General features: G+C 36.5%; 9 protein-coding genes across 12 annotated transcripts; 7 read left to right on the top strand and 2 right to left on the bottom strand.

The window, feature by feature from the left end:
* The first annotated feature begins 16,574 nt into the window (after nt 1-16,574).
* Nucleotides 16,575-19,318, top strand: LOC110820751 (GDP-L-galactose phosphorylase 1). Its single transcript, XM_088218637.1, has 7 exons — nt 16,575-16,923; nt 17,052-17,173; nt 17,274-17,333; nt 17,481-17,723; nt 17,818-18,003; nt 18,125-18,373; nt 18,673-19,318. Exons 1-7 carry the CDS (start codon nt 16,803-16,805, stop codon nt 19,030-19,032), a joined length of 1,341 nt encoding a protein of 446 aa, XP_088074763.1. The 5' UTR covers nt 16,575-16,802; the 3' UTR covers nt 19,033-19,318.
* Nucleotides 19,319-19,932: 614 nt separating this feature from the next.
* LOC110820594 (Ribosomal protein L31) lies at nt 19,933-23,653 on the top strand. Its single transcript, XM_022050103.2, has 2 exons — nt 19,933-20,150; nt 23,205-23,653. Exon 2 carries the CDS (start codon nt 23,216-23,218, stop codon nt 23,423-23,425), a length of 210 nt encoding a protein of 69 aa, XP_021905795.1. The 5' UTR covers nt 19,933-20,150; nt 23,205-23,215; the 3' UTR covers nt 23,426-23,653.
* Nucleotides 23,654-26,259: 2,606 nt separating this feature from the next.
* Nucleotides 26,260-29,611, top strand: PYRB (PYRIMIDINE B). 2 transcript variants are annotated; one of them, XM_022050443.2, is made up of 6 exons: nt 26,260-26,453; nt 27,035-27,648; nt 27,739-27,878; nt 28,540-28,713; nt 28,884-29,120; nt 29,221-29,611. In XM_022050443.2, exons 2-6 carry the CDS (start codon nt 27,096-27,098, stop codon nt 29,326-29,328), a joined length of 1,212 nt encoding a protein of 403 aa, XP_021906135.1. In that variant the 5' UTR covers nt 26,260-26,453; nt 27,035-27,095; the 3' UTR covers nt 29,329-29,611. The 2 variants fall into 2 exon arrangements, with proteins under 2 accessions (XP_021906135.1, XP_088074764.1); XM_088218638.1 differs by lacking the exon at nt 26,260-26,453 and adding an exon at nt 26,463-26,588.
* Nucleotides 29,612-31,989: 2,378 nt separating this feature from the next.
* CNX5 (co-factor for nitrate, reductase and xanthine dehydrogenase 5) lies at nt 31,990-38,591 on the bottom strand. The gene is made up of 11 exons (XM_088218639.1): nt 38,224-38,591; nt 37,872-37,964; nt 37,656-37,711; nt 37,073-37,137; nt 36,834-36,908; nt 34,131-34,209; nt 33,976-34,014; nt 33,740-33,848; nt 33,430-33,548; nt 33,214-33,330; nt 31,990-32,582 (listed from the first exon to the last, which is right to left on the bottom strand). Exons 1-11 carry the CDS (start codon nt 38,486-38,488, stop codon nt 32,190-32,192), a joined length of 1,410 nt encoding a protein of 469 aa, XP_088074765.1. The 5' UTR covers nt 38,489-38,591; the 3' UTR covers nt 31,990-32,189.
* A 125-nt stretch (nt 38,592-38,716) lies between these two features.
* LOC110820617 (ribosomal protein L30 family protein) lies at nt 38,717-40,354 on the top strand. Its single transcript, XM_022050142.2, has 3 exons — nt 38,717-38,872; nt 39,651-39,867; nt 39,946-40,354. The coding sequence occupies exons 2-3, from the start codon at nt 39,676-39,678 to the stop codon at nt 40,084-40,086; spliced, it is 333 nt and encodes a 110-aa protein (XP_021905834.1). The 5' UTR covers nt 38,717-38,872; nt 39,651-39,675; the 3' UTR covers nt 40,087-40,354.
* A 463-nt stretch (nt 40,355-40,817) lies between these two features.
* On the bottom strand, nt 40,818-44,349 carry LOC110820616 (endoglucanase 11-like). The gene is made up of 5 exons (XM_022050141.2): nt 43,920-44,349; nt 43,216-43,428; nt 42,385-42,585; nt 41,876-42,130; nt 40,818-41,634 (listed from the first exon to the last, which is right to left on the bottom strand). The coding sequence occupies exons 1-5, from the start codon at nt 44,283-44,285 to the stop codon at nt 40,969-40,971; spliced, it is 1,701 nt and encodes a 566-aa protein (XP_021905833.2). The 5' UTR covers nt 44,286-44,349; the 3' UTR covers nt 40,818-40,968.
* A 7,022-nt stretch (nt 44,350-51,371) lies between these two features.
* On the top strand, nt 51,372-54,291 carry LOC110824778 (37S ribosomal protein S27). 3 transcript variants are annotated; one of them, XM_088218641.1, is made up of 4 exons: nt 51,372-51,548; nt 53,100-53,226; nt 53,471-53,689; nt 54,040-54,291. In XM_088218641.1, the coding sequence occupies exons 3-4, from the start codon at nt 53,472-53,474 to the stop codon at nt 54,128-54,130; spliced, it is 309 nt and encodes a 102-aa protein (XP_088074767.1). In that variant the 5' UTR covers nt 51,372-51,548; nt 53,100-53,226; nt 53,471; the 3' UTR covers nt 54,131-54,291. The 3 variants fall into 3 exon arrangements, with proteins under 3 accessions (XP_088074767.1, XP_088074768.1, XP_088074766.1); XM_088218642.1 differs by having other exon boundaries at nt 53,169-53,226; XM_088218640.1 differs by lacking the exon at nt 53,100-53,226 and having other exon boundaries at nt 51,374-51,548.
* A 320-nt stretch (nt 54,292-54,611) lies between these two features.
* Nucleotides 54,612-56,087, top strand: LOC110824701 (putative F-box protein At5g55150). The gene has a single exon (XM_022055226.2). The coding sequence runs from the start codon at nt 54,921-54,923 to the stop codon at nt 56,085-56,087; it is 1,167 nt and encodes a 388-aa protein (XP_021910918.1). The 5' UTR covers nt 54,612-54,920.
* Nucleotides 56,088-58,547: 2,460 nt separating this feature from the next.
* LOC148266515 (putative F-box protein At5g55150) lies at nt 58,548-59,830 on the top strand. The gene has a single exon (XM_088219142.1). It carries the CDS (start codon nt 58,654-58,656, stop codon nt 59,815-59,817), a length of 1,164 nt encoding a protein of 387 aa, XP_088075268.1. The 5' UTR covers nt 58,548-58,653; the 3' UTR covers nt 59,818-59,830.
* The last annotated feature ends 1,118 nt before the right edge of the window (nt 59,831-60,948 follow it).

The following is a 60,948-nucleotide window of genomic DNA, read 5'->3' on the forward strand; positions in this document are numbered from 1 at the left end:
TATCTTTATGGATCTCCAAATGTTCTAGTAAACAGGTAAAAAAGAAAGTTGTTGTTATTGCCTACTTGTAAATGAAATCATAATGTTATATGAGTTATTGTCTTCATAGGTTGATTTTGAAAAACTCGTAACAATAAACGGTTTGATGTTAAATTAATTTACTTAAATTAATAGTTTTATTAGTTGTTTTATGATTTTTATCAATCTTTAGTTTCCGTATCAGTGATTAATGTGATATTCTTACTGAGTTAGAGTAGCTCACATTCCTATTAACCATTTCAGATCAAGAAAACTAATATTTAGATCCTGATCAGCAAAAGGGTTGTGAGTAGGTTTTCTTACAGACTTCATCGAATGCTAGTGGAGGTTAACCTCCTATGGCATTTATTTACTATTTTTAGTTATTTGTTTCATTTTTTTTTTTACAAACCTCTGTAAAATGAATATTCCCGTCTCCAAAATTTATTAATGGTCTTTGGGCTTTATTTTCTCAATATTAATATTTTTGTAACTTGTATACAATAAGAACTATAAATTATTATTTTATAGAAAACATTGCGGTCAAAATTTATAAATTAATTAACAGATTTTGATTTCAACGATTTTTTAATTTTAATTTAAAATAAAAAATTTAAATTTTAACTTGTATTAAAATATAATTAATATATATTATATTATGCTTTAAGAACTTATAAACTGTCAATTTTACTTACGAATCTGACGGGGGATCTCAACCTGACGTTTGGTAGAATATCATTTAGTTTTCATAAAAGCAAGTGTAACACATGGACCATGGAATCTTCCCTCGCCAAGATTCCGAATCTTCTCACTCTTTTTCTTTCCATAAATTTTCAAAATGCCCTATTAGTGCAATATTATCCACCCAAATATATACATATATATATATTATACAAACCCCTATCACAGTCATATTTCTTTTGTGCCAAAATTGGGTTTTTTTTTTTTTACTATTTCAATTAGTATTATGAATTATAAAAATTAAAATATAATAATAAAAATAATTATCAACACATTCAATTATTATGAATGCGCTTTGATTTATTATTTCATTTATAAAATGAGTACAAAATCTTCGAATAAAATTCTAAAATACTTATGTATAATAATTAAATAGATAAAATAAATGAATCAGAAAATTAAAAATTTTATCAAAGAATATATTAATTATATCGTATTTGAATAATATATAACTATTAATTTTTTTATTATTTTTATTTTTAAGATATTTTGAATTTAATAAAAATAAATTTCGTTAAATTTTTTTTTAAAACAAATTGTAAAATACTATTAAAATATTTTACTTTTTCATTTTAAAATAATATATAAATGTTTAGTTGATAGAAAATGTTAAAGTCATTATTTATTTAATTAAAAAATTGGGATTTAATTCGTTGTTTGAATTTCAATCAAACAACTATTGCACTTTTTGTCGCTATTTAATTTTTTAGAAGAATTCGTCACGTGTATTTAACTTTTAACCAATTTTCTCCCATGTTCTATAAATTAAAATTATGATAACCAAAAGCAGCGGGTGCCAAACCAATTACAAAATTTAAAGAGTAAATTAAAGGAAAGTGCGTCATGGGAATGGGCACCAAGCATGGGGCTATCGCTTTCGAAGATATTTCCTCCGTCTGTCACTCTGTCTTCCGAGATGGGTCCCACTCTGTCCCCTGCCCAATTTTGGTTCCCCACATGAAAGAGATAATTTAAATAATTTTTTAATTTTATTTATTTATTTATTTATCATCCTCATCGTTACAAACAATTTTGTTTTTGTTTTTTTATATTTTATAAAAAAGATTGTTGTGCAGTTTATGTATATAAAGTTAAAAATTCTACAAATTGTTTATTTAACATCCCGATTTTAAAATTTATTTATATATATTTTTTAAAAAATAAAAAATGTTAATTTTAATTATTTTTAAAATATTTAAATTTTAAATGCATTTAAAAATAATGGGTTAAACTGAAAATAAAAAATGACCCATTTAAAATGAAATTCAGAAATGAGGAGTCAAACCATTAAAAAAAAGACAGAGAGAAATGGGCCACGTAGACGCCCAATCAGCAACACGACGAGTCACCGCATGCCGCATGACAAACACGTCGACATGGACTCCATGGGGGAAGCTACGTTGACGATCGAACTGCTCACGTGTATCCAATCGAACGGTTCAGATTAGTTCATCAAATAAACACGATCGGACGATTATTGTCGCGCCACATGGACCCGCACGATTAGACGATTATCGTCATGCTATATGGACGCGCACAAATGACCCAGATTTAAAGATGAGAGGTATTTAAACCTCCTTTCGACTAGTCTCCATACCATAGCCGTTAGGTCGATCGAAGAAGAAGACAAGCAGGGAGCGCCAAAGGGAGCTCAAATGCCAGAGAGAGATGGCGTCGTTGTGCCGGAAGTCGAATTAACGTTGGTAAACACAATTTTCTTCTTTTTCTTCTTTTTCGATTCTTTTATTTATATAATCTCACTGTAGATCTACCCGAGAGCACTGTAAGTTAAGGAGAAGAGACGCATGCCGCGACCGGAAGCTAAACCCGATTTCGGTAAGTCGTCCGCCTTCCCTTGCTATTTTTCCCTTCTGTAGGCACTAATAACATGTTGTTTCGTTGTTTCACAAAGAAATGGGAGAAAAGGAGAGGAGATTGATGAAAGCCGCGGGCGGGGATCGCCACAACTGGTGGTTTTGAGGAGTCGCGCTGCCGTTAACCAATTTGGGGTAAGGATGTCGGAACTCTTCCCTCTTCAATGATTGACCGAAGGTCAACAAGCAAAAAAATAATAATAACAAAATAAATAAATAAAAAAAATTAAAAATAAATAAATAATAAACATATATATATATGTATAAATAGAATGGAAATAACAATTATGGCATTGAGTGATATGCATGTAAATGGATATGAGTATAAAAACACCGGTTGGGTCAAAAATCAAACCGTGTCATTAACTCTAATCTATAAAATTGTCGATAGAGCTAACAAAGTTATGGTTGTTATCCTGATTTATCCTGTTATTTTCTTAATTTAATTTACATGTATTTTTATGCATACATTTGCCTTATTTTTATCTGTTTGTTTGTTTGTTTCACATAATATTATTTTATTCTACATATTGTATTTCGTCCGAATCAACCTCACTTTATTTCATTCCACCTTACCTTGCCTTACTTGAATCTAAGTTAATTTACTTTATCTCGTTGTGTTGTATTTTAAGATATTTTATTTTACAGACTACGTATTCTAGCACTAATATTCGTGTTCATGCATGTGTTGCAATCAAAAGAGGTTTGAGCTTATCTTGGGAATATGTAAACTGCGGGATAAGTTTGTAGATAGGAATAAAATTTTCCAATGAGGTAAATAAAATTTATCACCGGATATCAGAAGAGATAGTATATAGAGTGATCCCTTTTGTGGTTACAATCGTCAGTCGTACAAAGCTGAAAAATCTCATACCGGACTGGGTTTAGAAGATTGTGAATAGTGTCCATACTGGACGTAGTATGGGGACGGTCGATACAAGCAGCACTCATATCGAACAGGATATGGAGTGACCGACTCTGGTAGCATCAATTACCAGACGGAGTGTGAGGACGATTGATGGTTGGAAAATGAATATAAGTAGGCACGAATAGGAGGAACCCTATGGGGCCTATAGATACCGGTGGATGAAAATAATACTAGAGAATGAGTAAGAGAATGATTAATAAATTAATGGCATTTCATCATACTTTGAATATTTCTAAATATTGTGCATAGAAATTGTCTAACAAAAAAGTATGTGATAAATTATTTTTCATAAAAGAAAAAGGTGTGATCGCACCAGTATGGTTTTCAATACAAAGTAAGTGATCCATCGACCATTTTATATTTTCTACAACCATTTGGTTACTGTTTCGACGATAAGGTTTTTACTATTCTTATTAAGTTGGTGTTGTTCACCTCTTTCTTATTAACATTTCATATCAGAACGACTAAAATTCATATCCTGAACAGTAAGAAACTAGTTAAGAGATTATCTATTTCGTTTCATCAGTTTCGAGTAGAGGTTATCATATTTGTTTTCTTTTATACTTCTCCATTTAAGTTTTCAAGCGCATTCTCGTAATTCAATTAGACATTTTAAGTAAACTGTGTAAGGAATGTAAACGTAAACTGTAATTATTTCTGCTAAATTACAAATTTCAGTATTGTTCATTTCACTATATATGAGTTATATTCTCAGAATCTCAAGTAGAGGTTTTAGCTTTTATAGTTTATGTATAAAGAGTCTACATAAGATATTATTTTATTAGAATTTTGTATTATAAATCAGTATTATTTAAAATAGTATTATATTTTATATAATAATATTTTACTAATTTTAACCAATACGATATAGATAATACTTTGAACACAAATATAATTTATTAGATAAGATAATTTATTCGCATATATAGATCTATATTATGGATATATGACATCATCATCAATTATTAGTTTCCATATAAAAATTCCAATAACATAATATAATTTTACTGCAAAAATTACATATTATTCTCTCGAGTTTCCATCAATACAAACATTTTATTTGTTGCAATAGAAAAACAGAGGTGTAGTAAAAAATGGAGAAATATAATATTGAAGATGTAGCAAATATCTAATTTGGTCCTCAAAGTATAGATAGTGTTCTATTTTAATTTTAAATATATTTTTTTGTCGCTATTTAGTTCATACATTTTTGTTTTATTTCAATAGATTAATACTGATAAACTTTTTGCATGAAAAAATTTCAACTTACTTGGCATATTCATCTTTATCATTATTCTTATTATTCTATGCAAGACCAATAACACCGCAGTTACCACTATTATCGCTAATGCTAACTTATTTTATTATCTGTTTATACTTTCGATCTTCCTCTTTTTTTTTTTTTTCCTCATTATTCCTTATTCACACTTAAAATCAACAATAAAATCAACCATTCAAGCTCATGTTTTCTTATAATATTTTTCATCAAATCCCAAAATTGAAACTCTAACTTTTCTTTTTACCCTTGTTTCCCTTATAAAGAAATCCTTGAGTATGAAACCTTAAAACAAAAGATTTTAAAAATGAATACCATAAAAAGAGATAAAAAAGAAAAAAAAAAGATATTATTTCGAGTACCAAGATAAGACTTCCAATGAGTTGAACATGACCCCTCAAAGTGATGATTTAGTCACAGTAATGAACAAGTAGACATGTAACTCATTCAACAACTCAATGTCTCGTATGTTTTCTTATCAAAATCGATAAAAATGTACAAATTAGATTTATGAGCTTTTATGTCTTTTTATTTGTCTCCCATAATTGGTAGCCGATGTGCCATATGCGATAAAAATGCTTTAGTTACGATTATTATATTTTGTCTTTTCATTTATTTTTGTTATTCATATATATATATATATATTTTTTTCGTACAATCTATAAATATGTTTTTTTTGGCCAAGCATGAAGTAAGAAAATTATTATTTTTTACTACTTCGTTAAAAATACTAGCTGTTTGAAATAAAACTAAAAAATTATGATAAATTTATAAAAAAAAATATTTGACTAAAGTGTAACATTTACTATATTTTGAAAACCTACTAAAGTGTAACATTTATTATATTTTGTGAATCAAATTAAATATTTGTTATTGAAAATAAGACAAAAGAGTATTATGCAATATAAGGGAAAAGTTTAAACACTATTCATGCAATGAACCATACAATTGATAATTATTCTTATTAGCTATTATTATCTCAAATTATTTTTAATTTAAAGCGATTATGTTTAGTTTTTTATGAATCAATATTACTTTTAGGAGAATGGAGATATATTAAATGAAGATCGTCACAATAAAGTGCGAGAAAAACAAAGATGTTGTGAACAAATAGAGAAATATAATGTTAAAAAATATAACGGAAGAGAAAAAAAAAAGTTAAAAGACACTATTAGTTCAATCAAACAAAACAAATATAAAAATTTACCGACTAAATTAAGTATTTATAATTGAAGATAAGATAGTATCGTGTAAAATAAGAAAAAAATTTAAAGATCATTAACTGTTATTATCTTAATATATTTTTATATAAAATGATTACTTATAGTTTTTATAAGTTAATATTACCTTTACAATAATGAAGATGTATAAATGAAAATTATTGCAACCAGCAACATAGCGATCTGATCGCGAAAACCTTTATATGTATTTTGACGATGAGGAATTCCAATTTATTAAATAAATAGAGTTTGTTATTTTGCAAACGTTGTAACAGCCCCGGTAATTCAACATGGAAATTATATTATAAATATTAAATGCGGAAGCGAGATCAAAATTTCGGTTAACATCCCTTAGACAGAAACCCAAAAACGTACTTAAAATATAAAAGATTAAACTAACTAAGAGAGAAACTCGAAAATAAAACTATGAGTGTGACTACAGAGTCTCTAGGCATCCCCTTCGTCGTCCTCCTGCGGAACGGGCTCGGGAACCATGTCTTCCTGATCTGAAATGGTTAAATAAGGAGTGAGCTACACTAGCCCAGTAAGAACATCACGATATCTCACCGTCACGGAGGTAAAGGTGGGTAGAAAAACACAAAAGACCAATGGAGCATGATTTGCAACAAATCCTTTTATTTATGATAAAACCTTTACCATCCACTTACCTCGGTGGAATTCATGAAACAATATAAGAAATCAATAACATTATCACAATCATGGAATAATATAAGCTGTAAAACATAGCACTTATCACGCCTTTTGTAATTCAATCATTATACAACATATCCTTTTCTCATTTACCAGCCTACTAGTATCCATGGGGGTCCCTAGGGGTCCCGCTACCCGTTAACCTTTAACATTCATAATCAGTTTCCAGGGCCGTCCCCATACCCCGTCCGGTATGGGCGCCAAAACCATAAACCTCAATACCCCGTCCGGTATGAGGGTGAAACGGGCCGTCCCCATACCCCGTCCGGTATGGGCGCCAAAACCATAAGATCTCCATACCCCGTCCGGCATGTGAGACCACAATCCTGGTAGGGTTCCCTACGGACCCGGTCCGTCCACCATCTCCCAGAATATCTAGTCAGGCTGACCCCATCATACAATTATCAGTCTACACAATGTTTCATTTTCCTTTTCCTCAATAAGCATCATCAATTCACATTTAAACAAGCAAATCGTAATTCATGCCGAACAGACAACATACAGTATCAGTTCTTCAGTCATTCAACCCATAATTAATAAAACAGTAATATATGCACTCGAAACTATAAAATGAACACATCAAACCCCATAATGCATTTAAAGCTGTAAAACAGGCCAAATAACAGTAAATCATCAATCACACTAGACTCGGGCTCCATTAGCAACCTTAAGCAATTTCACACATGCGTTAATTCAAGAAATACCGTTTTATCATTTTGAACTTTAATACCGTGATAGGAAATAGGGTGAGGGGTCCTTACTCGTTTTCGGAGTCCGAACACGGCTTTGCAGTGCGCTTGCAGGCTATCCCTAATTTTCCCCTGAATTTTCCTCGGGGAATTGAAACGCACTACTGGTACCTGCACGTGTTCCAAAAAAAATCCCAAATTAGGCCCAGGGCCCCTTTCGGCCCAAATCGCAACTCCGGCACGGCGGCTCCGCCGTGCTCCGGCGACGGCGAGTCGCCTCGGGTTGGCTGTTTTCGGCCATTTTCGGCTGAATTCGGCCACACTCGCATCGGTCCCTGTGAGAAAACAACCCTAGGGCCCTCGAGGGGCCAAAAAATCACAGAAAAACGGAGCTTACCGGCGGCGGCGCTCTCGGGTGCGACGGCTCTCCGGCGAGGTTCGTGTTTTGGTGATTCGGATCTGGTCAACATGTAGAGAAAAGAATGGTGATCACGGTGATATAAAAATTGCATCAAACGGAGGCCGGGAAGGGCCTCGTCGGAGGCAAAAACTGAGAGGGGGCGCGGCGGCGCCGCTGGTCTTCGGCCGCGTATTCCGGCCGTTTGGCCAGGATTTTGGCTTCGATTTGGCCATAGGAGGAATCAGCATGGAAAAACGAGTCGGGGGTATGAAATTTGCCTTGATCGGCGGTCGGAAATTTCCCCGGTGCGGCGGCGGGTGGCGGCGGTCGGCCTCTGGTTCGTCTTCTCCGGCGAGCGGCAGGCGGCTAGGGTTTGTGGTCTGGTGTGGGGGTTCTATTTATAACCCCTTGCCCTTTGATCTCAGCCGTTCTTTTTGTTTTAATCTGAGCCGTCTGTTTTTGATTAAATCTGGGCCGTCCGTGCGATTGTATCTGGGCCGTCCGATCGCACGATTGATCTGGGCCGTCCGATCGCGCCCACGCGGATCGCCAACGTGGCCCGTTCAGGAGCGACGTGGTCTTGCCACGTGGCAGGCCCCGGTTGGTCGGGACTGCTGACCGGGCCTGCTGACGTGGCTGCCGATGTGGCTTTTTTTTTTTTCCCTCGGTCCGGGCGCTACAACTCTCCCCCCCATAAAGAAATTTGGTCCCCAAATTTGCCTCATTACTCTTGATCAAACAGATGGGGATATTGGGCCCTAAATTCTGATTCTAGTTCCCAAGTCGCCTCCCTAGGCGTGTGGTTCTGCCACATGACTTTCACAAATGATATTTCCCGGTTGCGGAGTATTCTGTTTTCTCGGTCCGTGATACTGACCGGTACTTCTTCATAAGACAAGTCCTCTCGGAGTGGAAGCGGTTCGTGAGCCAAGACATGAGAAGGGTCCGGATTGTATTTACGTAGCATAGATACATGAAACACATTATGAACCCGGGAGAGCTCAGGAGGCAGTGCAAGTCTGTAGGCAGTGGTACCAATCTTGTCTAAGATTTCAAAGGGTCCAATATATCTGGGGTTTAATTTTCCCCTCCTGCCGAGCCTGCTAATTCCCTTGAAGGTGGTGACTTTAAGGAACACCCGGTCGCCTTTCTCAAAGGCCAGGTCCCTTCTCCGGGTATCGGCATAACTCTTCTGCCTACTCTGAGCTGTCTGGATGTTCTTCTTAATCTTAACTATCTTGGACGTGGTTTCTTCTACCAAATCCGGGCCAAACAATCTTCTATCGCCCACTTCCTCCCAACAGATCGGCGACCTGCACGGACGCCCGTATAGCGCCTCGTATGGGGCCATGCCGATGCTTGCTTGGTAGCTGTTGTTGTAAGCAAACTCTATCAGGGGTAGGTGGTCGTCCCAATGGCCCCCGGAGTCAAGGACACAGGCTCGGAGCATATCCTCCAGCGTACGAATTGTCCTCTCTGATTGTCCATCGGTTTGGGGGTGGAAGGCAGTACTAAGAGACAGCTTTGTTCCCATAGCTTGCTGGAAACTATTCCAAAACCGAGAAGTGAATCTGGGATCCCTGTCGGATACCACTGTTACTGGAACTCCATGTAGTCTGACTACCTCCCGGATGTACATCCTTGCCAACTTGTCCAAGGGATCAGTCATTTTGATGGCTAGGAAGTGGGAAGACTTAGTGAGTCGGTCAACAATTACCCATATAGCATCATGTCCCGATCGTGCCTTGGGTAGTCCCGATACGAAGTCCATGGTGATATGTTCCCACTTCCACTCCGGAATCGGTAAAGGCTGAAGTAACCCGCCCGGGCGTTGATGTTCTGCTTTGACCTGCTGACATACCAAACATTTAGATACAAAGTCGGCTATATCTCTCTTCATCCCATTCCACCAGAACCGAGGTCGCATAGTTTGGTACATTTTCGTACTTCCTGGATGCATGGCGAACCTTGAACTATGGGATTCTGTCATGATGTCTCTTCTTAACTCACTATCGTCTGGGACACACACTCTGTCCCTGAAACGAATCAATCCGTCGGCAGAGATCTGAAATTCTGAGTTCACTCCCTGTTCTGCATCCTTCTTGCGGGTTACTAGGGCGGGGTCGATTAACTGGGCTCCCTTTATTCTTTGGATTAACTCGGGTTGGACTGCTAGATGGCTCAAACATGTGGCCCTCTTCAGATCTCGCAGTCGAACCTGCTGCGTGGCCCCAATGGACCTGCATTCTGAAACCATCAGATGAGCCAGGGTGCCTGCACTTTTCCTGCTGAGGGCATCGGCTACTACGTTGCCCTTACCTGGATGGTATAGGATGTCACAATCATAGTCATTGAGGAGTTCCATCCACCTTCTCTGACGCATGTTGAGATCCTTCTGAGTGAAGATGTGCTTCAAACTCTTATGATCGGTGTAGATCTGAAAGGTCTCTCCATACAAATAATGGCGCCAGATTTTCAGGGCGTGTATGATTGCGGCAAGCTCCAAGTCATGGGTAGGATAGTTCTTCTCATGATTCTTTAGCTGTCTAGACCCATATGCTATAACCTTTCCATGCTGCATCAGGACACAACCCAGACCCAGATAGGAGGCATCGCTATAAACTGTATACCCTCCTGATCCACTTGGTAGAGCCAGCACGGGTGTAGTAGTCAGTCGCTTCTTCAATTCTGAAAAACTCCTCTCGCAGTTCTCATTCCATTCAAACCTTGCATTCTTCTTTGTGAGTCGGGTTAGAGGAGCTGCTAGACTAGAGAACCCTTCAACAAATCGGCGGTAATAACCTGCCATCCCTAGGAAACTGCGAATTTCCTTAACTGTTGTCAGCCTTTCCCAACCAAGTACCGCTTCAACCTTTTCGGGGTTCACCGATACCCCTTCCTTCGATATAACATGTCCTAGGAAGGCGGTTTGCTCGAGCCAAAATCCACACTTGCTCAACTTTGCATACAACTTCTTTTCCCTGAGTACCTGTAGGACTTGGGCAAGATGACGAGCATGTTTTTCTCTACTTTTTGAGTAGACTAAGATATCATCGATGAACACGATGACAAATTGATCCAAGAACTCTCTGAAGATTCTGTTCATTAGATCCATAAAGATGGCCGGGGCGTTGGTTAGCCCAAACGGCATAACCAGGAACTCGTAGTGTCCGTACCTGGTTCGGAATGCCATCTTGGGGATATCCTCCGCTCTTACCTTTACCTGATGGTAACCTGATCGTAGATCTATTTTAGAAAAGATCTGTGCACCCTGCAACTGATCGAAAAGGTCATCAATCCGAGGAAGAGGATATTTGTTCTTGATTGTTACCTTGTTTATCCTTCTGTAATCAATGCACAGTCTCAACGTTCCATCTCCCTTCCTTGCAAAAGTAACCCCGGCACCCCATGGGGAAACACTGTGCCTAATGAAGCCACTGTCTTGTAGCTCAGTGATCTGTTTCCTTAGTTCTTCCATCTCGATGCGACTCATTCGGTAAGGAGCTACTGAGATGGGCTGGGTACCTGGCTGTAAGTCTATGGTGAACTCGACCTCCCTGTCCCTTGGTAGACCGGGCAGTTCATCCGAAAATACGTCTGGAAAGTCTCGGACTACTGTAATCTCTTGGATACAAACTTCTTTCTTGGGTTTACCATGTACCATGTCCGGGTCTGCATCGGCATCCTTCTGGGTAAGATTGTAAAATCTGCCCTAGATTGGAGGCCTCCCTTGATTCTGGTTTCTAGGGCACTCCCTCGCATAGTGCTGGGCACTGCCGCATATGCGACAGGTGTTGTTGAGGCGGTAACAGGGTCGGTCCCCATGATCCCTGCCGCAGTACTGGCAGATCTTCCCACGTGCTGCCCCCATAGCCTGAGGAGGGGCCTGAACGGCAGGCCTGGGCCTCTTACTGGGTTGGACAGGCATGGTAGGCGCTGGCCTGCGGAGCGGGGTTGAGGGTCGGGAACTTCCCGCTAACTGAGGGTGGGTGTCGAAGCTCCTTTCTATGATCTGCGCCTTTGCCAGGACTGCCGAATATGTCTCGAGCTCCATCACCAATAAGTGCTGTCTGATCGCCGGGCGGAGGCCACACTGGAATTTCCTGGCCTTTCGGCCCTCATCCAACAATGTCTCCGGGGCATGTCGGCCCAGCTCCAGGAACTTGTGGGCATACTCCGACACTGTCATATTACCCTGGACCAATTGAGCAAATTCCAATTCCTTTAAATGTTGGATGTGTTTAGGGAGATACTCCACATGAAAGGCCGCTAGGAACTGCTCCCAAGTAACTGGTACAGGCAGGGTGGCCCGCTTGAGCTCCCACCAGCGTACCGCTTCCCCTACCAGCATGTAGGAGGCAATGACAGTCCTCTGCTCAGGAATTACTCCCAAGGTCTCGAAAGCTCTCTCAGTCTCTGCCAGCCAGTATTGGGCTTCTTCGAACGAGGATCCCCCTGAGAAGGTAGAAGGGTTCAGTCTCCTGTACCTCTCTATGAAGCCGGGGTCGATCAAGGAAGGAGCAGGGTCCCGGGGCAGAGGGACTGGGACGGGCTGAGGGTGAACTGGGGGACCCTGTGGTGGAACCTGCTGATGTGGTGGGGGCACTGGAAAGCGCTGTGGCGGCGCCTGCTGGTACTGTGGCTGTGGTACCGGGTCGTACCGCGGCTGTGGTGCCGGTTGGTACTGTGGAGGAACAGGCTCCTGCCGGGGTGGTACGGGATCAGCCTGCTGTGGCGGGGGCTCAACCTGCGCTAGCGGAGGAGGTCCCGGTAACTCCCTTCTCTCCTCTTGCCTTCGCTGGGCAGCTACGAGAGCCTCCACCATCTCATACAGTCTGTCAAGATCCTCCCGAAGCGAATTATCCTAAGCCGCTCGGTTTAGTGGGGGCCTTCCTCTCCTCATTCCCGTGTACCTGCATTCACAAGGAAAGATTGAGTAACGATATATCGGTGAGTATTTATCTAAGGCACTATCGTGTAAGGGATGGGTCCGAGGAAATGCGGCTCTGATACCAACTGTAACAGCCACGGTAATTCAACATGAAAATTATATTATAAATATTAAATGCGGAAGCGAGATCAAAATTTCGGTTAACATCCCTTAGACAGAAACCCAAAAACGTACTTAAAATATAAAAGATTAAACTAACTAAGAGAGAAACTCGAAAATAAAACTATGAGTGTGACTACAGAGTCTCTAGGCATCCCCTTCGTCGTCCTCCTGCGGAACGGGCTCGGGAACCATGTCTTCCTGATCTGAAATGGTTAAATAAGGAGTGAGCTACACTAGCCCAGTAAGAACATCACGATATCTCACCGTCACGGAGGTAAAGGTGGGTAGAAAAACACAAAAGACCAATGGAGCATGATTTGCAACAAATCCTTTTATTTATGATAAAACCTTTACCATCCACTTACCTCGGTGGAATTCATGAAACAATATAAGAAATCAATAACATTATCACAATCATGGAATAATATAAGCTGTAAAACATAGCACTTATCACGCCTTTTGTAATTCAATCATTATACAACATATCATTTTCTCATTTACCAGCCTACTAGTATCCATGGGGGTCCCTAGGGGTCCCGCTACCCGTTAACCTTTAACATTCATAATCAGTTTCCAGGACCGTCCCCATACCCCGTCCGGTATGGGCGCCAAAACCATAAACCTCAATACCCCGTCCGGTATGAGGGTGAAACGGGCCGTCCCCATACCCCGTCCGGTATGGGCGCCAAAACCATAAGATCTCCATACCCCGTCCAGCATGTGATACCACAATCCCGGTAGGGTTCCCTACGGACCCGGTCCGTCCACCATCTCCCAGGATATCTAGTCAGGCTGACCCCATCATACAATTATCAGTCTACACAATGTTTCATTTTCCTTTTCCTCAATAAGCATCATCAATTCACATTTAAACAAGCAAATCGTAATTCATGCCGAACAGACAACATACAGTATCAGTTCTTCAGTCATTCAACCCATAATTAATAAAACAGTAATATATGCACTCGAAACTATAAAATGAACACATCAAACCCCATAATGCATTTAAAGCTGTAAAACAGGCCAAATAACAGTAAATCATCAATCACACTAGACTCGGGCTCCATTAGGAACCTTAAGCAATTTCACACATGCGTTAATTCAAGAAATACCGTTTTATCATTTTGAACTTTAATACCGTGATAGGAAATAGGGTGAGGGGTCCTTACTCGTTTTCGGGGTCCGAACACGGCTTTGCAGTGCGCTTGCAGGCTATCCCTAATTTTCCCCTGAATTTTCCTCGGGGAACTGAAACGCACTACTGGTACCTGCACGTGTTCCAAAAAAATCCCAAATTAGGCCCAGGGCCCCTTTCGGCCCAAATCGCAACTCCGGCACGGCGGCTTCGCCGTGCTCCGGCGACGGCGCCGCCGCCAGGCCTCGGGTTGGCTGTTTTCGGCCGTTTTTGGCCGAATTCGGCCACACTCGCATCGGTCCCTGTGAGAAAACAACCCTAGGGCCCTCGGGGGGCCAAAAAATCAAAGAAAAACGGAGCTTACCGGCGGCGGCGCTCTCGGGTGCGACGGCTCTCCGGCGAGGTTCGTGTTTTGGTGATTCGGATCCGGTCAACCTGTAGAGAAAAGAATGGTGATCACGGTGATATAAAAATTGCATCAAACGGAGGCCGGGAAGGGCCTCGTCGGAGGCAAAAACCGAGAGGGGGCGCGGCGGCGCCGCTGGTCTTCGGCCGCGTATTCCGGCCGTTTGGCCAGGATTTTGGCTTCGATTTGGCCATAGGAGGAATCAGCGTGGAAAACGAGTCGGGGGTATGAAATTTACCTCGATCGGCGGTCGGAAATTTCCCCGGTGCGGCGGCGGGTGGCGGCGGTCGGCCTCTGGTTCGTCTTCTCCGACGAGCGGCAGGCGGCTAGGGTTTGTGGTCTGGTGTGGGGGTTCTATTTATAACCCCTTGCCCTTTGATCTCAGCCGTCCATTTTGTTTTAATCTGGGCCGTCCGTTTTTGATTAAATCTGGGCCGTCTGTGCGATTGTATCTGGGCCGTCCGATCGCACGATTGATCTGGACCGTCCGATCGCGCCCACGCGGATCGCCAACGTGGCCCGTTCAGGAGCGACGTGGTCTTGCCACGTGGCAGGCCCCGGTTGGCCGGGACTGCTGACCGGGCCTGCTGACGTGGCTGCCGACGTAGTTTTTTTTTTCTTCTTTTTTTTTTCCCTCGGTCCGGGCGCTACAAACGTGCTACGGGTTGGTGGCGGTGGTTAGAGTATAATAGTTCATTTAATAAAATCAATTATTTAATTTATTAATAAGTTAGAAGGTATGTTATAACCAAATTAAGTAAAGTTAGACATAACTTTTTGGTATCAAAAATAAAAATAAAAATAATTACAATAACGTGCATTAGTGGAATTATAATAACTTAATTAAGCTAAAGATTAATTATACCTAATATTTTTCTCATAAAACAAAAGAAGAACATTATAATAGATTAGGATAAAAATAAAGTCGCTATGAAAATAAGGCAAAGAGAGTATTGTGCAAGACACTATTAATTCAATTAAGCGAAATGGTTGGTAATTATTCCCATTAATTATTATTAACGTAATTAATTTTTTATAAAGTAGAGATTATAATTTGTTTTTACAATATAATATATATTATATGCAATTTGCATAGAAATAATAGTTGACACCGATTATCTAGCATGGATAAAAGCAGAGATGAAATTCTGAAAGCAGGTTTTTTGATTATATATCATGACAAATAATTTTCCTTTGGGGGCAAGTTATCACTTAAATTATTTTCTTATAATTTAATTAATTATTCAACATACAAAGTTACTTCATAAATAAAACATTGATATTGTACTTTGTGTACTACTTTATTTACATAAAAACTTATTTTAAAAAAATGTTATTTTTATCTAAAATTAAGAATTTAAAAATATTAAAAAAATAATTATTTTAGATTCAATATATTTTTTTATACTTATAATTATATGTATTTATTAAACAAGATAAATTAATCGTTCTATTAAATTTATTAAAATTAATTTTTGAATTTTATTAAAATAAAATATGATATTTTTTATTAAAAGTTTTAAAATACTGAGATATTTTTATAATATTTTAAAAAATTAAACAACTAAACTATAACGGTAATTAAATTTAACAGCTTATCAGTAATAAAGAGAGTTAAGCCAAATATAGGAGGAAAAAGGCAGGCCTTGTGGTCCATCAACGAGAAGCAGATGATCCAGACATGTCCTCTCATCAACAACGCCCACACAAGTAGCGCAGGGCTACAGCCAACCACTTGCCCATTACTCTACCTCCCACGGGCAAAACCACAGCCACGACAACGTGAAACTCCACACCACACACCCACCTTTCATTCTCTCATCATCTATTTAAACCTTCAAACCCCCACGTCTCCTCACCATCGCCAAATTTCCATCTCCTCCTCTTTTTCCTCAATCTCTAACCGGAGCCATCTCGTCAGACCAAAAAGGGGGAATCTTTCAGAGATTCTGGATCGGATTTTCTTTTTCTGGGTTGTCGCTCTTTTCTGGGTTACTCTTTTTTATTCAGGGGAAGACGAGTTGTAGACATCACGGCTATACACGGAGTAACTCGGTATATTATTCATGTCCGCGCTGTACGACGTAAGGGTTGTGTGATAGAAACCATCCCTTCGCCGCACGGCGGGCGTGGCGCTTTGCCTTCTGAAGGCGGTAGTCCTTCCGATCTCCTTTTCCTTGCTGGCGGTGGTCAAGCTTCTCTCTGCTTTTCTCCTGTATATTAGTCTTAGTTTTAGGGCGTATATATATTTTTGTCTTTTACTCAAGGCCTTTGTTGTTTCCTATTAAGCACCCAGAAGACTCGTTTTTCTTTTGTGGGGTTGTTTGTAAAATCGAGAGACAGACAGCAAGATGTTGAGCATCAAGAGGGTTCCCACCGTCGTATCAAATTATCAGAAGGATGAGACGGAAGAATGCTCTCGCCGTGTCGGCGGTTGTGGTCGGAATTGCCTTAATAAGTGTTGCATACAAGGTATTTGTTAAAATGCCTAACTGAGTTTTTGAATCTATATGATTTATTTGTTTTCCTTTAATTCTTCAGATTTTTGTCTTTTTTGTTTTTCTTTCCTGTTTTAATTTCATCTTGGTGGGTTTGAATAGGGGCAAAACTTCCGTTATATGCTTACAAGAAGCTGGACAAGACTGATAGCCGCAACGCCGTGCATGGGCATGAGATTAGGGAGTGTCCTGTTGCTTTCCTTGATTCCCTTCTTCTTGGGGAGGTAAGAAAAATCTATATTAATCTAATTTTGTGATTATTTCTAGTTGTTAGCAAGTTTAGCTGTAATGAAAAGCTGAAATGTTTTACCGTCTTATGATTAGTGGGAGGATCGTTCGCAGAGGGGACTCTTTCGATACGACGTTACTGCCTGTGAAACCAAGGTTGCTTTTAGTTTCTTATCTGTCTTTTTCTTGGAATATTTGTATTTAAGTTCTAACTTGTGAACACCATAGAGTTTGATCAATTGGGAATTTTGGATATTGGATTATTGGTGCCAGCTTTAATTTCTTGTGGTAATATTGATTTAGGTGATCCCGGGTGAATATGGCTTCATTGCTCAGCTCAACGAGGGCCGCCATCTCAAGAAGAGGCCTACTGAATTCCGTGTTGATAAGGTGCTTCAGCCTTTTGATGGGAATAAATTCAACTTCACCAAAGTGGGACAAGAAGAGGTGCTCTTTCAGTTTGAAGCCAGTGAAGATGGTGAAACTCAGTTCTTTCCCAGTGCACCAATTGATGTTGAGAATTCACCTAGTGTTGTTGCCATCAACGTAGGTCCCTTGAGTTTCAGGGTTATTTTTTAGCGAGAGTGCTAGTCGAGCCATAATATAGCAAAAATAAATGCTTTGCATGTCAAATTTGCAGGTCAGTCCAATTGAGTATGGACATGTTTTGTTGATTCCCCGGGTTCTTGAGTGCTTGCCACAGAGGATTGACCGGGAGAGCTTCTTGCTTGCACTTCACATGGCAGCTGAGGCAGGGAATCCATACTTCCGTTTGGGTTACAATAGTTTGGGTGCATTTGCTACTATCAACCATCTTCACTTCCAGGTTTCTGTTTGTCTAAAATCTAATTATGTGAATGTAAATTTGTCCTGACATATCCTTTTAATTATATGTCATTTCATTAGTTTGTGATAATAATACACTCTGTTAATATTCGTGGAAACAGGCTTACTACTTGGCTGTGCCATTTCCAATTGAGAAAGCTCCCACCAAGAACATAACCACCACGGATGGTGGCGTGGATATTTCTGAGCTTCTGAATTATCCAGTTAGAAGTCTTGTCTTTGAGGGCGGTGACACTGTCAAAGATTTATCAAACACCGTGTCAGATGCCTGCATTTGCCTCCAAGACAACAACATTCCTTACAATGTCCTCATCTCTGATTGTGGAAAGCGGATTTTTCTCTTTCCACAGGTAATAAGGCTTACAACCTTAATTCTGGCTCCAAGAAAATATTTTCTAGCATTTGTTTTCCAAACTTATTCATGCATATCTTCGATTACGAGAGCATATGTGTGTGTTGTACAAACAAAAGTAGGTCTTTAGAGGACAATAAAAACAATATTTTAAAGTTTTCAAACTCCATATAGATTGAAGAAAATAAAATATGAGAAATGTTAATTTCCTGATACGATATGAGAACATTCTTCCCAAATATTAAATCGAGTCAGATGGTTTATACTAGAGTGATTTATCCTTGAATGAACATGCAGTGTTATGCTGAGAAACAAGCTCTTGGGGAAGTGAGTCCTGAGCTTTTGGATACCCAAGTGAACCCAGCTGTGTGGGAAATCAGCGGGCACATGGTTCTAAAGAGGAAGAAGGACTACGAAGAGGCATCAGAGGCAAATGCTTGGAGGCTTCTGGCCGAGGTGTCTCTTTCGGAAGAGAGATTTAAAGAAGTGAGTGAGCTGATCTTTGAAGCCATTGCCTGCACCTGTGGTGAACAAGACGAGGGAGTTGTTGTACGGGATATGCTGGAAGAGGAGGAGAATGCCAATGCCGTTAAGCAAAGTGCACAATCCCGTCCTGCTATGGTGACCGGGACACAGGAATGTGTTGTTCTGCAGTGAGAACTAGGCCTTAGATGATCTGATCAGCTTACGATAACGATCCAAGTATAAGTTATTGTGCTTTCTGTTTAGGCACCAGTAAAATTTAAATAAGCAGACACCGTTTGCATTTGTCGTGTTAGTTATTGTATTTTCGGTTTAAGGTTTGTATGAACTCTGGGACCGTGTTAAAAACAGTGTTAGTTGTTATATTTTCTTCCTAAGGTTTGTATCAACTCTGGGATCATGTTAAAAACAGTGTATTGTATGATATTTGCCAAATGAATGTTGTGGGATTATATGTAAATATTAGCTGGGTTCTCATCTCAGTTGCCCTATTATTTGAGCAAGAATTCAGAGGGTGTATTTCTCAACTTGGTATGTTTTTATTTCTTTATATTTTTTAGATGGCTGAGATATACTTACGCTATAATACTAGTCTTTTCACACGAGCTTTGCGGGTGAGTTGAATTCCTTTTTTAAGATATTATGTAATAAATTAGAAAAATAAATTTAGGTAATTCATTTGTATTTTTTATATTTAGAATTTAAGTAAAAATGTAAGCTAAAAATGAATTACTCATTGCTTTTTATTTAATCTTTTCCAAAGATAACTTATAAATTTTATGGACTATATTTTATTTTCTTTAAAAATAACATAATATGTTTAAATAATAATTTAAAAAGTATTAAATAATGATTCTTCCTCGTAATATATATATATATATATATATATTTATTTTGTGAAAGAAAATAAAGTGGAGTTTACATGACGGGCTTGCCCAGCCCAATTAAACTTTTTTTTTGGTCCAAACCCAAAAGATCCGCTAAAGAAGACAACAAAATTGTTGATGAAGATTCTCATTTTTCACCGTCTGATTTTCCTACTTATCTTGATTCTCTTTTGACATAATCGATGAGATCATCTTATGGGCAATGAAGCAACTGTACGGGAGAACACGATATCGTGCCCTCACTAAATCATCCTGCAATACGAAGAGAAAGCCAGCACAGATTCTCCTTTTGAACACTAGAGAAGAGGAGACTCTCTTAAGCCCCGGAAGTTGCATAAGCGTACTCTCTCTGTCGCTCTCTTTCTTTTAAGCTTAATCACTCGATTATCTCTCTCATCAGCTTCTGTAAGTCTCTCTCTCTCTCTCTCTCTATAAATATATATATTATGTATGTATATATCGATATATATGCAGACATCTATTTATTACATATAGCATACAAGCAATGTGCGGACGAGGTTTTTGTTATTGTTTGGAGATCAATATTATATTGTTTGTGTATATTGTATGTTAGAATCTCAATTCTGGTTTACAATGATTTTGCACTATGTGCACGCATATCTATTGTTAGTTAGCACCTTGTTTAGTGCATCGCATTATTTGTTGCTTTAATTAAGCCATGGATTTTAGTATAATAAGAATTTGATTTGGGCGAAGGTGAGTTAATGTACACTCCATGGTCAACTTTGTCTGTGAGCTTTAGTGTTTTCAGGTCTCCGTGTTGGCAGTCATAAGATGTTTGATAAAATGCCTGTGAGAGAGTAGAGTTAGTGGCCGAAAAGAAGGGACATTTCTGTCTGTGTCAGGTTCCAAGTCATGAATCTGCAAATATCTAGCTTAGGAAGATTAGGGGTGAAGTAGCCAAGATTGCAGAAGAGAATTTGAGAGAAAAAAAGTAGAATAGAGACAAGAGTTGAAGAAGATGAGCGCCGATTAGCTATTGTATCCAAAAGAAAAAAGAGCAGGGCTATTGGAGGTATGGCTCCTTTTGCTTTGTTACTGCTCTCTTCAACAATGGGATGCCAGTGCTCCAAAGCGTAGTCAGCATACTCAAAAGCACTTAGCATTGCTAGTGAGCTTATTAACAATAATGAAAATGATATGAAAGTTCTTCATACCAGATTTGAAGTAACTGTTTCAGATAACTTTATCGAGCCAATCTGTGTCATCAATTGCATCCGAGTCTTTTGTGGCCCGTCATTGAGCAGATCAAAGTCAGATGCTACTGCACTGCCACTGTCCAAAGTGGGCAGAAGTTGAGATTGTTTGCTTATATCAATGCTACTTTACGTGCATGCAAGCCCCAAAACACTAGGGATATACTCTTGTGAAGGAATTCCAGTAAAATTCTTAGAAGTAACAACTTCTAAAATTATATGATACTCGGCCAAATCTTTTGGTTGAAGTGTTTTAACAAACACTCGGTGGTCACTCATCAAATCACCTTAATTCCCATCCAGTTCAACCTGATGGAACCTTTTTCTGCTTCAATTCTATCAAACTTCTCAACCATCCCGCAGTTTACAACAACCTCCACTACACCTTTCATATCATATTGAAAGTTTTCCTTACTCGCATAATCATCATCATCGTCAATAACATATTCTAGAACACATTCCATGACAAGATTTTTGTGCACATCTAACACATATTTTCAAATCCCTGTGTCCTCCTCTATCAATCTCCTAACTCTCCTAGAGTTAGAAAATCTGTGTTTTGCAATAGATAGGAGAGACGAACTTGTAGCTTTTCTAATTTCAAGGAATGAAAAACATCTTATTCTGGCCTTCTCGTACCCATAGAGTCCTCAATTTGGTGTGACACTCTGTAGCTCATTGGTGTAGGTTCCTCTGTCATTTACAGACAAATTTCTAGAGAGAGGAGAGATGAAAAGAAAATAGGAATTAATCACAAAAGAAGGAAGAGAAATTTGTGAGAAGCAGGATGTCGATTTATGATTCCTTCAGTAATTTCACATTCAAGGACTGAAGTCTGTAAAAGCAAGATAAGAGCAGAAGAAAGAATTGCAGAAGTTGCACAAAAGGAAGAAGAAAAGAACAGTAAAGAGAGTCAAGGGCAAAGGAGGAGCAGAGATCAGAATAAGAGAGAAGATAAAAGCAAAGAGAAGGAAGATGCAGAAGAGGAATCCTGGTTGCCGAGGTTTGGACGGCTTTGTTACCAATTTGTCAAGTTCCTAGAGTTGTGAATCTGCACCGATGTAGCTCAGAAATGGAAGGGAGAAGTAGCAGAGATTGCAGAAGAGCATTTGAGAGAAGAAAAGAGTAGAATAGAGACAGAATTGAAGGAGGTGAGCAGCTGTTTAGCACACTGTATTCCAATATTTTCCAAAATGACAGTCTGCCCAATACAATTGAAGTTTCCTCTGTATATTACACCTTGTCCAGTGGAATCAGAAATATGCTAACAAAAAGAACAGAATGAGTTAAGCAGTTAAGAACTATAAACTAATATCAAATAGCAGCAGCTAACAGTTACTATTTGCAGATTTAATGGTGTCATATCCTGCATCACTGTTTTGACAATTGAATAATAGAAATCCAAACCATGGAATGCCACTCCTATCTTCTGCTACCAACACATCACCTCCTGCATATTACCTTCGATCCTAACAGTCTGAAACTTTACGAGAAATGAACAGAAAGCAATGGAAATCAGTTGATTCCTTTTTTTTTTCTTCACTTCATTGTATAATGAAAGTTTTGTGCTTTGCTAGATATGTTGTCTTGTTTGAAAAAAGAAAACTAGGTTTCTGTCTGAAACCTTTGTGCTTCCATGGTGGATATAAACTTGGTGATTTCAATCTGTTGGTTCTCATATGTTACAATTATGTATGATTATTGAACTATTAGAACTTTTATGGTAGAAAGTGCTTGTGGTTATACAATTTTAATGCACATTTATAAGATCTGGGATGTGGTTGTACATAAATCTCCTATATTTCATTTCTCTTTAAGGATAAAGCTTGTTAACACTATGATTGGAAGTTGGAACAATTGACTTCCACAAAAAAGTTGTCAAATTCATTTAAAAATCCAAATTTCATGTTTATAATGCAGATTTGTAAATGAACTTCACACTTTTGTGGAACTCATTTTTCCAAAATAACCTAGTATTTAATAAAATTTTCGAGCTTTCTTTTTGATAGCCTTGAATTAGGTTTTTGTGCCTTTATCTTGATATTGATGTCATATATCAAAATAGTCCATTTAACATTGAATTTGTGAGGATCAATAGCTCCTGAGCAGATGTTTTTTGTTGAGTTCTTGATATTGTAGTTATGTTGAAGAGTTTATTTATTTCCCAATTTTGAATTGCCAGATATATTGATGCTTTACCATTGTATGCCTCCGTGTAATAAACTTTCAAATTATCTCCTAGATTTGCAGGAAATGAAAAAGGGATTGCATCCTCAGATGCAGTGGATATCGTATGTAACTCAAAGTGGCAGATTGATGAACGTTATGATGACAAAAATACACCATGCTGGTAAAGTTTATCACTTTAGAGCAAAACGTCAAATGGCTGAAAGTATAGGGCAGATTGCTAAATTTAAGCGTCGGTATGAGCAGCAACAGCCTGAGGAAAACAATGAAAAATGACCTGTCTAAAACTAAAAAAGAGCAGGTATATCCAATTAGGTTTAAATATCTATGTTTTGGGAGGAGGAAAGAAGAAGAAAGAAGCTTGAAGCTTGTGAATGCTCTGAACAATGTGTTTTTTTTCTGCTCTGTTATTATGCTTGCATCTGGATCTGATCATACTGCTGTCACTTCACCCAGATTTATCATGTTATTTGGTGTTCCAAGTTTTTGTGGTTCCCCATTGAACTCCTTTTTTCTTCTGATTTTTTTTTTTGAGGAGACCTTTTTCTTTTGATTTAGCTATGGTCTTTACGCTGAGTAGGCATATGCCTTCGGCAATTTGGCATTTAGTTTCACCAAAGATTTAAAAAATAACTTGATGATACTTTTCAATTCTTAATGAAGCAACTCCTGCTGCTTCTTCTATCATGAGTGTGTCTATTATTGGATGCCCAAATTTTCCCAAGGAGTGCCCAAACATCCCGTTCCCACAGGGAAACTTGGCATATCGTGATCATGTGGTAAAAAGTTTTTCTATTATGATTTTCTGGCAACAAAACAATGAGGAACGTTAATGCAGAATTAACTCATTAAATTGTATATTAGATACGTAGCAGATGTGAAAGCTGATGCCTTCTGAAGATTTGCATGGTGATTCTGCATAGTTAACCCTGAAATCTATGAAGTCCTATCTGTATTTTGGTTCAAAAAAGCTGCGAGGAGCTTCGGGTCTCCTATCCCTTCCATCCCCCACAACCATTCTGCTTTAAAGTTAATGTAGCATCCTTGTTTTTCCTTTTACAAAAGGAGCCTTTTGAAAAACAGAATGGAAAGAAAGTCCCTTAGGTTTGAACTTTTCTTACTGTCTTTTTTTGGAATACAGTCTGTCTTGTACTTAGGAAGTTAGCAAGTTAGCGATTTAAATTGCTTTTTCATGATTGGATTCATGAAAAAAAAGCGAAAATCCTACGTGCACAAAGGCAAGCAAAATCATCCTCTCTTACGTAAAATATGTCGATTACTCTCAAGCCGCAAAGCACCCCAACATGTCATATCGACTCCTTGTTTGTTACCCACGTAAGGAAAACATGAAAATACACCTCAAGTCTCTCAAGTTTTCTCTTCGCAATCCCAGACATTTATAGGACACAGTCTGAACTAATTATTTCCAATTGGTTTTGTCAAGTACATCTTCAAATGGCAACCTTTCCACACATTTCTTCAGTTTCCCTCTTCCTGTTGTTAATACCATCACTAGTTGCGACAGCAACTAGCCACCTGACTCCCGAAACATCTCCAAGGAACATGACTGGTACCAGCTCCTCATCGTCACCTTGGCTTGATGAAGTGATGAACCACCATCGTCATCATCGGCTGAGACAGCCAGGGTGCAGGTGGAGGCCGTGGATTTGCTGGCAAGGAGAGCACCCAGGAACTCGAATGCGGTGTTGCGGAAACCAATGCATCGATGTCTCGTCGGATGTTAATCACTGCGGTTTGTGCATAATCAGATGCCCTTTTGGATGGCAATGCTGTAGGGGTTTTTGTGTTAATGTCATGGTTAGTAGGTCCAACTGCGGAAAATGTGGACACAGGTGTCCCAGGAGGAGCCGCTGCATTTATGGGTTGTGCAGTTATGCTTAGCCTCGAATGATCTCACTGCAGCCGCCCTGTGGGGTGGTCAGCCACCGGCAATAAAGTCAGAGCTTGGTCTTGAATTTGAACACATACTTTCTATTCATGTCACCTGCAGTAAAACGAGTTTTTGAGTTCTTTCATTTATCTTCAACTTCTTTTATCTATTTACATTTCCGCTCATATATATATATATATGCTCATATGTATATATATATATATCTATCTATCTAAAGAAAGAGTTATTAATGGACTAAAATATCATAAAAAACCTACATTTTCTGTGTCTAGTTGAAAAAATCACTTAGTTTTTAGTTGTTTTTGTCACTTTCTTCCCTCTCTTTCAATTGATTGATGTAAATTAATCTATAGGAATTAAAATATGTCGAATAACTCGTGTTATTATCTTATACGTCCTAAGTTTTTCATTTCCATCATCTGGTTTTTATTTTTTATTTAATATTTATATTAAATAATTATATGAAATTACGTTGATATTTTTACGTATTACAAATAATATAAAGAGATATTTTTATTTTTTTTTCGAACAATCTTTAGAATCACCACTACTTAACTTTCAACCATTAAATAAAATGTGTATGACTCAGTCTTTCTTTCTTTGAAACAAGGGAATTAAACTAACAGAGTCCGCTAATTCTTGTTTAAGTACGTTTATTTTTGATAATTTTACTAGTTCAAGAACAAAATTATTTAAAAATAAATAAAAAAACAAATTGTATAATCTAATTCAGTTTTTCTAGTGATGCTGCAATAATCTGTCTTTGTAAATGTTATAATCTTAATATCGTTATCTATTCTCGTAATATCTTAATAATTATAAAATAAAAAAAATATAATTCATGACATTAAAAATTAATATAATTTTAAATAATCAATTTACTCCTCTTCGTGTAGTGTAATTTTTTCATTTCACGAACAGAAATTTTAAAAATAAAATTATTTACCACGTAAAAATATTTTATTTTGTATATTTATATGTCTATGCATTCATTATATTTTTATGCGTATAATCAAAGCCAAATTAAACTATTTTTTAAAAAAATAAAAATTAATTCTTAAAAATTTATAGTTTTTACTTATTTTATAATTTTTGTACATGGAAATTTCAAAAATTAAAATTATGAAACGTTGCCAAAGTATCTCCGTGATTATTTATTTATTTATTATTTTCTGGTACTTTTAAAAATCTTTCATAATGGCAGGGGAGGAAGGAATCATTTCGTGCCTTCGGCTCCTCCGACAATCCCGCTTTTGCTTTCTTCATTCTAATCTTATTATAAATTTCTTATCGGAAAAAAGAAAACTCCGCCTTTTTCTCGGGAAACAAACACTCTTAAGCGCCTCGCGAAGCTTTCTTTTCCTTCCTTCTACCCGGAAAAGATCCTGCCAGGTATTTACTCTCTTCTGTTGTTCACTCTGATTCTGGTATTCTCTACTTTGCTCATTGGTTCCGTTGTTGTTCTGCCTGTCAGCAGAGAAGCCCACTATTCTCTTCGTCTTTGAACTGACCATAGTACTGTTTGGAGTATGTGTTTAACTTTTTTTTTAATTTTTAATTTTTAAATCTAATGGAATTGTTATCTTTTGTTTGATCTTTTCCAAAATGCGTTAACCCTATTTTCGAGTGTGGAATTTACTGTGGAGTTGGAAAACTTCTTGTCGGCTTCGAGTTTCATGAATTCTGGTCTGGTATTAATCTCTGGAATGGACGCAGTTACACACTGAAGACAATTTGCAATTTTTATTTTTCAAAATTTCTTTTCGATGATGTTGCCTCCAGAGAGGCCTTAACTCTCGCACCTCTCTCTCTCTATCATCTGTGGTTTGATTTTAATACCTGTTCTTGCTCCACCACCGGCGAATTTATGATGAATTGTATATTCAGTTTTCTTTCTTTTGTATATTGAATACGATTACTGTCTGGTTTGTATTTGTTCATGTTCTGGTACCTTTGTTATTTCTTCATTTTAGGTTACTTCAAGTGCTTTCGGAGACTCAAGTTTGTTATTGAGAGCTGTTTTGGTCAGCTGGGATGGCTCCTTCTGCATCATTTTCTTCATGCACATCCTGCAGGGTTGCTCCAAAAGCATTAAATGGCAATAAAGAATTCATGAGAAATTACTCAAATATCTTCCGCCAGCTACCTGTTCATTCCAAATCAGTTTCTATATCTGCCGAACTTACACATTCGAGGTTGTTTCCAAACAAGAAGATGATGAAACGGGATCAAACCCAGACACTATCTCTGAGAAGTGGAGTCCAGTGTTGTGCAATGGAAGTTAAAGTTAGGCCTACTTTTATGTCGGGGAAGAAGTTTCAACTTGATGATGTAATTGAAGCTCAACAATTTGATAGAGATACTCTGGATGCTATATTTGAAGTTGCGAGAGAAATGGAGGCAATTGAAAAGAATTCACCTGGAAGTCAGATACTCAAGGGTTACCTGATGGCTACCCTTTTCTATGAGCCCTCTACCAGAACCAGGCTTTCATTTGAGTCTGCCATGAAACGTTTAGGTGGGGAAGTTTTGACAACTGAAAATGCCCGGGAGTTTTCATCAGCAGCAAAAGGAGAAACACTTGAAGGTATTCTTTGTCAAGTAGTTATAGAAATTTGGCATTTATATAAGTGTCTTTTCTATTGCATCAATTGTAATCTATGAACTTGATTCGCAGACACTATTCGAACAGTTGAAGGCTATTCAGACATAATTGTCATGCGGCACTTTGAAAGCGGTGCTGCCAAAAGAGCAGCAGCAACTGCTGGTATTCCTATTATTAATGCTGGTGATGGTCCTGGGCAACATCCCACTCAGGTCTTTGCAAAACTTCTGTTCATGTCAATGCTAGAGAAAATTTTATTTTGAATAGTTCTTGAATTTTCTCTTCAAAAATTCCTTCACCTCTATTGTTTATTGGTTAAACTAATTTTTGCAAAATCAAATTTCTATCAAACTATTAATGGAAATGTGATACCACATCAACCTGTACCTTATTACGCCAAGTAGTTTCTCCCTGTATAAATTTTAGGCCTTAAAAAGGTTGAAAAGGTTAGTTGACTTTGTTTTTGTTTATGATTCTATAATAATTGTCAATTGAGGACAGTTCATCTCTTCCACTCCCTCTTCCACCCCCTTTTGACAATTGGACAAATTGAAATACTGCTTGTTGACAAGTTTGTCATAATTTTGGTACTGGAAACTGAATACCAATCTTATATGGTAGTACAAAGAAACAGATTATTATAACTGTCTTATTCCGCTTATCTTAGGAAGCTTATAGAACAATGTTGATTACACAACCATCTGCCACTACTTTCTTTGTTCTTTTAGTGATTACATAATATGCCAACTGTTTGCTTCATTGTTGTCCAGATGAAATATGAATCTTTTCTTTCTTCAGCCTCTCCATTTACATATTGTGGCAAATTTCAATTGTCCAGCTAAAGACTGCTTGTTTTCTCCCTATGATGAACAGGCTCTTTTAGATGTCTATACCATTGAAAGAGAGTTAGGGAAACTGGACGGTATTAAAGTTGCACTTGTGGGAGATCTTGCAAATGGAAGGACTGTTCGGTCACTCGCTTACTTGCTTGCAAAGTACGAAAACGTGAAGATCTACTTTGTTTCACCGGTGGTGGTGAAGATGAAGGTTAGCATTCATCAGAGTTAGCTCATTGGAACACGCTGATCTGACCTGAAAGAAGAACATGAATTAATTATTTTTTGAGGAACAGAAGAACATGGATTATTGATAAATTTTGTGGTTTGAATTCATTGAGTAGCTAAACTTTTTAAGTGTTCACTTTTCCATGTTTCCAGGATGATATAAAGGAATATTTGACAACAAAAGGAGTTGAATGGGAAGAGAGTGCTGACTTAATGGAAGTGGCTTCCAAATGTGATGTCGTGTACCAAACCCGCATTCAACGAGAACGGTTTGGTGAGAGACTTGACCTTTACGAAGAAGCTCGGGGAAAGTACATCGTGGATAAGAATGTAGTGGGAGTGATGCAGATACATGCTGTTGTCATGCATCCTTTACCTAGGCTTGATGAGGTATGCAATGTTTTAGTAATGTTGGCTATATTTTATGGCATCAGTCAAAGTCTTGCCATGAAGCATTGGTTAATTTACCTTCGCTATTGTTTCTATGTAGATTACCGTGGATGTTGATGCAGATCCAAGAGCTGCATACTTCAGGCAAGCAAAAAATGGTCTTTTTATACGTATGGCTCTTTTGAAACTTCTGCTTGTTGGGTGGTGAGGACGCGTTTTTTGTTTTCTGGGGCTCACGAAATGCAATATTTCTTTCCAAAATTTGACATCATGAGACTTGTTTTTTCTCGAGTTTATCTATGCATAAATTCTAATGTGAGAATAATTTGGCCCTAGAATTATGCTACATGAGTCATAGATGTGTTTTATGATCTTCGACTGTTTTTTGGTTCTTTTGTCAATATTGGCCTCCTTCCGAACATGGAAAAAGATGGGAGAAATAATTGTGTGATTTTGGCTATGTTTGGAAGAAATGGAGTTTGTTTGTAGAATTTATTTGAAAATTTACAATTACTTAATGATACATCACAAAATTATAAAAATTGAGTTCATAAATACCTTCAAGTGGAATCTTCAAATTTTACATTGAAATTATTTAGAAACTCATTTTTATCATCTTATAAAAGATCTTCACTTTCCCTTAGTTAAAATAAGTGTAAATTTGTAAATAAATTCTACAAACGAGTTCGTGGGGTTCCAAATATTGCTTCAATAACCTGTAAGCAAGAGAAAGAATTTCCATTGAACAAGCAGCAAGGATAATATGTGGGTGCTAAGATGGACGCAGAGTACCACATCTCTGCACAAAAATAGTATGAAGAAAACCCTCTATGACTCTGAAAGTCACCGCAACCATCGCCGTCACCATTCAAATGGTATAAAACAGGGAAGGTACTGGTTTTTTTTGGGATGTTCATCTTTTAAGATAAATGGTTATGAGAATGGAAACTCTGAGTTGATTTGTGTATAGAAATCCAGTACGATTGTTCGTTCGGAAACTAATGTAATCTTTTCTTGTTTTATTATTTTACTACAGTGGTGCAATAATTTAACTATCAATAGATGCTCTATCTGATACTGGGAATTTTGAAAGAATTATTCTTCACGGCGGGTTATGACTTACGAGAGATGTTAGAAACTCTGTTTCTTTCTACTATGTGCAAAGCTTTCTAGACCTGCCACAGCTTGTTAATTGTTTATAAATTTTAGAAGTCAAATATGTCACTGTGTTTTACATATTAACTTTAAATTAATTGTAAAATTTAATTTGTTATATATCTTAAATTTATCTATGAATTATTATTTGTGATTATTTTCATTTAAAAAATTATGAATTACTATTATATAATACTTGAGGATTTTTTTTTTTTTTTTTTTACTGTTAATGATAAGAATCTTTGTAAAATTCCATAGATATACAGTTATGTTTTAATGTAAAAGTTGCATGTATTGACATATGCACATTTTATTTTCTGATTTTGATATCATGTGGACTTATTTAGATATTAATTTTACTATTATAAAATTTATTTCTTTTTACAAATAACTTCAACTTTTTTGTCGAAGTTTAAAACTTTAAAAGGTAGAAAAAAAAAACGTAGTTGTTGTAATCATTTGTAGAAATATAGTTAAATCAAATATAAAAATTTATGTAACATATTATTTCAATTGCACATGAAATTGTTATTATGTTTTATTTTTGCAATTTCAATATAATTTACACATTATGTTAATTTATGTTTAATATAGTATTTTATTATTTTAATTTATTATTTAATTAGTTAGTTTTATGTAATTAAAATTTTATAAAAAATAATAATTTTATATTATTAAAATTTTAATAAATAAGAATTTTTTTATTAATAGATTAGAAATTATATAAATATCTAGATTTAATAAATTAAAAATAAAAAATAAAATTATTTATTTATTTTTTAAAAATTTATAATAATATAAAAGTTAAATAAATTTATTTTAGAGTTCTTTACAAATTCTAAAATAGCAACATATGTTGGGTTGGTACCCTTTTATTCAAATCTACTCTCATTACCATCCAAAACAGATTTGAATCCACCAATGTGTTCTATGGTGTTTATGATAATTTTCAGCGGTAGTGGAGGCACTGGTAAAAAGTGTAGCAGCATTTTGGAGGCGCCGGTAAAAAGTGGAGCCGTACTTTGCAGTCGTTGGTAAAAAAGTGCAGCCACATATCTAGAAGTGCTGGTAAAAAAGTGCAACAGCACTTTGAAGATACCGATAAAAAATTGCAGCCGCACACTCAACCGCTAGTAAAAAGTTACAGCCGCACATCTATACTTAAAAATACTGCACCATTCCGTTTTTCTGCGCACATTTAGAGATCTGTTTAGAGAAAACGAGCCAAGCCAACTTTGATATGTTTTTTGAGTTGAAATCGAACCGTTTTAAAGTCAAACTCGAATTATTTTAGAGTCGAAACTGAGTTGTTTTAAAGCCGAATTGAGCTGAGCTGTTTTAAATTTATTTGAACCGTTTTAAGCTAGATCAAGCCATGTTGAGTAGAGTCAAACCGTTTTGAGCCAAACTGAGCTATTTTGAGCTGGATCAAGCCGTTTGAGCCGAGTCGAGCACACGTGTCTTTGATAAATTGCATGGTGACTCTTCAACACTTATTATGTAAGTTGAGCATGTACAATATCTCTGTAACTACTTGAGAGAAATGTTGAATATAATAATTAATTAATATTATATAATTAAAATTTTATAAAAATAATAATTTCATACTACTAAAATTATAATAGAATTAAAATTTCTATAAATATTTATGTGTAACTAATTAGAAATAAAATTATTTTTAAAAAAAAAAATTTACAATTTAATTAAGTACAAATTTACAAATAAATTTTATATTGTTTTTTTATTTGTTCAAACAGAGTCTTAATTTTCATTCTCTGCCTCTCAAATCTTGAGAAAGAGTAGTTGTAGCGTGCTAATATAAGCATAGTCACTATTTTAAAGCCCATTTATCTCTTGGCTTAATGGTGTAAGTATAGAGACAATAATAATACGCTCCAAGCAACAAGAAAATTTCTAGTAAGTAGGGAAGTTGGGATCAACCTCATGCGCCCAAGACTCTATACCTCCAACAACATCCCTAGCTGAAGTGAAACCCACACTGTGGAGGTACTTAACGGCTCTCTGTGAATCATTACCACGTCTGCATACCACATACAGGCTAGCCCTTGAGCCAGAATCCCTATCTTGCCGGTTTTCCTCTTCTTTCAATGCCAAAGAAACTTCCGGTAACCTTGATTCCAAAGCTGCAAGAGGAATGTTTAACGAATTTGGAAGAGAAACTATCTTGAAGTGATGTGATGGGCGTACATCCAGCAGTATGTGTGGCTCTCCATCGAGAACTCTCTGCTTGTAATCCTTGCTGCTTATTCTGCAATCTGGCTGTAGAAGGTTTAGCTTCAAGGGAGACTGCATTTAATCCAAACTGATGACATTAAACCATGTGTCTATGTAGTAATGCAAAGTTCAGATATTTTTGACACATCGAATGGAATAGAAGTTGCATTGATGATCTTATCTTCAGTGCAGGGTTTGAATGATGACAGTCCTAGGGTCTGTGTTTTGGTATAGAGTACAACATAACACTAAAAGAAGCAAACAGAAGGATAAATTATACAAATTTTTGCTATTTTGGTTACCGTAACAACCAAGTTTATTTTGAATTCTTACTCAGTTTTCTCTTTACAATATTAACTAAACTAGCACTCTTTTGCGCTTTCTAAGACTAAATTGCCCATTATGTTTCTTTTCATTTTTTTAAAAAAATATTTAGCAATTACGTGATCGTCACGTAATATAAATTAAGCTATCATCTAACTTATATACAAAAATTTATTGAGTTTACAGTTTCTTTATACAAAAACTGAACTTTTTCTTAAAAATAATAAATCCAGTTGGACTTACACCTAATCTCAAGTACCGTTATGTAATTTAGCCAGACTTAAACATAAACATAGTTAAGCTAATTTTAACTGGTGAATGTGGACTTGGGAAATAAAATTTTTAGTTGAATGGAAGGAAAATAGAAAGGAATATATACCACTGAAAGTGGAGACTCAGTGAATCTCTCATAATCAAATTCTTTAAATTGCTCCCGTTTGAATTTTGAGTTTTCTCCACAAACCTCGCATTGTAATGACCTGCTTCTAATCTTGACCTGAGCAGTAAAACTTAAAGCAGTAAGTAACATGTAAAACAAACCAAAATGGTCCAGTTAACAGGGATGGAAAAATCCAATCAATATCAAAGACCATACAACTCGAATTCGTGCAGAGAGTGCATCAAAAATAAGCATCCGTCCCGTGAGTGGTTCACCAATAGCACTAGCAATTTTGATGGCCTCTAGTGCTTGGAGACAGCCAATGATTCCAGGAACTGAAGGAAAATCAATATGTTAAAATATTCTTCTCTAATTGAAAAAAGAAAATAAATCTTAGCAAGGAATAAGTTAATCTGGTCAGTTTCATGCAAAAGATATTAAAAAATAAATAACCATGATTTGCAGACAGGACCAAAGAGGCAAGGACAGTAGTGAAAAGAGTAGCTCAGGAAGGACAGTAAACTACCTACTCCTAGAACGCCACTATCTGAGCATCTTTGACATGCTGTCGTCGGTGGGGGAGTTGGAAAGAGACATCGGTAGCATGGACCTCCATTGTAATTGTAAACAGTCAGCTGCACAACAACACTGACGGTTCAAGCATACATTCAGATATTGCCCAGTACTTTTCTTTTGGGTGAATGTTTGTCCATAAGTCAGGTTTGACTGGAAAATAGAATGTGATAATGACCATAAACATACCTGACCTTCCATTCCCAAAGCGGCGCCAGATACTAGAGGCTGCATGAAAAGCATGGAAGCTCAGTGCTAGATATGGAATCAAGATATAGGCCACCTTCACAAATCAGGTTCTTTGCAGCACTACCATTAAAAAAATCTTCAATAAGAAATTTTACCTTGCGCAACAGTACACAGCAATCACTGATCATATAGCGACTTGGAGCATTATCAGTTGCATCTACCACTATGTCATATCTAGTAAAATATAATCAGTTACGGAAGTCATAGCATTTCATGTCAAAAAGAACAAAGGAGAGGATGCTTGAGGCAAGTAGAAGATTGTCACGTCGCACCCTTGGAATCGGGTTAAGGAGCCTTCCACGGTGAAGTCCCTAAGCAACTTGGAGGCCTGCTTGCTGGATTCTCAGCCTTGCCTGGCCTATGATGAGGCTTATCAAAGAGAACCTCCTATTTCTATATCTTTAGACTAGAACAATAATTTAACGATCATAATGATCATATTCATACTGAAGCTATTAGAAAAACGTCCCTCTAGGAATCAAGACTCTTAGAACCTATTATATTGAACATATAACTCGTAGAGAAACAGGTGAAAAACCCTCCTAGTTAATCAGCAACTCACATTTTCCTGCAACAGTTCTTCAGTCAAATATGGCTTTCCATGTGGTTGTAGTTCCCTGTGGGGTGCAGAGGGTAAGAATGGCTGAACCTGCTAGTCCTATAAAATTACTTCAAACATGAGACATGGCACTACTTCTGGTAGAGCCAGGCCTAAGTACCTCATCCTCAGTCTATAACCTACGATAGAACTTAGTGATTTCATGCCCTATCAGCTACTTATCCCGCTCAACTCCCCTTCTCCGACCATTAACAACATGGTGGTAGAACCTAGTTTTTGCATCACCCTCTTTCGCCCATTTCATTCTAGACTTTTGCCTTACCTTTCCTTAAAGAGATTCAATTTTTGCATGAATTTATATCCCACCCATTCGCTAACGGGGTCATCATTCCACCATTCCTTCATTTTAGCAACAAAATTACGATGTTGGATCTATATGTTCTTAGAACTGAATGGATTAGGACCTTGTTGCACACGTTGGGAATCCCACATAATCGGGAAGTGGTCTGATATAGATCTCATAAAACATCCTGAACCAAATTAGAAAACATGTCCTCCCAACAAGATCAAATCACGAAGCAATCAATATGCAAAGAACAACTACCTCGCATTTCCACAGACAAGGTGAATCAAGCGTTATTTAGTGGGAGATTGCAATATCACTCATCATTATCAAACTGACTGCAATCTTCTGAACATGTTCCTGGATAACAAACCTAAAGGTTTTTTTTATTAATGATAGTGACAATATTAATGCTAGTGAAGATACCCAAAGTTATTAATTGAGAATAAGTCATGGAGTGGGAAAGTGATAACAGAAAAGAAGATTCCTCACTTCTTTCTATTATTCAAAACCCGTAACTCACAATCTTGCATAAAATCATCGAAGCCCCGCATGCTCATAGTTTCTCAGCCACCTCCCAACTTCTCATGAAGAAATCTACAAGCATTAAAGTGACTCCCTATACAGCAAGCACAAATCAGAAAGAAAGGATGGCTCCTCCCCAAAAAGAGATCTACATCTAGGGTTCACAGGCCCATAAGCACATGTTATCCACCAGGATCCCTTTCCTTTCATATTAAGCAAAGCTGTTACAGTGAAGGACCCTTCGATCACATCCAGTCAACTAGCAACTGTAGTGTCCCACACAATATGCAATCCTCTTGAGGCACCTAAGGATGGGACAACCACCTATTCCTTAAAGCTCAACTCCCAAATACTTCAAATCAAAATTCTATTGATAGATTCTTTTTTCGTTTCTTGCAAGAGCATTATGTGGAGGCACACCCTATTAACTACTTCATTTTCTTCCTCTTAAGACCACATCCCAATCAATTTTTGTTCCAACTAATTATCTTCATGAGATGTGCGACTTCCCCAATTTGCCTAGATCTCTTTGGACTTGCACGAAATTTCCCTCAATTTGCCTAGATCTCTTTGAACTAGCACGATAATTCATTAGATGTACGATGTGACCACGCACTGCTCTAGGAAGAATTTCAGGCTATAATGATTTGTTCTCACCACAAAAATCCCCCCCCAAAGATAGGTCTCCACCGCCGAATTACTTAAGCTAGGCCCATTTACTCTTTTTCATATGCAGGTGGCCCAAGTGTCCTAACAATATCTTGCTATATATGATGATGACATCAAAGAGTACAAACTCGCGTAAAGCTCAAAGATCGAGTTCGATAGAGCTTGGAATGTTGAGGATGCGTTGGTGAGTCCAAAAGGCATGACGAAAGACTCATTGTGCCTGTAAGGTGTTCTAAAGTTTGTTTTCTCGATGGTATGTGGGTGCATCCTTATTTGATGGTAGCTGGATTCAAGATCTAGTTTGGTGAAGTATTGGCACCATGCAGCTCTTCTAAATGTACTCTATCATAGGAATCAAGAACTTATCTTTAACTATATTATTATCCATAGCATGATAGTCCACACAAACCGCAACATTTCAAAGTTGATGTTTTGTTTAGAATTAGATCCCTATAAGATAACCAGGAATCTTGGAACTGTTTTATTGAACTTCTAACTCCTAAAAAAACAATAATTAGAATTCCTCCTAAACAGTCCTAAGTTCAGCCAACTCTATCGAACATTTTCTTTCGTCTGTCAGCCGCCACTTTTCCCCTTTCCAAGGGTCCTATTGCTGTAGACAATCACTGTGAATTCTTTTGGTTGTCAGTGGCAGTGACCATGACAAAGATATCACATTTCAGTGATATAAACAAAGGATACTTGCTCAAGATTTCCAAAGCATTGCTTGTACGCAAAGCTTCTTTGTATTCAACAATTTGAATAGTGGAGTTAATCCTGGAACAAAACACTATATTAGACAAAAGTGGGAAAATATAAAAATACAAATTTCTAGGCAAGTCCAAAGCAAAGGAATCAAATAAAGTCTCCTCATACTGTGAACATCACAATTTAAACCAGATATCTACAAATGAAGATCAAATTGAAAGGGAATAACCTACGAGCGACAAGCAGCAGCAGCAGATTTCACTTTTGGGTGGCCAATATATTCTTCAGTGTGGATAACCTAAAGAAGACCAGATGACAATTAAGATCAAGAAAATAGGTGAAAGAAATTCCATATCATACATTTTGTAAGCAAACAGATAGCGATTGAGTAAATCAAATGAAGAACACGTGTACAAAGAATAGAAAGTCCATCTAGTCCCTGACAGAAAACAAAATAAAAGATTTGACTGATAGAGCAAGTACAATCAGAAATCAAATAGAACAAATTACAAAAGAGAAGAAAAACGGATTTATAACCCAAACTCAAGAAATAAATATTAGTTCTACTGCTAAATGAAAAATCTAAAGCACAGTCATTACTTCCTATGGTAAAGAAATGAAGCTGACCGAAGCCAATAAAGGCCACTAGGACCATGAATTATCCACCTGTCCTAAAGTGCAGAAAGAATTATCTCAAAAAAAATGCAGAAAGGATAATTATATCGTGTATCATAGAAAATATTCATTTCCTCGATCAACAACACTATCAGTTACATGAGATAGCAGTAGTTTCCATAAGTTATATGCAACTTATACCTGCCTGTGCATGTTATTAAGCTCAACTACATCATGATCAACAATTCCCAAGCGGCCTAGAAAAAGAAAACCCAGAAAAAAGGGAATAGATGAATACTAACAACTAAATATTTAGAAAGTAAGGTCCTCCAAAATGGAGAAGCTAGAGTGAGTAACCTCACTTATGAAGGAAATAACATTTTGAATCTTGTTAAAAAAAAAAGCAAAAATTCTTACCAACCCCACAAGCAGCAAGATACAACAAAGCAGGGGAGCCTAATCCTCCAGCTCCAACAACTAGAATCGAAGACTTCAGGAGATTTGACTGCCCTACAACCGAACAAACAAAACAAAGAACAGCAGCTTAATACTAAACAATAAAGAACGGAATTTTTACTAACATTCTAATCTAAACAGGTAATTCCTTTCCATAATTCAACAAAATTGACAAAAAGGTACTAATCACTCAAAACTTTGCTGGTGACGGGCTTGCAATAACACTAAAAACGACTCTATACTCTTATCATCAGAACTCCGAGAAAAGGAAAAATGAAACGTAATAGTATGCGTTGTTTAATAGAGGAAATACCTTGAACTCCAAAGGAAGGAAGCAGGAGGTGGCGACTGTAACGGTAAATTTGATCGGCCGACAATCCGTGGCCGAGCACAGAAGCAAGATTGAAGATTGAAGGGCAAGAATAACCATTTGGAGCGGCGTCCTTTCGCTCTGACGTTGTCGTTTCGCGGAGCTGAGCTTCGAGAGATGAAATCCGATTCTCGATGTCGGCCTTCTTGGCCTTTAAGGTTTCTATTTCGCGAAGAATTTCAGCTGCGTCACCTCCGTTTTTCTCCATCTTTGTTTATTTTTTCTTTATTTATTATTCATAATTCTTCGCCAGTTTGCAGAGAAGAGAAGGAACTTCACAGTGTCAGTGAAGAGCAGAGGAACCCTAGCAAGAAGAAGTTGTGCCTTAAGAGGTATTGTACTTTAATGTGCAAGTAGGTACTGCATGGTTCCACGTCAGTGGGTTGACACTGTTGACTTTTGAGAGTAAACGACGCCGTTTCAAACTTAAAAGAGGCCCAAAATGCGAAAGGGCAGTGTGATCAAAAGGGGTCGTTTTCGCAACCTTCCGTAACTGGAGGCGAAATACATCTTCGTCCTCCACCCCTCCTCCTTGTTAAACCCTACTGCTCCCGCTTTGGGCACCTGTGCTGAGGAATCGAAAGCTATTTAGGTAAGTTTCTGATTTAAATTATTCTTATTTGAATTCTGTCCTTTCCTTCGATTAGTTCTCTTTAGGATTCCTTGTTTTCTCCGCCTTTTTTCTCTGTCTTGTCTTCACGAGTGGAAGAACGAAATGACAGAAGTACAAGTCGCCATATTTTAATTATGCAAAACTAAGACAATGTACTCCTTTTCTTGCTCAGATGAATTTTGATCAGTATATTCAGGTCATTTTGCTTTGCTATTTCTTTTTTCAAGTGAGCTGTTTATCTGGTTTAGATTGGTGGCTTAATGTAATGTTGCGGCTTAAGCATTTTTGCTTCCTTAGATGTCGTATACAATACTTCTAACTGTGAAAATCTCTTACTTTGTTTACTTTCGATTTCGTTTACCTGGAACGATCTACCTAGACTTACGTATAGTCTTATGCTTCAAAGTTCTAATACAGCTTCTAGGGTTAGTGTAATTTTTACTGTTTGTTGGAAACAAAAGCAATGTTAGATGCTGTGGTTGAACCTGTATGCATTTCTTTTCTTCTGTTTCCTCTGTGAAACACAATCGTGTTATTCATAGAACCCGACTGATGACTTTTACATTTTCTTTCTGATATATATGTCTTTGTGTGTGTATTTATGTGTATTCAACTAGTGTTCTCTTCCTTGACTAGTTCATAACATCTACATCATAAATTTTCCTCAGACATGCGGAGAACAACCCGATAGTTATAATTTTTTCTTTAAAGAATGCATATTTTTCAAAGGAAGCATATTGATTATATTTGCCATCAGGGACTATTAGTCGAACAAGGAAGATATGAATGCTTTCAAGGCCTTCAAAGCCCATGTTCCAATTGAATGGAGCCCTAACCTTTATATAACCCTTGTGAGGGGGATCCCAGGCACCAGGAGGCTGCACAGACGCACTTTAGAAGCATTGCGCCTCCGCAAATGCAACCGTACTGTCATGCGGTGGAACACACCCACGGTTAGGGGAATGCTTCAACAGGTGGGTTTTGTTTTGCCTGTGCTTCTTTATTTCTTTTCATTTCTAACAGTTATTATAACTATGGTACTACTTGTACAGGTTAAAAGATTGGTTGTAATTGAAACAGAAGAAATGTATAAGGCTCGCAAACAGGCAGACGCCAACCATCGAGCTCTTCGGCCCCCATTGGTTGTTAGTCATCTTCCAAGTTCAGGAACAGATTCTTTGAAACAATCTTAAAAGAATATATTTGGTTTGCTCTTCTATCTTTGTTTTTACAGGATTCTGCTTCCTTTATAAGCTTTTGTTGTCTCCCTATCATAAATTATGAAACCTATATTTTAGTAAGTAAACGTTTGTATCTTTTTACAGTCACTGCTTTACTTTAGTTTTAGTTTTCTATTTCTTTTTTTCCTGGATTCTTGAAAGGAATAGAGGATAAATCAGAGACAGCAATGCTTAGTTGGGACTTGTATGAATCCTATCTATGTATCATTACTTTGTATAAGTGGCTTGCATCTGTTTTTAGATAGAATGAGTTACGGATTTTGTAGAATCCATGTTTTAGGAGCAGTTGTAGTTTGCAGTTGCCAAAGTAAGAAATGAAAGGTGAAAGAACGTTATGATAAAAGGTTATGATTAAAGGTAAAATTTTGGAAGCCACTGGTTGCACTGAAATCTGCCATATAATATGTGAGTGGCTTTTGTTTTCTCCTTATTTTCCTTTTGAATAATAGATGTCTGAAACTCATGAGAACTTTTTGAGTACATGATGAATTCTCTTAAATAAACTGCTCCAAGGCATGGATTGGATTTGATGTCCTTCCGCACTGATGCAGCACCAATGCAGTGTTTGTATCAAAGCTCTGAATCATCCATGGGTTGATTTGTTTATTATTGTGGATTTTGCTTCTTAATCATCCTAAAGTAATTGTTAGCTGTTTCTGGGCATTGCCATAAATGTCTCTGTGTTTTAACACAAACAACATTCTTGATCTGTATAAGCTTCCTTTAGAACTCAAAATAAAATTGCTGTATCTCTCATCTTATTTCTTTTTCTTTTTCTGTGTATGGGAAATGACGGATTGTACAATGGGGATAACCCACAAATTTAGCAAGACCCTAAGAATCCTCGAACGAATGATGGTTTGCAACAAAACCCAAATCACCCTTCCTTAAGCTATGCAACCTAGCAAATACCCCAACAAGGGTTGCTGTATTGTATGTGCAGGCCTCGGTTTGCACATAATTCTCTCTATCATCAGCAAATTCATCTTTTTGATCAGGGCCACCAACTAGGGCTCCAATCAAGATATTAGGGTTAGGATCTTTTCTCTTATACCAGATATCATAACCCTGGGTGCAACCAATGAAACCCTTGTTCCCTCGGTATGATTCAATGGATGCACCTCTATGGTGCACCCTTTGTGGGTAATTGGGTCCATACCCAACCAAGTAGCTCATTCCCATCGGATTAGCACCCAAGATGTAATCAACCTGTGATTTCGCAAAACTGAGCAGATCTTGTGGATCCAGTGTTTCGAGATCACATCTGAGCCGTTGATTTGAGGCTCGGAGATAGTCGGAGTAGACGGTTAGGAGAAAGGAGGCCGTTGATACATATTGCATATTATTCCATTGGCGGATGTACAGTAAGCCTCCTGGCGTGCGTTGCACGTTAGTCTTGTTGTTTTTGTTAAGGCAAGCACAGAGGTAGTGTTCTGCCTTTGAGCGGTATTGTTCCAGTATGCGCTGGTCTCCCTTAAAATGCCTACCTTCCATTAGTAACTGCACCAAAGTAATTGCATTTTGAAATTGATTAATTAAAGTTTTGACATAAAACAATTAATTAAGAAAAAGATTAAACAAAATCTACCCGGAGAGGTTGAGAAAGGGAGGGTGTCTAGTTGTGTAAACTTTTTTATTATATTTTTAAAGAAAATTATTTTTATAATAGATGGGTTAAAAAATATATATATATATATATATTAAATAAATAGGAGGGGAGAAAAAAGAAGAAGGTAGGTACCATGGAAGCAAGGATTTGAAGACCAGGATACTTGACATCCCAGCTAAACTCGGTAATGGCCCAAGTGATCCCACCAAAGGGATGAGCTTTGTGGAGGACATAGTCCAGATACCGGTGGTTGTCGGTGGCTTTGTACAGCCACATTGCTGCCCATAACAACTCATCTTTGTACCCACTCACCGACGTGTAATGCCCTTTTGCCACCTTAATGCTCTCGTCATATTTCCCTCTGTACCGGTCTCCGAACTCGAACAACTACACGATATATATCATAGATTTTATTAATTAAATAATACAAAAAATATATGAACATATATACACCCATCAATAATTATGTTGAGAAATACTCAACAAACAAAAATTATTAGAAACTAGTATATTTTGCTTCAAGCATAACTACTATGAAGTAGCCATACTTTAGGATTTAGGTCAACCGTACCACACTTACATGTAAATACCATATGTATACATATTCGGTAAGTAAGTGAAAACAACTCCATTGTAGTTACCTGCCGTGCATGGTGTAAGAGAAGATTAGAGTAATGTGGGTTTGTTTTCCTGAAGACAATCGAAGCTGCAGCCATGGCGGCGGCAGTCTCTCCGGCGACATCGGATCCGGGATTCTTCTCATCGACCTTGTAAGCTTGTCTTGATGTTGTCATGTCCTCCGGCCGCTGCCAACAGTAGTGATCCGTCTCACCATCTCCCACCTGAAAACTAATTTGACTTTATTCATTATCTTCTCCTATTAATTAATTAATAGATAATATCCCCACACGCTTTCATTTATGAGAGAAAATTTATTAAAAAGCGTGGTTTCCACGCTCCAAATGTGTTATTGCTGTTACAAATATTATTGTTTTCAAATGTTAAGATCTAATAATTGTAAAATTAACAGTCATAATTAAGAACATAAAATCTATATATAATTCAAAATTAAAACATGTTAAATTACTGTTTTTTTTAAAAAAATAAATAAATAATAATTATCTATTTATTTTTAATATAAAATATTATACTAATATTAATGTAATTATATAAATACAAAATTTAAATATTATCCATTTAAATTTTAAAATAAAAAAATAAAATTAGTGTCATAATATATATTATAATTTTCAATTTAAATTTTAAAAATATAATTTAATTTTAGTTAATTACAAACTATATATTTCATAAAATTCAAATATAGAAGCAATTTTAATAATATATTTAATTGTTATATTAAATTAATATAATATCTGATAATTTAATGTAAATCAATTAAAAAATGAACTATCAAAAAATAAAATTAGAATGGGAAAAAAAAAAAAAAAAACCAGAGAAATATATTTTATTACCTCAGCCCATAAGACGTTAGGGTGAGTGTGGGCCTTGATGAAATAATCAGTCCCCCATTTGATAGCTCCGAGCGCGTGCTCGTACTCGCCGCCATCTTCAATGTCGTCGCCATATTCAATGACTCCCCACGAGAGCATTGTGACAGTGAACGCCATTGGCAGACCAAACTTCACATTGTCTCCGGCATCGTAGTAACCCCCCACCAAGTCTACCTATACATGCACCAATCTATAAGTATCATTATATGTATGTGTGTACATATATATACGTGCGCATATATATGGGTGTGTCCTGTTTCAGAATTTGACCCGGAAAACAGAGAATCGAGAGTGGATATGGCGGCGGATTATATTAAACAGACCCAGAAAAAATCTTCCGCAATTACAGCAAGCAAATGCAAAAACTCGATACCCATCTGCTTGTCTAGTTCATATCGAGTTTGAATCATGCAAATGAGAGAGAAAATTCAGAGTTTCAATCGGAATACAATTGGGCTTTTCCTGTTATAATGGATACAGTAAAAAAGCAATCGAGATTGGACGATGGCCGAATCCTGCTTTAATGCACAGTGTTCGTCAATTCGAAAAAACTTGACCGGAAAACAGAGACAGATTGGATATTGCATTAATTAAAGAACAGAGATAAACACTGTATATATGTAAATATAGATTGATGAGAATGTGGGAACGGGAAAAGGTTTTACGCCTTGTTGGAGGCCGTCGGTGAGGCCGGAGTGGTGGCGCCAGGTGACTCGTTGGTTGTGGGGGAGGTGGCCGGAGCGCTGGGATTCGAAGTAGAGAATGCTTTTGGAGAGAGCCTGTCGGTAGTCGGGAGATTGGCCGGAGATGGCTGCCGGCAGCAAGCTCATTAGGACAACCAGTATCATGGCACCAACCCAGTTTTGCCCCAAAATCCATTGTCTCTGTTTCTGTATCTTCCCTGTTAAGCAAACCAAATGGTTTTCCTCTTCCATCTCTCTCTCTAAATCTATGCATTTAGTTCTTCCTATGTGTGTGTGTGTATATATATATATATATATATATATATATATAGATTCTTTGAGTGGCATATGGCTAATCTTCGCAAGGTGAGTTAGTAATTGAGTTATTCAAATTAATGTTTACAACAACGGTTTTGATTTTTGAAAATGTCGACCTTTTTCTTGTTATATTGAAGGAGATTGGAATTTGATTTATATTTACAATTCATAAAAGTTGTATAAATGAGTGAAAAATTTAATCAAAAAGGTAATATCGGTTTTGTCAAATGCGTTTTTTGTTACCAAAAGTTAAACTTATTATAAAATATTGTTTTTCGTCTGTATTCATCGTAATTTAATATAATAAAAATTAATTTAATTATTATAATCATAATAATAAATAAATAAATCAAACCATATAGTACTATTGATATATAATAAACTCAAAAAATATCAAATTTTATATTAATTCGAATTTATAATATTTAAATAAATATAATATTACAATGATTGAAATTTATTTAGGTGAAATTTTCAAATTCCAAAATCCATGATGATGAGATTATTAGAAGCCAACATGTCTAAAAAAATTAAATGTAATCAATGGCTTTATCCATTTTAAACCATGAAGCATATATATTAAAATAATTAGTCATAATAAAAATTTATTATTTAATAATATTTTTTTAGCTAATAATTCACCTAATATGAGATTAATCAATGAACACAATTTAATTTAATTTTAATAACATTAAAATATTATGATTAACTTTTAATTCTTTTTCAACTTTAGGATAGTAATTATAACTTCAATTTAACACAAGGGAAACTGGTTGAATTAATAAACTCGTGATTTGTATGCTGCCGTGATAATTAAAGATTGGATTTGCATGGTGATTTAAATAGTCTTCGTATTTATTTTACTTTTTAAACTTTGTTGTTGAACATAATTTAAATTAATAAATACAATAAAATATTATGAAATTTTAAGTATTTAATTGAAAATTTTCAATTACAAATTATTTATTTTTATAATTTTATTTATTATTCTTTAAAATACGAAATCGAGTAGTGAAATATCCGACTCTTCTAATAAAACATATGGAAAAAAAAAATTGTAAATATTTATTTTAATTTATGAGGTCAAATAAATGTGGACCTACAAAATAAAAAATTTCGTGCATGAAATATCAAATTACATTGTACAACAATTAAATATTATATCAATCTGTCGGTGTTCGAATTTTTGAGGGTCCAATTTGGGGACACTTTTTTTTTAAGGTGGGGAAGTATATAATTGGTAATGCTGAATATTGTTGGGCTAAATTTCATATTTACTATTTATATATACATTTTTTTAACTAAATACAATTTTAATCATTTTTAAATTTTTATTCTAAATAAAAATTAAAATAGTTAACTCATATGATTGAATATTTTTGTAACGGCCCCGGAAATGTTAAAATGGAATGAGTATTTAAACACATAAAATGCGGAAGCGAGATCAAAATTTCAGTTAACATCCCTTACACGAAAACAAAAAACGTACTTAAAATATAAAAGATTAAACTAACTAAAAGAGAAACTCGAAAATAAAACTATGAGTATGACTACAGAGTCTCTAGGCATCCCATTCGTCGTCCTCCTGCAGAACGGACTCGGGAACTATGTCTTCCTGATCTGAAATGGTTAAATAAGGAGTGAACTACACTAGCTCAGTAAGAACATCACGATATCACGCCGTCACGGAGGTAAAGGTGGGTAGAAAAACACAAAAGACCAATGGAGCATGATTTACAACAAATCCTTTTATTTATGATAAAACCTTTACCATCCACTTACCTCGGTGGAATTCATGAAACAATATAAGAAAAACAATAACATTATCACAATCAAGGAATAATATAAGTTGTAAAACATAGCACTTATCACGCCTTTTGTAATTCAATCATTATACAACATATCCTTTTCTCATTTACCAGCCTACTAGTATCCATGGGGGTCCATAGGGGTCCAGCTACCCGTTAACCTTTAACATTCATAATCAGTTTCTAGGGTCGTCCCCATACCCCGTCCGGTATGGGCGCCAAAACCATAAACCTCAATACCCCGTCCGGTATGAGGGTGAAACGGGCCGTCCCCATACCCCGTCCGGTATGGGCGCCAAAACCATAAACCTCAATACCCCGTCCGGTATGACGGTGAAACGGGTCGTCCCCATACCCCGTCCGGTATGGGCGCCAAAACACATAAGATCTCCATACCCCGTCCGGCATGTGAGACCACAATCCCGGTAGGGTTCCCTACAGACCCGGTCCGTCTACCATCTCCCAGGATATCTAGTCAGGCTGACCCCATCATACAGTTATCAGTCTACACAATCTTTCATTTTCCTCTTCCTCAGTAAGTATTATCAATTCACATTTTAAACAAGCAAATCGTAATTCATGCCAAACAGACAACATGCGGTATCAGTTTTTTCAATCATTCAACCCATAACCAATAAAAACGTAATATCTGCACACGAAACTATAAAATAAACACATCAAACCTCATACTGCATTTAAAGCTGTAAAACATGCCAAATAACAGTAAATCATCAATCACACTAGACTCGGACTCCATTAGCAACCTTAAGCAATTTCACACATTCGTTAATTTAAGAAATACCATTTTATTATTTTGAACTTTAATACCGTGATAGGAAATAGGGTGAGGGGTCCTTACTTGTTTTCGGGATCCGAATACGATTCACAGTGCGCCTACAGGCCGTCCCTAATTTTCCCTAAATTTTTCTCGGGGAACTGAAACACACTAACAGTACCTGCACGTGTTCCAAAAAATCTCAAATTAGGCTCAGGGCCCCTTTTTGGCAAATATCGCAACTCCGGCACGGCGGCTCCGCCGTGCTCCGGCGACGCCGCCGCCGCTTGCGGCGGCGATTCGCCTCGGGTTGGCTGTTTTCGGCCGTTTCCGGCCGAATTCGGCCACACTCGCATCGGTCCCTGCGAGAAAACAACCCTAGGGCCCTCGGGGGGCCAAAAAATCATAGAGAAGCGGAGCTTACCGGCGGCGGCGCTCTCGGGTGCGGCGGCTCTCCGGCGAGGTTCGGGATTTGGTGATTCGGCTCCGGTCAACCTGTAGAGAAAAGAATGGTGATCACGGTGATATAAAAATTGCATCAAACGGAGGCCGGGAAGGGCCTCATCGGAGGCAAAAACCGAGAGGGGGCGCGGCGGCGCCGCTGGTCTTCGGCCGCGTATTCCGGCCGTTTGGTCGGGATTTTGGCTCCGATTTGGCCACAAGAGGAATCAGCGTGGAAAAACGAGTCGGGGGTATGAAATTTACCTCGATCGGCGGTCGGAAATTTCCCCGGTGCGGCGGCGGGTGGCGGCGGTCGGCCTCTGGTTCGTCTTCTCCGGCGAGCGGCAGGCGGTTAGGGTTTGTGGTCTGGTGTGGGGGTTCTATTTATAACCCCTTGCCTTTTGATCTCAGCCGTCCATTTTGTTTTAATCTGGACCGTTCGTTTTTGATTGAATCTGGGCCGTCCGTGCGATTGCATCTGGGCCGTCCGATCGCGCGATTGATCTGGGCTGTCGGATCGCACCCACGCGGATCGCCAACGTGGTCCCTTTTTGGAGCGACGTGGTCTTGCCACGTGGCAGGCCCCGGTTGGCCGGGACTGCTGACCGGGCCTGCTAACGTGGCTTTTTTTTTTTTTTCCTTCTCCTTCTCGGACCGGGCGCTACAACTTTAATAGACGATATTATGATGTTATGATTGATTCAAATTTACTATGCTTTATTTTATTTTTATTTTTTAATTACTTAACGTATAAAATATAATTATGATTTATGTTTTATTTGTATATTATTTAATTATAATGTAGAGAATTTATATTTCTCTTTAAAGAGAAATTACAAAATATTTATATCAATTTAGAACCATAGCTATCCTTTTCTTTTGATAAGACTTTCATTGCGGTCTAATTAAATGATTAGTGTTCTAATTAATTTTTTAAATATGATTATATTTTTATTAATTTATTTATTAAATAAAATCAGATATTTTCATACATATTAAACTATAAAAAATCTTTATAAAAAAATATTCAAAATAGTATTATAAACTATATAAACCAGAACTTCGATATAAGAATTATCTTTTTTTATAGATGTACAAAATTTATATATCACGATTATGTTAAAAAAAACAATGAATCTCTCTTTCGTCTGCTACGAACCCTTATCAAAACATACCGAAAAATTTGAAAGATGCAAAGAATTCACCTTTATGATAACTCAAATAAACTTACATAGGAAGCAGAAAACTAGAGGCCCTTGAGAATATTTAGGATTCTCATGAATTGGGTTTCTAACAAAGAACTTAAGGGAAATCAAGCAAAAGAGAGATACAGTGGACAAGTAGAACATCTCTAAGCTCCTTTTGCTCTTTTCCCCACACCATGTCTTTCATTGTATCAAATTGTCAATACAATCGAAAATCGAATTGAAAATTTTGGATGTCTTCTATTGTAACACCCAAAATTTTTCTTTATTTTATTTTTTTTTTATTTTTATTTTTTTATTTTTATTTTATTTTAATTTTTTATTAGAATTTTGTTTAATTTTATTCTATTTTAATATTTAATTTATAAGGCTTAATTTAATAGAAATAAAAAATAATAATAATAAAATAAGATAAAATTATTTTTGAGATTTAATTGAAATTAATTTTGAGAAAAATGGGTAAAAATTTGAATTATAGGAGTGTTTTTAAAAATAAAATCGAAAACCGAGAGTCAAAACGTAATTTATAAAAATAGTGTCATGTCAACAACCACGTCAGCAGCCCTGACCAACCAAGATAAGCCGTGTGGCAGTGACGCTGACACAGGAAGCCACGCGGGACGGAGACACGTAGGCGATCCGCATGCGCGCGATCGGACGGTCCATATCCGTTCCCGCACGCACGGACGATCTAGATCAAAAGGGCGCATGGATGGTCCAGATCTCACGCGTGCGAACAGTCCAGATTTGATCACGCACGAACGGCCCAGATCGCATTACGATGGACGGTCTAAATTTATTTCTAATTTAATCGCGATCGGATGGTCCAGATTAAATCATGATGGACGACTCAGATTAAAAGGGGAGGGTTATAAATAATCGCATTCACACCCAAACCCAAGCTCTAGCCGCCAGAACCCTCGCTGGAAAAGACAACCTAGCCACCGGAGGAACCGGCCGCCGTTACCCGTTGTCGCACCGGAGGATTTTTCGACCGCCAAACGAGGTAAAATTTCTCCTCTTGGCTCGTTTTTCGATGCTGAATCTCCCTGTGGTCAAATCGGAGCTAAACCACCAACCGATTGGCTTGAAAACATCGCCGAAGTCCAGCGCCGCCGTCGCGGGTTTCTTCGGTTTGCCTCCGATGAGGTCCTTCCCGGTTCCCGTTCAATGTAATTTTTATACCACTGTGATCACCGTCCTTTTCTCTATAGGTTGACTGGAGCAAAACACCAAATTGCAACTCGCGCCGGAGGAGCCGCCATACCCGAGAGTTTCGCCGCCGGTAAGTCTCGGTTTTCTGAAATTTTTTGGCCCACCGAGGGCCCTATGAGTGTTTTATCACAGGAACCAATGCAAGTTTGACCGAATTCGGCCGGAAACAGCCAACCCGAGGCGGATCGCCGCCCTGGGCGGCAGCGCCGTCGCCGGAGCATGGCGGAGCTGCCATGCCAGAATTCTGAAATTGGCCGAAAGGGGCCTGGGTCTGATTTAGGATTTTTTGGGGACATGTGCAGATACCGGAAGTGTGTTTCAATTTCCAAAGAAAAAAATTCAGGGAATCTAGGAACTGCCCATAGGCGCAGTGAGAACCCGATTTCAGACTCTGAAACAAGTAAGGATCCCTCACTCTATTTTCTATCACGGCATTAAAGCTTAATAAATGATAAAATAGTATTTTATGAATTAATAGATATGTATAATTAATTAAGACTGCTAATGGAGCAATGGGAATAACGAGAAGAATTTTTGACCTACCAGAGTGTTTTTGGCATTCCGGCATGGTGGTGCCGACGTTCCTCCATTGGCTGGATCTCCTTTCGGCCACCCTTCTTCTTTTTCTCCAACAAGACGTGTTGGCTAGGGTCTGGGGTTCAGCTGAATGAGATGTTTAAATACTCCCCTCTCCTCGATCTGGGTCGTCCATTTGGGCCTGCATGGATCAATAGCAACCATCAGATCCTACTTATTCCGGAAATGAATCCAGACCGTTCGATTGAAGACGCACGAACCATTCGATCAGGTTTATCCAGGGAAGTGATCTAGGTTGTTCGTGCACGCGAGAGTGGATACAGACCGTTCGATCTCCCTGGCATGCGGATTGCCCACGTGGCTTCCCGCGTGAAGTCCGTGTCAATGTGTCCACCATACGATGCATCCTAACTTACTGTGCTGCTGACGTGATCGTATGTGGGCCATCTCTTTTAATTTGCGAAGTGGCCCCATTTTTCTAGATTTTTTTCAGGCAAGGCTCCTATTATTTACATATGAGCCCTGGTTTTTTAGAATTATTTCAAAAATGCCCAAAATACATATATTAAAAAAAACAATAAAAATAACTAAAATTCAAACTTTATTATTATTATTGTTTAGAAAAAATATTAAAATTTACCATTCCAAACCTAATTCTGAAACTCAGGGTATTATATTATCAATTTTATAATCTTACGTTATACTTAAATTCTATGAGTTTAAACTTCACTGATGGTATAAATAATAAATAAATAAAACTAAAAAAGTATCTATTTTTCTATTAGTTATGAACTTATAAAAAAAATGAAAGATAACTTATCAATTAAATTATGAAGTATAATACATAATACAATTTAGTTTTATATGTTTTTGTTATATTTTAGTGTCTCAAATTATGAATTTGTTGCGAGTGCATTAACTCCATCAATTTCTAAAGGCAGAAGGCTAAAAAGCTTAAGTCTTGTTTGAGAAATTAAAAATATATATATAACTTGTGGTTTGGGAAAAAAAAATAAAAATAAGCCAAATTTTAACATATAAACATATTTTTAAATACTCAGTATTTATTTAAAATTTATAAATTAAATAAAAATATACTTATTAAATACTTATTTATTTTTTAAAAAGTTTACAAATTTTTTATCGAAGGCAAAACTAACCGGCTACTAATCTGCTATCTCAGTATCTCGTTATCAACTCAGCAAGGCCGCGCCGAGCCGCGACTACATCTCCTCTGTGTCTTCTTCTCATTTCAAACCTCAATCACTGCTGATCGTCCGGGTGCAAATTCAAACTGTGGTTACAAGTCAAGGTATAGTTTCTTATGCTTTCGACTTTTTTTCTTTCTACAGACGATAAAATTTGTTGTCGGTGACTTTTGATTGCTTATAGATTCGATTGATTCAACTCTATATTATTGTTCACTTGAATCTTCTTTTTTAATATTTCTTGTTTATTTGGTATTTATATGAAATCATCATGTTTGTTTGTTCGTACCAGTAGCTTGTGTTGGGCATGATGGGACTTTGGTGAGCTAATTTGAGTGGCTTTTGTGATACGTGTATAATAGTTAGGGTTCAAGCTAGGGTTTTGATTGAGTAATTAGGAATGAAATTCAAATAAATTTTTGCCGTTAAAATTCAATGGTAACTGATTACTGAAGCAGTTGAAATCAGTTGTAATCAAGAAAGGAGAGGATAACCTGTAGAACCCTATCGGGAAATAAACTAGAAATGAACCCTTTCATTGTTTCTCTCTCATGTCTCTCTCTGTGCTCTGCGATAATTCTCTTGTGTTTCCTTCTCTGTGTCTTCTAATTTTATTGTTTTTGCAGCCTCTCTGTGACATTTTTGGTTAAGAACTCATCTTTCGCTGCTTTCTTTGGTTGATACATGATGATTACCTAACCGCTTTGCCCACAAACTGTTTGTTTAAAAGTCTAAACTAGATACTAGTTTAAGAGAATATTTTTTCTGGAAGAAAAATACTAGTATGAGGGATCTTTAAGTGAATGGTTAATGAATGGTAAACTTCCACATATTCGTTTATATCACATGAGGAATCATAAATTTCCATAGATTTGTGATATCACATAAGGAATGATATGCATCCAGTGGGTTTTGATGTACATGCGGACATTAGCATGCGGACATTTAAGTCTTTGTTCGGCGTTTGTGGATTTATGTTTGGGCGTATAGATGTGGGATTTTGTATAAGCTCCTGCTAGTTGAAACTAAGATGTGTGGGCATTTTTTGATCAGAATCTTATTCAAATGAATAGATACTATTAGGCCGAGTGTGGTTCATTTCTTATTCAATTTCTAGTCAATTCCTAGTTCTATTTTTTATTAGTGTTAATGTACATAATTATGATATAATTTGTTGTATTTGAGTTATCACCATCATTAACTCAAAATCTTTGATGGTTTGAATACAATTCTAGGCATGATATTAATTTAAACACAATTGATGTTCTTATTATTTATATTAAGATTAATACAAGAATTAGAATCACGAATTAAATGGGAAAGCAGTATTGGCTAGATATCTGAAGTACTAATGAAAATGAAAGAAATAAGCTCATCTCATGATGTGAAGAAGGTAACAAATCTATGCTTATGCTCTTATCAAAGAGTATTTTAGTTTTTATTTTGACAAGAGTATTACCAATTAGTTGTCCTATGAAATTGCAGTTTGCGTTACATGTTCTTGATATCTATTGGATATAAGGAAAAATGATGCCTATCATCCCTTGTGGAAGAAAGGAAGTTTTCATAACTTCAAATTAGAAATTCAAACTACAATAAACCTAGCTATAGCTGATCTAACCTCTCTTTTCTATTTGTTGATGAGTGTAAAATAGGTTTCTAATAGTTGACCAGCTCGACTAATGGTGGGTAAAGCTTGATTTCCCCATATTTTATGCTTATAGTTCTGTACTCTGGATGAGATGTTGCAAAGTTTCTAATAGTTGACCAGCTCGATTAAAGGTGGGTAAAGCTTGATTTCCCCATATTTAATGCTTATAGTTCTGTACTCTAGATGAGATGTTGCAACAGCATACTATCTTGTTTTCAGCTACACTCATGATATATGTGAGGGATTCATCTGTTCACATCTTGGTCTACATAATGGATTGATTATTTCAATTTTGCTGCTTCACTAGATCTATTTTATTGCTCACGTCTTCTAAAACTCATTTTTTTACTTTATTTTGTAATTGGTTTTAAAAAGGATGAGCACTGGCAGCCTGAAGGCCTTGTTGGCTGCAGCAGTCACCAAAGGTGTGACTGAGGCAAGGGCAAGAATCTTTGGACATATGCTTAACCCCACAGGACAGAGGTCTCCTCACAAGATTTTACGCAAGAAGCTTATTGGTGCCAAAGTTGCAGATTGGTACCCGTATGACATCAAGAAAGATGATCCCATTGTAATGGGCCGTCAAGAAGAAGAGTAATGTCTCCATGTCTTGATCTCTTGATAGTTAACTATCTATCCATTGCATAGTCCTCAATAGAGTTTACTACTATTTGCAACTATGCAAAACTTGGGGTGACAAGGAGCCAAGCCAAGCCAAGCCAAATACTCTTGAGTATCTATCTCACTTTGATTTTCTCTTATACTGTCAAGCTCAAGTTCAATCAGAAGTTTATTCAAACTTCATTTTAGATTCGCGCTTGGCTCGTTTAAAGAAACATAGAGTTTAAGCTCGACTTTGGTTTATTTAGCTATTCAAAATTATTTCCGACAGAAGTGGGAGGATGACATTTTGGCTAACAAGCTTCTTTGCTGTATTTTGGCAGACGCTTATCAAAGCTTGAAATGTTGAAGCGTCGTGGAAAGGGAGCACCGAAGAAAGGCCAAGGAAGGCGTGCAGTCAAACGTAACAAGTAGAGATGACAGGTTTTGATTGTTGAGGAACTAGATCGGTTGCCTGTGATTGGGAATTATTTAAACTTCATTTAATTTTTATTTAATTTTTTTAGATTTTACCTATTTAATTTGCCTAAATTAAAACTCTATATTTGCTAAATAATTAAATCAAATTCACTGTACTGTTTGTCAAAAAAAATTACAAAAAATATTTAATTTGAATTAGAAGTACAACCTAGTTAGATTAGAACTGATGCATAACTAAGATTTTAATTATATTTATATTATATAATAAAGATTTTAAAAGTAATTCAGTTTTTAAGGGTAAATTTTTAAAATATATTTGCACAGCATAATTAAAAATTAAAATTAAAACTAAAATTTTATTACATAATAATAAATAAAGTAATAATCATAAGTAAAATAATAATAAAAAATAAGTCATTATAAAACAAATTATACAATTTAAGTTGCAATGGGATAAAACAAAAAAGAGCAAAATAGTTTTCTTCGTTTTTCTAGGAAAAGCTACATACCAATTTTCAAAATAGTAAATTCCTTTTCTTCTCTACTATCTACGTAGATTTTTAACCAATAATCATGAGTTTTTATTTTTTTAAATTGCAAAAATATAAAACCAAAAGAATATTATGAAAAATTTTAAAAGAGACAGTTATGAATATATTTATAATAAAAAAAAATTAATTAAATATACACTTACGTATCATAATAAAAAAAGGAAACAAATCACAACAGTTTTTATTAAACCCGCCTCCTCTGTTCTTTGAAACATTGAGAGAAAATTACATCAATGGCAGCTCCTTCTGAATTACACTCATGGTCTGATCTTCCACAGGAACTCCTTGAGTTGATCTTCACTTCCACCAAATACCCAGCAGACATCATTCGGTGCAGTGCCGTCTGTCTTTCATGGCACTCTGTTGCTTCAACCCTTTACCGCAAAGTCTTCCCACTCTTCATTCTCCAAACCGGGGAAAAAGAACCCTACTACGGCGGACGCACTCTATTCAATATCTCCCCACACGGTAACCGCAAAATCAACCTTCCTGAAGAATTATCGCCGGAGGGAACAGCTAACAAACCCTTCTACTACTTCGGAGCCAGCAACGGATGGTTGTTAACCGTCGGGTCCATCCCGCCGTTCGAGATTCATCTCTTGAATCCTTTCTCCGGGTTCCGAATCCTCCTTCCGACATTATATCCAAATTTTCCTCCTTCCCTGCTGAGGATCCCTAAAGAATGGACCATAACAGGCGTCAAGGTCTCCTCCTGCCCTTCTCGCCCACTCTGCTTCATTGTCGTCACTTTCTTCTTCGGGCTTCGCGGAGTCATCTGCAGAGCAGGGGACACCCAATGGAAGGATATTGACCGTCGTTGTTTTGAGGACTTGATGATATATAATGATCGTCTCTACAGCTTAGGCCCCATGATCGCAGCAGACAATATCTTCAGTTGCGAAATCAACAATGATTCGGAGAACCCAGGGAATATAACGTGTGAACAATGGAGAAATCGGCCAATTCCTAGGTCGACCAACCCTGCCATTCTGTACATAGTAAAGTCGCTTTCCGGTGAGTTCTGGCTGGTGAGAAAGAGTTTTCACGACGGCAGTAATGGGGAGCGCATCGGTATTGAATCGTTTCAGGTGTTCAAGCTCGACCTAGAGAAGAATAAGTGGACGCGAGTGTATGATCTGGGAAGCCAAGCGTTGGTTATTACGGAGACGCCTCACTGTGCCGCAGCTTTAGCAGGCGGAACTTCTGCGACGTCGTTTAGAAGCAACTGCATCTACTATGTGAATCAAAGACCACAACGCAGTCGTTCTGATGTGGAAAAATATGATGTTGAGTCTAAACGCGGTCCTTTTTATCTGGGAAGATACGATGTTGAGACCATGCATACCGACTGGTTTGATCCCCAGTCTCCAGCCCAAATTTTCTTCTCAATTAGTAATTAATTAATTTTTTTTTAAAAAAAAATTCAGGAATCATTTATTTATCTTATTAATTTTATTATAATATTGATGAAAAATATAAAATAAATAAATAAATTATTATTATTATTATTTTAATTATAATATTCAAAGCACTCACAACTTGAATAGGAAAGTAATTGTGTTACCTCGGTCTATTTTGAATTAAAGGGTCTCAGTAATTTTTATTACTGGCTACATGATACCCAAATTGTATTTCTTTCCTCTCGAGCTTCAAGGCTGCCAACCAAGTGAAATAGGAAAGTTAAGAGATTTAACTTTCATTAGTTTGTCATTATTGTAATTTAAATTATTTTGTCATTTATGAGTAAAATTATAGATTTTAATTAATTAAAACTTAAATTTCTATATATTCGTATTTAAAAAATTTGAAGACATTAAACTACCAGCCCTAAGTTATTGCCAAAATATCCTTTTAGAATTTTTTTTAAATTAATAAAATTAATATCTTTTGTTAAATTTTCCTCCAACCTATCATAAATACATATGTAATTTGGATTCAATTTGTTGAGATTTTAAATTGCATAGAGAGCAAAAATATTTTTTATAATGTAATGATAATTAAACATAACGTTATAATTGATTGTATATGTTTGTCTGTTTAAAAGATTAAAGAATGATTAATATAATATTTACGAAAAATTTTAATTTTTTCACATATCATAAGTATTTAAAAATTAATTAGATAATTAATATTTTCATATTATTTGTTTTTTATAATAATAAAAAAATCATTGAAAATCTATCTCAAACGATGACAACTGAAAATTCAATTAGAGATTATTTTGTTGATAAGTATTGATGATAACTGAAAATACAGTTAGAGATTGTTTTGTTGATAAGTATTGATGATTTAATTCGTCTCCTTTTCATTTTTTTAAAAATAATAAATGTATAATATTTTTATTTTAATTTCTATACAATGAAAATTTAAATTTTTATAAGAATTAATCACTGAATAATTTTAAATGTATTCATGACTTATTTTCTCTAAAAACATAATATTTGCAAAGTTCTGTGAATATGTTATGAACTAGTATTATTTGTCTTATAACACTCGACTGAAGTAATAACCCATATAAGTAATTGAAGCAATGGTAAGAATCTTTTGATATATGCTTAACCTCACAGAACAGTGGTCTCCCCACAAAATTTTATATAAGAGGTCTACTGATGTCAAAATTGTATATTGATGATACCCGTATGACATCAAGAAAGACGTTCTTGTTAAAATTGTCCATCAAGAAGAAGAGTAATATCTCTAACTCTTATAATCTCTCGATAGTTAATATCTATCCATTACATTATCCTGGGTAGAGTTTATTTTAAATTCGAGCTTGGCTTATTTAAAGAAATATAGAGTTTAAGCTGGATTTTGGCTTATTTTGCTATTCAAACTTATTTCCAACTCTATTTTTTTTATTGAGTTTGATTTTGACTAAACTCAAAATGTAACTTGGACCGAAAATAAACCAAATAGTTTGTGAAAGTATTTAGCTTGTGCTAGTTCTAAAACTATGATTTTGCTCGATTAAGGTCATATTTAGATATGCATACAAGTACATCTATAGTTGTTATGATTCAAGATAAAAATTAGTAAAATTATTTGTGTTGAGATTTTGTAGATGAAAAAAACTTAAATTTTCATTAACTTTATTGACTCTAACTTTAATAATTTAAAATATCTTTAAATAAATTTACATTAAAATTAAATTTATTAAAAATAATTTATTACTAGTTAAAAAATAAATATAAATTAAATCTTCTAAAAAATAAACTCTCACTAATTATATAATTTTTTTTTAAAAATATATGAACTAAATATAAATAAAAGATAAATTTTATTTGAATTCAAATTAATAAATAAAAATAAATTATAATTTTTATGTTAATTTTTAACAATTTATAGTTTCTAAATTTTTTTTTGGAGATCGATAGAGACTCGTCAATTTGATCTAATGGAGGAGGGTGTTACAAAATTCTTATTTAATAATTCCTATTTAATATGCATGAATTAAAATTATATATTTGATAAATAATTAAATCCAATTTCCTAAAAAAAATATTAAAAAAAAGTATTTAATTTGAACTAGAAGTATTACTGGGATAGATTTAAATTACTGCATAATTATAAGTAAAATAATAAAATAAACTATATAAATTAAGTTGCAATTGGATAAAATAGAAAAGAGCAAAAAAGTTTTCTTTGTTTTCCTAAGAAAAACTATATACCAAATTTTATAATAGAAAATTCTTCTTCTTCTCTACATATTTTTTTAAACAATAATTAGGAAAATTAAAATGAGTATTTTATTTTCTCGGGAAAGACGGGATCAAAAATTGCAAATTGCAAATTGAAGAGGAAAATTCTGAATATATTTATAATTAAAAAATCTATTAAATAATAACTAAACATTTACGTATCATAATCAAAAAGGGAAACAAAATCGAAACAGTTTTAGCTTACAGAACGAGGGTTTTTATTAAACCCGCCTCCTCTCTTCTTTGAAACAGAGAGAAAATTACAGCAATGGCAGCTCCTTCTGAATTATACTCGTGGTCTGGTCTTCCACAAGAACTCCTTGAGTTAATCTTCACTTTCACCAAATACCCAGCAGACATCATTCGGTGTAGTGCCGTCTGTCATTCATGGCATCCTGTTGCTTCAAGCCTTTACCGCAAAGTCTTCCCTCTATTCATTCTCGAAACCCAGAGGGAAGAAATCCGCTGTGGGGGATCCACTCTATTCAATATCTCCCCAAATGGTCTCCGCAAAATCAGCCTTCCTGAAGAATCATCGTCGGCAGCAACTTCTAGTAAACCCATCTTCTACGTCGGAGCCAGCAACGGATGGTTATTAACCGTCGGGTCCAAACGACCGGCCGAGATCCATCTCTTGAATCCTTTCTCCGGGTTCCGAGTCCCCCTCCCGCCGTTATGTCCAATGGATTTTACTTTCCCACTGGAGATTCCTATAGAACGGTCCATAGGAGGTGTCAAGGTCTCCTCCTGCCCTTCTCGTCCACAGTGCTTTGTGCTCGTCACTTTCTTCTACGGGCTTCGCGGAGTTATCTGCAGACCAGGGGACACCCAGTGGAAGGATATTGACTCACTTTGGTTCGAGGACGTGATGATATATAATGATCGTCTCTACACCTTGTACCCCAGGAGCATGGAAGAAAACATCTTCAGTTGTGAAATTAGCAATGATTCGGAGAACCCAGAGAAGATAATTTCTGGACAATGGCGAGCTCAGCAAATTCCGTTATCTACCAACCCTGCCCCGCTGTACATGGTGAAATCGCTTTCCGGCGAGTTTTGGCTGGTGAGAAAGATATTACGCGGCGCAAATAATTGGGAGCGGGACGGCATTGAATCGTTTCAGGTGTTCAAGCTTGACGTAGAGAAGAATAAGTTGACGCAAGTGTACGACCTAGGAACGCAAGCGTTGGTTATTACGCAGGTGCCTCGCGGTGCCGTATCTTTAGCAAGTGGAACCTCTGCGACGTCGTTTAAGAGCAACTGCATCTATTATGTCAATCAGGACTCTAAAGGCAGCCGTGTATATCTGTCAAAATATGATTTGGAGTCTAACCGCGGTCCTCTTTATCTGGGAAGATATGACGTTGAGAACATGCGTCATATCGAGTGGTTTCAATCCCAGGCCTCACCTCAAAAATTTTTTCTAAATTAGTTAATAGTTTTTTTTTAGGAATCATTTATTTATCTTATTAATTTTATTTTATTATTGACGAAAAATACATAATAGATTTTTTTCTGCATACTACTAGGTACATTTTTATTAGTAATTTTTTCTAATAAAATTAGTCGAGCTCTTGCTATTTTCTAAGTCAGAATTTGGGTTATCCGTACTTAACCTAAACTAATATTCTTCGATTACTATTATATTACTTTTGTCTAATTTAAATTAAACTAAGTTGTTGTTAGGAATGAAATTCAAATAAACTATTACAATTATAAATTCAATCGTAACCGAGAAACAATTGAAATTGGTTGTAACCAAGAAATGAGGGGAAAAATACATGTAAAACTCGATCAAAAAATAAAACAGAAATAAAACCCTCTCGTTGTTTCTCTCTCATGCATCTCTGTGCTGCAATAGTTCTCATGCGTTTATATCTATGTGTCTTTCAATGGTATCTTTTTGCAATTTTTGTTTTACACATTTGGCTAAGAACTAATTTTTAGCTATCTTGTCGATCGATAAATGATGATTACCTAACTAGTTTGCCCACATACTGTTTGTTTAAATGTTTAAATCTCATACTAGTATAAAAGAGTTTTTTTGCTAGAAGTATTATGTATCCTTAAGTGAGTGGTTAATGAATGATAAACTTTTATAGATTTTTTTATATCATATGAGGAATCATAAATTCTATTTATTTCTGATATCACATTGAGAATGATAAACTTTCAGTAGGCTTTGATGTACATGTTGAATTTTCGGGCAGTTAAGACTTTGTTCGATATATGTGGATTTATTTTTGGACGTATACGTGTGGGACTATGTATAAGCTCCTGCAAGTTGAAACTAAGATGTGTGGGCATCTTCTTATCAGAATCTTATTCAAATGAATGGATACTATTAGGTATCCAATTTCTAGTCAATTCCTAGTTCTATTTTTTTATTAATATTAGTGTATATTTTTAGAATATGATGTGTATTTGAGTTATCAACATCCTTAACTTAAAATCTTTGATGGTTTGAATCCAATTCTAGGCATGAGATTAATTCAAACACAATTAGTAATGTTCTTATTATGCATATTAAAAGTAATACAATAATTGAAATTATGAATTGAAT

Source organism: Carica papaya, chromosome 4, assembly GCF_054855325.1.
Source record: "Carica papaya isolate Zhongbai chromosome 4, ASM5485532v1, whole genome shotgun sequence".
In the NCBI taxonomy this organism is placed as follows: Eukaryota; Viridiplantae; Streptophyta; class Magnoliopsida; order Brassicales; family Caricaceae; genus Carica; species Carica papaya.

Coding starts and splice junctions, on each gene's coding strand:
- LOC110820751 (XM_088218637.1), top strand. CDS start 16,803: ATGTTGAGCATCAAGAGGGTTCCCACCGTCGTATCAAATTATCAGAAG. Junction 17,174..17,273: donor ATTCCCTTCTTCTTGGGGAG/GTAAGAAAAATC, acceptor TCTTATGATTAG/TGGGAGGATCGTTCGCAGAG. Junction 17,724..17,817: donor CTAGTGTTGTTGCCATCAAC/GTAGGTCCCTTG, acceptor TCAAATTTGCAG/GTCAGTCCAATTGAGTATGG.
- LOC110820594 (XM_022050103.2), top strand. CDS start 23,216: ATGAAAAAGGGATTGCATCCTCAGATGCAGTGGATATCGTATGTAACT.
- PYRB (XM_022050443.2), top strand. CDS start 27,096: ATGGCTCCTTCTGCATCATTTTCTTCATGCACATCCTGCAGGGTTGCT. Junction 27,649..27,738: donor AAAAGGAGAAACACTTGAAG/GTATTCTTTGTC, acceptor CTTGATTCGCAG/ACACTATTCGAACAGTTGAA. Junction 28,714..28,883: donor CGGTGGTGGTGAAGATGAAG/GTTAGCATTCAT, acceptor CCATGTTTCCAG/GATGATATAAAGGAATATTT.
- CNX5 (XM_088218639.1), bottom strand. CDS start 38,488: ATGGAGAAAAACGGAGGTGACGCAGCTGAAATTCTTCGCGAAATAGAA. Junction 36,909..37,072: donor GCTGCTGCTGCTTGTCGCTC/GTAGGTTATTCC, acceptor GTTTTGTTCCAG/GATTAACTCCACTATTCAAA. Junction 34,210..36,833: donor GCTTTGGAAATCTTGAGCAA/GTATCCTTTGTT, acceptor ATATTTTACTAG/ATATGACATAGTGGTAGATG.
- LOC110820617 (XM_022050142.2), top strand. CDS start 39,676: ATGAATGCTTTCAAGGCCTTCAAAGCCCATGTTCCAATTGAATGGAGC. Junction 39,868..39,945: donor TTAGGGGAATGCTTCAACAG/GTGGGTTTTGTT, acceptor CTACTTGTACAG/GTTAAAAGATTGGTTGTAAT.
- LOC110820616 (XM_022050141.2), bottom strand. CDS start 44,285: ATGCCACTCAAAGAATCTATATATATATATATATATATATATATATAT. Junction 43,429..43,919: donor CCGACGGCCTCCAACAAGGC/GTAAAACCTTTT, acceptor GTGCATGTATAG/GTAGACTTGGTGGGGGGTTA. Junction 42,586..43,215: donor CTAACGTCTTATGGGCTGAG/GTAATAAAATAT, acceptor ATTAGTTTTCAG/GTGGGAGATGGTGAGACGGA.
- LOC110824778 (XM_088218641.1), top strand. CDS start 53,472: ATGAGCACTGGCAGCCTGAAGGCCTTGTTGGCTGCAGCAGTCACCAAA. Junction 53,690..54,039: donor ATGGGCCGTCAAGAAGAAGA/GTAATGTCTCCA, acceptor GTATTTTGGCAG/ACGCTTATCAAAGCTTGAAA.
- LOC110824701 (XM_022055226.2), top strand. CDS start 54,921: ATGGCAGCTCCTTCTGAATTACACTCATGGTCTGATCTTCCACAGGAA.
- LOC148266515 (XM_088219142.1), top strand. CDS start 58,654: ATGGCAGCTCCTTCTGAATTATACTCGTGGTCTGGTCTTCCACAAGAA.